The 71,243-nt window shown below is 40.6% G+C and overlaps 3 protein-coding genes across 3 annotated transcripts in view; all 3 read left to right on the top strand.

Annotated features, from left to right (window-relative positions):
* SSX2IP (synovial sarcoma, X breakpoint 2 interacting protein) overlaps positions 1-13,494 on the top strand; it is a 19,100-nt gene extending 5,606 nt beyond the window's left edge. Inside the window, exons 6-14 of the mRNA XM_009706611.1 lie at positions 860-995; positions 2,615-2,690; positions 2,773-2,944; positions 7,105-7,255; positions 8,742-8,878; positions 9,295-9,468; positions 11,133-11,244; positions 12,858-12,978; positions 13,184-13,494. Of these exons, the coding sequence (XP_009704913.1) occupies positions 860-995; positions 2,615-2,690; positions 2,773-2,944; positions 7,105-7,255; positions 8,742-8,878; positions 9,295-9,468; positions 11,133-11,244; positions 12,858-12,978; positions 13,184-13,265 (1,161 nt within the window). The 3' untranslated portion in view covers positions 13,266-13,494. The remainder of the gene's footprint in view (positions 1-859; positions 996-2,614; positions 2,691-2,772; positions 2,945-7,104; positions 7,256-8,741; positions 8,879-9,294; positions 9,469-11,132; positions 11,245-12,857; positions 12,979-13,183) is intronic.
* A 5,033-nt stretch (positions 13,495-18,527) lies between these two features.
* On the top strand, positions 18,528-43,336 carry LOC104154526 (vitellogenin-2-like). Its single transcript, XM_009706610.1, has 35 exons — positions 18,528-18,567; positions 18,681-18,701; positions 18,805-18,956; positions 20,453-20,704; positions 21,263-21,424; positions 21,512-21,660; positions 22,264-22,414; positions 22,536-22,693; positions 22,809-22,974; positions 25,010-25,135; positions 25,481-25,699; positions 26,679-26,896; positions 27,058-27,155; positions 27,450-27,574; positions 27,685-27,786; positions 28,430-28,549; positions 28,636-28,825; positions 30,584-30,677; positions 30,805-30,990; positions 31,529-31,673; positions 31,788-32,010; positions 32,101-32,276; positions 32,653-33,396; positions 33,887-33,937; positions 34,851-34,940; positions 36,000-36,212; positions 36,307-36,449; positions 36,847-36,985; positions 37,515-37,650; positions 38,095-38,281; positions 38,610-38,701; positions 39,799-39,896; positions 40,636-40,795; positions 42,212-42,373; positions 43,218-43,336. Exons 1-35 carry the CDS (start codon positions 18,528-18,530, stop codon positions 43,334-43,336), a joined length of 5,607 nt encoding a protein of 1,868 aa, XP_009704912.1.
* Positions 43,337-47,705: 4,369 nt separating this feature from the next.
* On the top strand, positions 47,706-70,987 carry LOC104157223 (vitellogenin-2-like). The gene is made up of 35 exons (XM_009706612.1): positions 47,706-47,745; positions 48,103-48,123; positions 48,314-48,465; positions 50,275-50,526; positions 50,676-50,837; positions 50,991-51,139; positions 51,572-51,722; positions 51,829-51,986; positions 52,069-52,234; positions 52,733-52,858; positions 53,921-54,139; positions 54,554-54,771; positions 54,891-54,988; positions 55,407-55,531; positions 56,201-56,302; positions 56,907-57,026; positions 57,126-57,315; positions 57,654-57,747; positions 58,512-58,697; positions 58,911-59,055; positions 59,825-60,053; positions 60,142-60,317; positions 60,576-60,923; positions 61,282-61,329; positions 61,491-61,577; positions 63,145-63,354; positions 63,442-63,584; positions 64,914-65,052; positions 65,782-65,917; positions 67,037-67,223; positions 68,539-68,630; positions 69,112-69,209; positions 69,289-69,448; positions 70,560-70,721; positions 70,872-70,987. The coding sequence occupies exons 1-35, from the start codon at positions 47,706-47,708 to the stop codon at positions 70,985-70,987; spliced, it is 5,205 nt and encodes a 1,734-aa protein (XP_009704914.1).
* Positions 70,988-71,243: the final 256 nt, after the last annotated feature.

Genomic DNA, 71,243 nt, shown 5'->3' with positions numbered 1-71,243 from the left:
GAGCAAAAGACTGAAAAGAAGGGAGGTGGGAGGAAAGCCAACCAAAAAGCACAGTCTCGTTAGACTTGGGAGTCCTGGAAGAACCAAGATCAGAAAACACTTTGAAATCCAAAACACTGCTTAGTTTGGGATTTGTTTCCACTGTGCTCTTTTAACCCCCACTGTACTTTACCTGGCTCCTAAGTTTCTGTGAGTGTTCTCTGTGTTCATAAACATTCATACAGTTAGCAATCTCAGTACTATCTGTATATAGTGAACATCCTAAAGTTCCAGCTTAAAATATTGAATGTGCTGTATGTTTGTAAAGCTAAAACCAATGATTCAAAAAAACCACCCCAGGTATTGATAGTACAGGCCAAGAATATGCTTTATGATATGTGTTAATGTTCTTTTAGACCAAATGGAATAGTCTGTCTTCCAGTATCCTGCTGCCCAAAAGAAGAGGAGTTTATTATTTATTTTAGTGTAAACCTATGAGCATACTTAGTGTTAAACTAGATCCTGAACGTTAATTACTGCAACCAAAAATATGTCTTTCTCCACTGTGTTCAATAAAGGTCTTAAAGGTGGTTATGTGAATTGCCATGAGTTCAGCTGTACTTCAGAGGAGCAATAGTATTATAAGGTGTTGCTTACAGTATTGGTTTCTGCAGAAAATAAACTAAATTCCCTGAGAAGTCTGAGGTCAGAATGCATGGATTGGGAGAGTTCTGATTCCTGTTGTCACTTCATTTCACCAGAAATGCAGTTTAATGGAAGCGTCATTTTGTTTCATGTATTTGTTTTGGCTTTCTGAAGAAATTTATGTGTTTATGCTTTATTTTAAGAAAAACAGGTTTTTTTATGGGGTTGCTTTTAGGTACAGAAGTTACAGAACATAATTTCAAGTAGAGCTACACAGTACAATCACGATATGAAGAGGAAAGAGAGAGAATATAACAAATTAAAGGAACGCTTACATCAATTAGTCATGAACAAAAAAGACAAAAAGATAGGTAAGTAGCTCCATGAATTTTACTACGGCAAAATATCATATTCTGTATGTTAAAAATGTTTAAATTTGGTTCTGGGTATATTTAAAATCAATATGGCCATCCTCTTGTAGATTTTTATTTAGATGTTAAAATCTTACATAAAAGATGTAGTATTTCATGTCAGCTGAATGTGTAAGGCTAAAACTTTTATATTGTGTTCCGTAAGATTGTTTATCAAGCACAAACCAAGATGGAGATCTTTACAAAATTATTTGTTTACTAAGGAGAATTACTTGGAATGAATTCCTAATCTAGAGCAGTGTCTCCTCTACTTTCACAAGACTTTAGATAGTGTCATAAACACTGTATTATGCCCACCAGTTACAATCCGGAAGAAACACTGCATGAGCTTTTTTCCCCTTGAGATACTACAGTCTACTTGTGTTAACAATAAGTGATGAGAAATTTTAGAGAGGAAGTAACATAAGATAGTCATAGCATCTAGTGTTACGTGAAATGGGGAGAAAGGAAATTTTTATCATATGAGTACTCATATGCTGTGCTGCCCAAAAATTGTGTTCAAGATATTCATGAGTGCTCTGTAGCATGAGTATAGTTTTTTGTGGTATGTTTCTGAAAATTGGTATCAGTGTTATGTAACTGATAAAAATATCCATACCTTTTGGTTCATATATCTGGCCTTAGAGTATTTATATAATTTTTCTCCAGTGGAAGGGAAGTCCTGCTCTTCCTTTCTTATCCCTTGTGCCACCCCCAAAACACTCAGCTCTTTGCCAACTGTAGTGCATGTTATACTTTAGTAAGCTGGTTTAGTTCACTAAACCAGAAGAAAACTATTCATATTGTTGCCAAGTTGGTTTTCTGCTGGTTTAGTTTTCTGAAAGGGCTTGTTGGTAAGCCAAATCAGGTTAGGACACTGAAGCAGAAACACCTGTTTTGGCTACAGAAAGCCTTTAGGTATCAGCTCAGTAGTCTCTCGAAGCCTCACTCTGAGGTCAGCAAAACTTACTTGTGGCACGTTCCTAACTCCAGTTGGCTAATGCTAGTTCAAATATCAGTGAGGTCAAAATAACAGGGTTCTAAATCTAGTTACTGTATGCGTGATAGCTAACTAGAATTGAACTCAGACCACTAATCTGTAGTGGTGTGTTAGGGGGGTTTTGTTGTGTTGGTTTGGGTTTTTTTTGGTTTTTCTTCAAATGTGGACAGAGAAGTTTTTCATTGTTTTGAGGACACCTTGTGAAACTCCAGGAAGTTGCATACTAGAAACTGGAGATAAAACTGGCATTATTACCAGAAGAGCAGTTAGAGTTGATACACCATTGATATAAACGCTGAAGTAGGGATGAAGGTGCCATTAAGAAATGCATAGCAAAGATAAGACAGGATAAGAACATGTCCCTCTGAGTTTCCAAACACAAAAATTATCTTCTTTCCTTGATTATCTTATTCTTTCTTTTGTTAAGCAGGGCAATGTGGTTTCATATGGGTCTGAAGATTGAGGGGGATATTTGGGTAATGTGGTCTCTTGACAATAATTACATGTAAATGCTATGTCATCTGAATATTTATATATTTGCATGTTGTTTCACACTTTGAAATATCCTTTTCATTTGTAGCTATGGAAGTTCTAAATTATGTTGGTAGAGCTGATGGGAAGAGAGGTGCATGGAGGACTGATAAGACAGAAGCCAGGTAGTTGTCTTAAAACAACATTAATTGAAGTATATATTATGACTGTTATGTTGTTACTGTAAGATTTTTTTTTTTCTTCCAGAAATGAAGAAGAAATGTACAAAGTTCTGTTAACTGATTATGAACAACGCCAAAAACAGCTTTTAGTGGAAAATGCTGAGCTGAAAAAAGTTCTTCAGCAAATGAAGAAAGAGATTATTTCACTTCTCCCACCACAGAAACAGAAACCTAAAGAAAGATCTGAAGATGGGCCAGTAAGTATTCTTCAGTTAAAACTAAATCTGTGTGGTAGTTTGGTATTGTATTGGAGTAATTTGATCATTAAGAAAAAAAAAGGTAAACTTCTTGTGGAACTTGCAGTGGATTGCACATTCTGTGCTGTGCTTGAAATCTATCCATGTTTAAGTGTTCTACTGCCTGTGAACAATAGCCAGTGTATTCTTCTCAGTCAATGGAAAGCTTGGAAGTAATCTCTGAATAAATTTTAAATGCAGTGGGTACCTGAATGTAATTCTATATAATGATGCATTTTGGATTTTGTCTGCTGTCCATACTAAGATGTTGATACTAGCTTTCAAGGTGCTTATACAAAGAAACCAGGCTTCCCATAGAATCCATGGGGGTAGAGGAAATGTAATTAGGGTGTGCTCCTAAGTACAGGGATTAGAGTAGCTGTTAGTGCCTTTTACAGAGCTGCTGGTATGTTCAAGAAAAATGTTTGATTTCCAAGTAGAATGGTTTGTGGGGTTTTTGTTTGTTGTTTCCAGGTTTTAAGTATTTCTTTGTTTACACAGGATACTTTATTTCTGTGGAACAGCACACTGCACATTCATTGTTCATCAGAGAGTTTGTTTATTCCTTTTGCTGATTCCTTGCTAGAACTTGCAGTTCTGTTTTGATTTGAGAGTGAAGTAGGGAATAATCTAGAAGGTTAACTGAACTTTCTCTTAGCAAGAAGAGAAAGACTATCCCTGGGCATAAGAAAGAGTTGAAATACAGAAAGCATGCATAAAGGCTAGATTCTAAAAATCATTCAAGATTCATGGTACACTAGTAATAGCATATTAAAAGAATATGGATACTCTACAATACAAAGTATGAAGTATTTCCTATTACAGTAAATAGTACATATTGGTACATATGAACATGTGTAGATGGAGCCTTCCAGAGTATGCTGTTTCTGTGGAATCTAGTGCTTGCTGTTTTGGAATGCTTGCCCCTGTCTGCCTAAGTTGCTGTAATACTTCCTTTATTTCTGAGCCATCTCAGGTGCATTTGTCCAGCCCCAGAATGCACTGTGTAGAAAAGCTCTAGACCCTCTCTGGCCACTTCTTTGTAAGATGGGAATGAATAAACTCTCTTCAACTTCACCAGATGATTTGCCCCCTATACTACACAGAATGACTCCCACATGTATTTAGTGAAGTGGCTGGTAATGTGCAGTGTGTTAACCTTTACCTTAAAAGTTCATCATGTAGGAAATCAGTATATCTAATCATTACTATAGCTCAGCAACAAGAAGTTGATCTTCAGGAATGGGTGTCACGTATAATTTATAGTATAAAGCGTTATCATGTACCAGTTCTGTAAATGGTCCTTCTGCTTTTAGGGTTCCAGTGAGGCCAGGAGTGTTCAGCACAAACTTGAGTGCATGGGTGAAAATCCAGCTGTGGGAGTGGGCTCTTTATGTACTTTATAGACTACTAAGAAAATATTAAAAACCTGCATTGAAACTTCTGATTAGTTCTCTTGTAATAGTACTAATTAACCAAATTAAGCAGAACTACTACTTACTAGACAATAGTAATTTCTAGTAGTAGAATAATAATAGAAGTACTTACTAGATGCAAATCTCAAGTGGAGTTGTTTCAGCATGATTGTAGAGCAGTGTGGGGGTTTGGTTTGGTTTTCTTGGGGGGGGAGGGTGGTGTTTTGGTTATGTGTTTGGTTTTGGTTTTTTGTTCCATTTAATCTATTTCATGCCACTCTAGAATTTGGGATAGGTTTTTGTCATGATAGGGACACTGATTAGTTTTTTTTGTTTATCAAATTAATATAAATGGAAGAATGTTGTCAAAAATTATGGTTTTGCAGAAATAAATTATGTATTTAGACTTAGTCTATCCTACAATGTGTATTTTACATGGATTAGTTTTTTGTTTAGAAGTACTGGCTTGCTTTGTGAATGTCTGAAAGTAAATATCTATTTAAAACATTGCATCTGATAGCTCATGTTTGTTTGTGGCTCTTTTAACATTTTGGTATGAAATCTGGACTCTAATTGAATCCCTTGCAGAATAAAAAAAAAACCCAAACATTGCATTCCTACTTAAAAATGCTAATTCTTCTTGATTCTTAGAAGCAAACATAACACCTTGGAGTGTGGCAGCTAGTGATATAGTAGCATCGCTTATCATTTTGCTTCCTGTCGCAAAATAACAGCCATGAAACTAGCCAGACTGTCATATTATCACTATCCAGAGACCTACACTAGACTGGGCTTTCATCATGTTAGGATACGTAAATATAAGTAAAGGAATAAGATGTTTCTTTATGAAGTGACATAAAACTCTTAGATCAGCCAAGAAAAAACCCCACCAAACCCCAAACCAAAAATCTGCCTTTTTTTTTTTTTAAAGCTGTTGTTTTGTTTCTTAAGATCTTCTATGATCCAGGTTTGAAAGAAAGTGCTTACTGCATATGTAAATGAATTATTTTGATGCCTTTGAACTTCTCAAAGTTCAAAGACTTGAATGGTCTCAAGTTGTGCCAGGGGAGGTTCAGGCTGGATATTAGGAAGAACTTCTTCACTGTAAGAGTCGTTAGGCATTGGAATGGGCTCCCCAGGGAGGTGGTGGACTCGCCATCCCTGGAGGTGTTCAAAAAATGTTTAGATGTGGCGCTTTGAGACATGGTTTAGTGGATTTAGCAGGCATGGTGGATTGGGTATACAGTTGGACTTGATGATCTTTTGTAGGGATTGATTCACGGACTCTGGCGCGGGTAAAACCAAAGATCTTTATTGTTTACAAGTTTGTGCTTATATAGATTCACTAGCTGTCCACGCGCTCTAGTTTGCTCATGGATTGGTTAACCCCTGCTGTCCACGCACCGTGGCTAAGCTTTTAATTGGTGCTGTTAATCAGGACACGCGTCTTCTAGTTTCAGTCTCACAGCTGTGCTTCGAAACATTTTTATCTTCAGCTCCCTTTCTGCGCTTGCTTCATTACTTGCTTTCTCAGACTATTTCCTTCAAGGCTATGTTGTTCAAGGTTGCTCGCAACACTCCCTGTGAATCCCACAATCTTTAAGGTCTCTTCCAACCATAATGATTCTATGATTCTTGGTTTTGTACTTCCTATCCTGTTTTTCTTATCTACTTGTAGATAAAGAGGATTGTATAGAATGGTTTAGATGCTTGAGAAGAATGGAGTATTCATGCCGAGTATTCAGATGGCTATAGCTTTTCAATTTAAATATACTCAGTTGTTCTGGGCTAGTATTCTCTCAACCATTTAGACTTTTGTGTCTTAGCTCTTTGAGATAGCCTTCAGGTTTGATGTTTGAACAGTAGTGTAAAATCGAAGTGGGAGAGGGAGGTTCTAGTTCCACTCTACCTTCAGTGTGTTGTGGGGTTTTTTTTATCATGGAGAAAAATAAGGCAGGGACAAATTACTTAATTCTCAACTGGAGAAAATCTTTGTCTTTAAATCCTGTTCATGCTGCATAGTGAGTTTATGGGCAGCTACTGCTTAAGTTTGACAGCAGAACTCAGCAGTCTGAACTCATCTAGCTTGAAGATGTGTGAGGGTGAGTCAGTCTTGCTAACTTATACGATCTGTCTGTGGGTGGGGACTGCCAGGCCACTTCTGTCTTTTCAACGTTATGGTGTCAGGGAACTGAACTCCCTGATGGTCAAACTTCCCTGGATGGAAAAATCTTTCCTGTATATAAGGCTTTTCCTTCTATTCATTAAACTGTGTACATATTTAAATCATAGAATCATTTGGGCTGGAAGGGACCTTTAGAGGTCATCTAGTCCAACCCCCCTGCAGTGAGCAGGGACATCTCCAACTAGATAAGGTTGCTCAGAGCCCCATCCAGCCTGACCTTGAATGCCTCCATGGGGCTTCTACCACCTCTCTGGGCAACCTGTTCCAGTGCTTCACCACCCTCATTGTAAAAAAATTTTTTCCTTATGTCAAGTCTAAATCTACCCTCTTTTAGTTTAAAACCATTACCCCTTGTTCTGTCACAGCAGACCCTGCTAAAAAGTCTGTCCCCATCTCTCATATAGGCCCTCTTCAGGAACTGGAAGGCCGCAATGAGGTCACCTCGAAGCCTTCTCTTCTCCAGGCATGTATAAACACATGTATTTGGAGTGGTTTGCAGCTTCTTGTTCCTGCTTCTGCAGGTGCTGTCAGACCTCGAGGAAGATATTGGAGAGTTAAATAAAGAGAATATGTGGGAACTGTCTTGTGAAACTGTGCGAGAGCAGCTTACCAACAGCATTAGAAAACAATGGAGAATGTTGAAAAATCATGTTGAAAAGCTGGATAACCAAGGTGATGTTTAACTGTATTACATGTACATGTAAAATGCTACTGATAATTCCATTTGGTATCATGTTCTTAGGATTTACTTTACTGACTGTCTAAGCTAAAAGGAAGCTAAAATGGAAGGAATTGTGACTTGGTAGACTTTCTGAAAAGGCTTGTGATTGGCATTTTTCTGTGTGACTTTTAATTGTAAGTAGTTAGGGAAGCAACTGCATACCAAGCCTGTTATCATGAGAAAGGACGTGGTTATAGTTTGACACAGTAAACAGCAACTTTCTGAAGAAATAATTATTTTTCTTTTGAAGGTACATGCCCTCTTGTAATGGTTCTTTGCCTTTCCCCACCTTTTTGAGATGTTGAAGTAATTGGATGCAAAATATGTAAATCCTTTTCAAGAGTCTAGGCTTGCCACATCCATACCTCTGAGGCTTCTTGTGTCATTCTAAAGCGAACTGGCTGATGGTATGGTGCTGGACTCGCCTCATTTCCAGCTGTTAAATAGCATTAAAAGATGGCTAAAAATATATAAAATTCTTTCCTAGTATTATTTTCCCATGCAAGCAAATGCTGCTGCTACCACAGGGATGTCTGCAGTCAAGAATAAGACTGAGGTCAAGCATGCAATTGCAAATAAAAGAGCAGATGGTCTGTGAGAATATGTTTATACCATAGAAAGGATTTAAAAACACTTGTTCTGAGTAATACTTGATTTGATGTAACTAACTGAAAAAAATAGTTGTAAGCATCAGGAAAAATGTTTCAAGTATTTGCTGTTGTCTTGGAGTCACCTTTTTGTTTTTTGGATTTATAGACATGACCATAGTCTAGTCCTTTAGGATTCAAATAATGTTCAAACACTAACATCAGGGGACCGAAACTTGGCTCATCACAATCACTGTGATAGCTATGCATGAAATTAAATAAAGCAGTATGTAATTATACAAAATACATTTTATTCCTTTCTGATTCATTTCCTTACTGGGATGAAAATATGCTCACAATGTTTGTTAGCTCTGTTTCTACTTTACAGGACTTGAAAGAAAAGGCTTTCTTTTTATATCTGTGATAAATATAGTTACTGTCACTTTTATGAACACACAAGCCCTTCAAAAATGGGCTCAGAAGAATAGGCTAACAGCATGTCAGTGAAAAGAAGTCTTCAGATGTTTGATTTTTCTTTTAAATAACTGCTGAAACAAGTTGCGTTTTTGCGTGACACTTATTGTAGCGCAGATGCTTGGTTCACTTTGAGGAATGCGAAACGGCTATGTTTTCATTGCTATTTTTTTCTGAACTGGATTTTGTGCATAATTACATGTGTAGCACCAATTTTGAATCTCTTGTCTCTGATAGTAGTGCTTTTGAATATGCTGTGTATCTGTCTTTCAGAATGAAACAAAGACAGTCTAAAACCTTTTGCTATTGCTATGAGTCCCTGATGTGAGGGATTTTTTTGGGTTTTGTTTTCAAGTAGCTTTTTTCCCCCTTTTAGTGTCACGTGTACATTCAAGAGCTTTGAGTGAAAAAGATGTCATTTCAAGAGAAGACCATGAGCTGGAAACTGAAAAGCTAGAGTTGGAGATTCAGCAATGTAAAGAAATGATCAAAACTCAGCAACAGCTCTTACAGGTAGTAAGCTTTAATTTTTTTCTTGGTTTTTCTCAACTGAGTCTAAGCTTTTTTTTTAATGTGCTGCTTTTCTTGCCACTGAACCTTGCTCCATTCTTTGATAATGCTTTTTAAATAACATATCTTAATGGTTGGTCCAAGTATAGTTGTGGTTAGTAATTTAATGAGCTTGTAATCCTGGTAGGAATAATTTTGGGGGATAAAAAAAGGTGAGGAATGCTGATGAGGTCAGCTGCCTGAACAGGGACATTTTACTTGCCATCTGGAACTGCCTCCACCAACTTGATACTTAGTACATTGTTTCCATATTAAAATTCAACCATTTTTCTGATAAAACTGAAGCTGTGGAAATATTGCATCTCTTAACAGTCACTTCCAAATTAACGCTTGTGTCTCTTGTTGCTTTATATCTGCAGCAGCAGCTTATGTCTCCATGTGATGACGACACCACTCTGTTACTACAGGACTGCTATTTGTTGGAAGAAAGGGAGCGTCTTCAGGAAGAATGGAGGCTATTTCGAGAACAAAAAAAGAATTTTGAGAAGGAACGAAGAAGTTTTACAGAAGCTGCTATTAGATTAGGACTTGAGGTATTGGAAAAGTGGAACTCATTGTTAGAGTTGGAATACTAAGCTAGATGGACAACTTGTCTGACTCGAAACAGTTGTGTTTTTTTTATTCTTATGCTGTAAATTTTATTGCAAAGCACATAAAATACTTCAGATTTTACTTCAGATACTTGCAGAACAGTAGTTCACATGGTGACAAATATTGACTCAGACCACTGCATATAGACATGTATTCTTCAACTTTTTAATTTAATTTTATTTGCATTTTAATGAGTTCATTAATTTCATGTTGGACCTTGAATTCAGCTTGTGGTTTAACCCCAGCCAGCAACTGAGTGGGTGGGATGGGGAAGAGAATCAGAAAAAGGTAAAACCTGTGGGTTGAGATATGAACAGTTTAATAATTGAAATAAAATATAATAATAATAATAACGATGATTGTAGTGAAAAGGGAGATAACAAAGAGAGAGAGAGGAATAAAACCCAAGACAGACAAGTGCTACACAATACAATTGCTCACCACCCACTGACCAATGCCCAGCCAGTCCCCAAGCAGCAATCAGCCCCTCCCACTGAACTCTCTCCAGTTTATATACTGGGCCTGACGTCATGTGGTATGGAATATCCCTTTGGGTAGTTTGGGTCAGCTCTCCCAGCTGTGCTCCCTCCCATCTTCTGGTGCACCTCCTCACTGGCAGAGCATGGGAAACTGAAGAGTCCTTGACTTAGGGTAAGCACTACTTAGCAACAACTAAAACATCAGTGTGTTATCAACATTATTCTCATACTAAAGTCAAAACACAGCACTGTACCAGCTATGAGGAAGAAAATTAACTCTATCCCAGAGCACAGCTTTAAAAGCATTGAGTGATAATGAATAATTATTCAGAAATGTTTAGGACTACATTGCAGCATAAGCATAACTACCCATGCTTCTGCTTGTTAGAATGCTGAACTATGAACAGAGAAGCAATGCTGTAAGCTTTGTAGGTGTTTGTGAAAGTTTGCATGGGAGTTCAGCTTGCTCTATTTTCTACTAACATAGAAATAATTTTAGATAATGGGGACAGCCTGTTTCACTGATGGTTTTTGGGGATGAAATAACTTGTTGCTTGATTCCAGACCCATTGGATCTTTTAGAGGTTGTCTTTTAGCCATTAGTTTCCTTTTCTGTGCTCGGAGTGATTGGAAAATGAAACAACCCCTTTCTTTCTGCCCCAGTTTTGAATAGAAGTAATCACTGCTATTTTCAGTGTCATTTTTTATCTATTTAGGAGAAAGCTCAGCATTGAGGTTTAAGCAGTAATCCTTACTGGCAGCTGTCCAGAAATGATGGTTGGCTACCTCCAAGAGGTAGTGCTACACTGAGGGGGAAAGAGAACACAGAAGGCAGTGATAGGAAGGAGATTGTGTCACTAGAGTGGAGAACAGTAAAATGAAAGGATTAGTCAGAACTCTGCAAAACAAACCATGAAGTTTGGCTTGTAAATAGATACCTCCTCAGCTAACCCTTGTTGGACTCAGAAGCTTGCTCCCACGACTATAATTCTGTGTTAAACTGCTGGCTCTCCTTAGTTACATGGACATGTTACAACTTTTGCTTTCTTAGATAGAATAACATCAGTGTAACATGGGCTAAGCTTATTCCCGCCGTCATAAGCGTAAACTGTCATTTCTTTTCCTAGAGAAAGGCATTTGAAGAAGATAGAGGAGCGTGGCTGAAGCAACAGTTCTTAAGTATGTCTACCGATTACAAGCACTCTGAAAATGTTACAACTCCAAGTGCCTTCTTAGGAAGCAAGTATTTGGTTCAAATTATGTTCTTGTAATGTGTTTATTTTTACCCCCTCTAACTAGAAGATGCAAATATGAACAAAACTTCCCAAGACAAATTTTACCATGTATCTGTATGCCTCTACCTGTCAGGGTAACTGGTGGTTTAAAATCTCCTTTTAAAAAGGGAATTGTGATAACTCCCTCCCCGATAATTACTTATGTAATGAATTTATGTTTGTGAAGCAATCTGGTGAATGTCAAGTACCTGTTAGTACAGCTGTTGAGAGTGGGGAGCTTCTGGAACTACTAAATTAAATTAAATGTGAGCATATTAATTGCCAAGGCAGTTGAAGAAATCATGACCTATAGAGATCTGTATAGATTAGAAAGAAGTTTTGGAAACAAGAGCATGATGTGGAGATGGTAGGATTAGTTATTTGAGATGAGGCAATATTAAACATGCGTACTCATGCATATGCAGTAAAAAAAGAATCCTTTGGAAAAAGAAATAGTGAAAAGAACATAATGATAATGAAAATAAATTTGAGCAATAAACAATTGAATGCGAAGATTCAAATCTTCGTAAAGGAATAATTGCTTCAGAAAAGATAATGAAAATATGGCTATATGACATATAGTTTGAAATACTGTTTTTATTGAAAGTATTTTTTACTTCCTTTCTTCTACAATTGTTTTTTTCTTTCAAGTTGGTAAGTTTATTTCCCATCCTCTCATGCTTGAATATGCATGTGCAGTGTTTTAGTCTTCACCACTGAGTCTTCAATACTTTCTAAGGGGTGGCAGGGTGGGGCGAAACAAAAAAAATAGGGATAGAGAGGAAAAAGTAACAACAATCCCTGTTAAATAGATTCTTTTTGTGGCAGCCAACACTTAAAGATAAATGTGTGAAACACCTGGCAAGTAAAGGCATCTTGAATTTGTATTCTTGTTTAAGTAGCCTGCTTCATGTGTTCTGGCTTCTCCTTGTTTCTCTTCTGTGCAATTGCTGTAGCACTTCTGTAAGTGTGAAATGAAATGATCTTCCACAATAGGAAAACTTTTAGCAACAGGATTGAGATTGTTTGGCCATTGCTCATGAAGAATGACTTGATTTAGTGATCTGTGAGCAACTTGAAATCTGTTTAACATTCATTGTACACTAAAGCTTCTCATTTGTATTTGCTTTTTTCCAGATTCTAGTGTTTCTGGATGTATTTAATGCCCTATTTTCTTTTCTAAATGGCATTCTTCAACCTTATATATCCTAATCTTAAGCTACTGGGTAATAGTAGTAAAAACAAATGTCTGCCACACAGAGAATCATAACCTGTGGAGTGATATCCAAATGGAGTATCATTAGAATTGTTTTAATGTTAAATTTTCCTTCAGTGGTTGTGTATGTAAATGCTTCATTTCCAAATTTAGAATCCAATCTTAACATAACTTCATTCAATAGCATTAAGTGTATTTATAAAATTTTATCACAGATCTATAACAGTAAGATTTATTATTATAGACATTCTGTAGGATGTTTGATGTGTTGGGTTTTTTTAATGCAGAAGACATAAAGAAGCAAGTCCTTCAAATGTTTTTCGTTGCATTGTAGTTTAACTGATGATATATATATCTCTTAGGTTCTGACCAAGACAATCGGTTAGTGAAATCTACGTCTCAGCAAAGAAAACCTCACTGTATGTTGAGTGGTCCTGCTTCAGCAGAACCTTGCCACACATCTCTGTATATTACACATAACAGGTATCTGAAATGATGTTATAGATTACTTTTATAGTGCTAAACTCTGCATAGAGATCAGAGACTAAGTTGTGGTAACTTACAGAAAGCCGAATCTAAGGCTTGTGATTGATATATAGCAAAAGATATTAAACATCATATCATAGAAACACAATACTCTTTTTCTGAGGCATAATTTATTTGCATTGTAACATTCTCTTTTTCCCAGTTCCAATGCTGCATCAAAAAAACCTGCTGGAGATAGCAAGCCAAATCAGCGGGTGGAAAGTGACAAAGAAGAAACCGAGTAATGCACAAAGTCATGGGAAGATTCTGGAGTTGGCACTCTGCTATGTAGAAACTTGCACATAGAACAACTGCCTTAGACTTCCTAGGGTTGCCTGCTGGTTTTTTGTTAGAGATTTGTTCGTAAACTTATAATTTTAAAGTAAAACAGAATGCTGTGAGTTTCATCATTCTTCTAGAGGATTATGTGGTGACCTGAATTGTGGCGTGTGTGTATGTGCTTGCACATGGCTTTTATTTTTTAGACCATTTTTTGCCTCTTTTGCAACTCCTGAAAGAAGATAATTTAAAAATATATAAAAGCTTTGATATTTTTCTAGTAACACAAGCTGTGATTTTGTCAATGAAGCAATGGTCTGAAACTTTGACTGTAACAAAATATTGGATCCTAATGTTACCTTTCACCAGAGTTAGAGATAGCACCTTTAGAAATTGTTTAATTATTGGAAACATTCATTTATCTCTCAAGTGTAACTGACATTAAAACTTCTCTTGCCTGAACTTGAATGTACAGTATACTGTAGATTTTTAACAAAGCAGGTTCTATATTTATTAAGTTGTGTGATTTGAAAATACCTCTTTGATATTTCAGATGACTTAAAGTGCAAAATCTTTATATATTTGTAAATAGACAAAGTGATTATGCTGAGAAACCATGAAATGAAACACATGCATACATAATATTATTTTACATGGCATTTTAAATTGTTTTATAGTGATACTCAGTTTACAGGTGCATTAGGGCTTTCAATGGTTCAATCAGGAACCAAATTATTTCAAATGTTAACAATAAATGTGTAACTCTATTCTAAGAAATGCTGGTTTGTGTTTTGTGTGGACTAAACTTTTAAGCTATCATGACTGTAGGGCTGTACACTATGTCAACAAATATGGTGCTGGTTTTGTATTTTGTTAGTTTTTTCCTTTTAATTGACTCCAGAATCTTTTTTTGGTGTAGCCTTTGGGAAATCTGTTTCGTTTATAATGTAATAAAAATAACTAAGCAGAGGTAAGATGTTTCAAAATCTCCTTCACCTGACTTAAAGCATGCACTTTTCCTTTCCTATTACAAATCCATCTCTTCTCTTGTTGGGTTTTCATGCATCTCTGAAAGCATGTGTATAACTGTGACAGTAGCGTAATTGACCTTTTGGAAGATGTCTAAGAAAATTCTGCCTTCCTCAGGGTTGTAGGAAGGAAATTAACTCTGAAGCTTAGAATCCTTCACTGAAAATGCATTGCTGCTCTGCCCGTTGTTGTCAGAATTGGATGTAATGGAGTGATTGGACTACCTGGAAAAGTAGCAATAGAATAACAGAAGAGAGAAGAAACTGGAGTTCTCTGAGAAGCCAAGACAGAAAACTGCAGTTTCTGCTGGTTAGTTCAGTACATCAAGTTACAACTTGCGATGAAGTAGAAGCCAGTGCAAACTGCAGAGAATGCTTGTGGTATGGTTCTTGCATAGCACCCTTAAGGAAGCAGAAGTGTGTATAACCGTATTCATGGTCAGCTTTCTGCTGCATAGGTAGTCAGGTTGGAAAGACAGTACAAATAATACCGTATTTCTTTTTTTATTTATTTTTCCAGGTCCCCCTCAATAAACGAGTGATCATAGTCATGTCACCTGCTGAAAGGGTTTAGCAGTGTGTAGTTACTGTTGGGCTTACACCTTCCCTGCAACGTGTTGGACAGCTCTTGCCTGAATTTTAGTTATAGAAAAATAAATATCCATATTCAAAAAACATATATAAAGATGTAAAGTGAAAATTTTAATATATTGGCAATGAAGTGAGAGAACGATACATGTAGGATTCTTGTTTTCAAGCTAGTAGGTTATTAAGTCCGTAGTTGAGGCACTATCGGTACGCCACTAGGGGCTGCTGCGGTTCTGAAGTCATTAAGGCGTGCCCGCTGGTGCTTCGTGGGGATGCTTAAATGCATTCAGTTTAGTTAGACTTTTTACTAGACAGTTTTTCTTCATGAAGGTAATTTTTAGGATAATAATGCCTTTGAAGATCAAAACAATTTACCTATTTAATCTTTTGTGCCTAATGAATGATTAGCAATTAATAAACATTTTGCACTATTTTGTTTTTTGCTTTGACATTCTGTAGCCTATCTTACAGAAGTGGAAATTAATTTGAATGCCTCCATGGAAGAACCAACTGTGCTAGAAGTGTGTATGCAGTTGAGTCCTGAGCTGACCTCTTAGACCTGATCTAGAAGTCTAGGGTATAGATTCAGTCCTGACCCTGTGAAGAAAGAAAACATGCCTAGAGTTTTTGGATTGCTCTATATACAGTGATCAGGAAGCTTTTAAATCTGAAGCTACTGCTAATAGTGGCATGAATACTGCAAGTGCTCTGGTTGGTAGTATGGTGACATTGTAATATTTTGCCGTTGGAAACAACTTCAGGATGTTTTTTGCACGGAGACTGTTGAAGATCAAAGGGGGAGACTGCTCGCAGGAATGTCATACACACGTGTGTGCAGTGACACACTGTATTTGAGATAACAGAACTAGTGGCCTACTTGAGAAAGGAACAAGAAGTGCTGACTACCAGTGACTGATTAGCATACAGTTATTGTTAGCTACCTATGCATGACACTGTAAAGATGAGTGGTTCTCTTAAGCTACGGTGTTTTATTTCACAAAATCTTTTAATATAATATGCATTGCTGCTTTTTCAGTCTACATGATGAGAGAGTGCTTTTACTATACATATCAGTCTGATCAGGTATGAGAACTTACTTTCCAGGATTAGATTATGGCTGTTAATTTTTTCCCTTTCATTCCCTGAGGTTGAAGATGATACAATATAGCTTTTGCAAAACAGACTGTATAGCAAAAAATTAATAAATGAAAACTTTACTTAAGAAAACTTTCTCCCTACAAAAAAGCCCTCTTCCTGATTTGAAGAGCTGTTTCCACCAGCTTCTGCAGACTTGGTCTATTTCAGTTGCAGCAGGACACAAATATTCCCATGTGTATGAAAAAAAATCAGACCATATCTTAGCTTTTTCTCAGGGGTTATTCTATATACATTTCAACCAGGCCAAGGTAACTAATAAATCCGCAAGATAATGTCAATTTAAACAGGTTATTCTTGAAAGGAAAATAGAAGTATATACAGGGTAATGGCAATGCTGTGTATGTTGAATTAGCTTTGCTACTACTTGTGCTGCTTTTTTCTTTCATTTGCAGTTACCACAAAGCTTTTGTGTGAAGCCATGTAAGACATCTTGCTTTTACTTTCTTCCCTTCCACTCCCCCCATCTGATTTGCAAGGGAAGTAGATGATAAGATATGAAAGGTTGACATAGTTGGATCCAAAACTGATCCCAAAGGAAATGTTCAAATGATGACGATTTATTTATTGCTTCCAGACAATACATCTGACCTCTAATCTTCACTATGCTCAGCAAAGCTGCACTGTAATTAAAAAAAAAAAAAAATCCCTTGGTATACACTGTGTTAGTAGCTTTCACAGTATTTGTGTTCCTTTATTCAACTTCTGAGTTGTACAAAATGTACAACTAACTGGAATGCATAACAGGTAAGTTTGTTTTAAAGAAATGTTCAACAATAAAAAATTAATTACAATTGTATGTAAAAGGTTGCCAACATCGTAATGACAAGTTTGTCACCTGAGGCACAAAACATGCTTGTTCCCCTGAACATGATAATAGATTGATAAATCATGAAAAAGGAGACACTTCTTGCTAATGTCCCCTGCCTAAAATGTAGTCTTCTGCAGTAAGCTAGGTGGCAGTTTCCAAAATAGAGGCTGCACAACCTCAGGTGGATTTACAGCCCAGATGAAAACTTTGGGCAAGTTAAGACTTGTTGGATTGACAACCCAGGAAGAGCAGTTGCTCGTTGGAGACTGTAGAAACTGCTGGAATAGAAAATAAATGTTCATTTGTCGTTGTTGAAATGGTGTTTGCACAAATTGTGCTTCTGTGGTTAATCTTATAACCCATAGGTATTGTGGGAATAGATGTAAAAGTGACTGAATAACCAGTATGTCATAGATGTTGAATTAGGATCAGATTCACATTTTTTGTGTGACTTAAAACCCATGGTTTGTTGCATTGCCTGAAGTTACCCCTCCAGAAATACCCTCTGCTAGGAAGCCCCTGTGCACTTTTGTTGCCTTTTTCGGTTGATCCAGTTGCGACTCAGCTCACTTTGGAAGGCGGTGTAACTTTTTGAGGGGGTTGACCAGAACTCATTCCTCCCTTCTTGTCATTATCAATCTATTACCACGCTCAAAAAGGGCAAGTGTGTTTTGTGCATCTCCACTTCCCTCCATACCACTGACATTTCTGGAACAGAACGCTTGTATGAATGTGTTCCTGGGCTGTCAATGTAAATCAGCGATGAAGCTGGCTGCAAGACTACATCAGTTCAGGTACTTGGCTGCATTTTGTATTTGTCTCCTTACGAAATGCAAAAGTTCTAGCTGACCTGCACTCCATTCCCCCTGCTTCACCGCAAAGAGTCTCTGCGGCTTTTAATTGTTCACATTTAGCTGTCATTTACCTTGGAAGATAAAATATTTACAGATTGCTTATGAAATCTTTGTTAATTTAAAAAATATTCCTGGTCAGTGTGACCAGAGCTGAAAGGACACACTGATCCTCTTATATATTTAAATAAATATATATATGCCATATATACAGGTTTTCAGTAGGATGTTAAATGTGGTTTGGCGCACATATGAATATAAGAATAGCAAGGGTTTAACTGTCCTTGTCTCCTGTCTACAGGGGTGGCTGTAAATCAATGCTGAGGGAAGAGAGAGAATACCATTGACATGTGTGACACTGACTCTACTTTGTTAATTGGGCTACTGTCAATTAGATAACAGTTTAGGTCAGATACCAGGTCAGCATAACCTGGGCAAAATCAACCTAATCTGTGGCAGGGCCAAATACCAGCAGCCATCTGTGACACAATCTACAAAATTAAGTAATGCATTTGATGTAAATTTATTGTAAACGACCTAGTAAAATTGTTTTACTAGGCTAAGTAGAAACTTTTAAACAATCCAGCATAGGGCTTATATGAGAAAATCAGTGAGATGCCAAGGTATGACTTGATTTTTGTTATTCCATCTGAAGAGAAAGTATGATTGCAAAAAGGGAAGTGTTTACATAAACTGATAAAAAACTTGAGAATTCAGCAGAACACAGCCACGTGTTCCTGAGCTTTGTTCCATAAAAGTCTCACCATGTCTGGCAGAGCCCCATTCACCTTCACTATGAGGGGAATCATACTTGCACTAGCGCTCAGCCTTGTAGGTAAGCCTACATATCCTTCTTCATTTCTCCTTCCCAAAATTTCCTTAAGTTCAGTGGCAACAATTGAATCTAGACTAAATGTTACTCATCTGGTTTTCCATCTCTTTTTGCAGGTAGCCAGAAGTTTGACATTGGTAAGTAAATTTTCTTCTATAACCTTTTGGTGACTTTGTTGTGATTTCTGTTCATTAGAGCGTGCTTGCAAGTATTGTGAAAATGGCTGTTTATTCCCCACAGACCCTGGATTTGGTAGCAGAAAGAGCCACTTATACAGCTACGAAGGCTGGGTGTTGAATGGGCTTCAAGAAAAAAGTTTAGCCAAAGTTGGTGTGCGCTTCAGCAGCAAACTAGAGATCAGCGGGCTGTCGGAGAACACTTACGTCCTCAAGGTACCGTGTCTTCTTCCAAATGTACCATGCAACAGTGAGCTATAAATCACAGTCGTAATTGCATCTGGCTAATCTGTGGTTTAGGAAAGCTGTAGGAAACACAACTGGAGACTTAATGCTGTAGATGTCAGAGAATGATCTGCAAGCTAAAGTTTCAGAAGTGATGAGTGATTTAGCATCCAGTTGCTTACCAGTGTTTGTTGTGGAAATTGTTCATAGCAGGTGTTCCTCAAGACTTTGTGTTGGAAACAGAAGTGCAGAAATCAGGGATTCTGTTAGAAAATGGTTATTTCTAACTCAAGGCACTCAAATGTGCTCCGAGTTTAAGATTTGATTCTAGTCTCAACATACATTTCCAGCTTTCGTGGGAAGCCAGGACTTGAGTACTTAAAATCATTGTCATGCTGGCAATCAATAAACATAGGCTTAAAAAGTGATGAAAGCTAAAGATAAAAAGTGATAAGGGATAAAAGAAAATTAAAAACATGAAAGGCATGAAAAAGGAACATGTGATAATACTTAGCACTTGGATAATGCAGTAAAGATCTGTATGTGTGAAATCATGCCTCTGCTGGTATCAGTAGAGATAGGACCTGACCCATCCAAAATAAATATGTTTCAGAAAAACATTTTTATTTGTCTGTTTAATTTAGTTACAAATCAGACATGCTTTTTTGGGCACTGAGTTCAGTGACAGAGCTCTCACTGGTTGTAGCTGAGCTGTAGATCTTCTTTCATTGATGAGGGCAAGATGTCAAAATTTGGGCTAGAGATTGCATTTCACACTATAGTCTTCATTCTGAAGTTCTTAAATCATGTGCACCAGGCTGTGTTCTGAGACACCTGAACTGGAAGTAACTTTGCCAAAGTTACTGAAATTGCTTCTGATTTACATTTTGTCTTAGTATGGGGAAAAAAACCACAGGTTTATAAATACAATGTTCATTATAAAAAAAAAAATACTGGGTTGATTTAAGAAATTCACAAACATGAATCAAATATAGCAACTAGTTTAGTTAAAAAAAAATTGAAGGGGATGAGTTAAAATGAATCATTCCAAAACTATATATTTTTTTTACATTTGTAATGATATAAACTTTTAAAATGCTAAATTTCACCTAAAGCAGAATATGTATTTTAAGGCTGAACAAAAAGGGAGAATTTTATTTGAATTTTTTAAATTACTTTTTGAATCAGCCTTTCTTCCTACAGACTTAATGCAAATAAAATGTTTTAAATGTCCCTGGGAGATAGCAGCAATATGTTAACTGCTTCTGTAAGATAAAATAACACTGCGGAGCGCACAGCATTTGTACTGGTTTTACAATAGCGTAAGCAAGAGACAAAAGAATAAACTACTGCATAGATTTCTAAGCCCACATTTGGAAGGAAAGAGTATATAAGTAGTGATTACATTAATTTCTTCCAATCTGTTTGCATGTTTAGTACCAAAGTAATTTTATTCACATAGGTATCTTTTCTTAATTTCCTCCCAGATCCGCTCTCCACAATTTGAGGAATACAATGGCATCTGGCCCAGGGACCCATTTACTCGATCTTTCAAAATCACCCAGGTGTTTTCTTCATGTTTTACCCGGCCCTTCAAGTTTGAATACAATAGCGGACGGATTGGAAACATTTACGGCCCAGAAGACTGCCTCGATATATGTATTAACACAGTGAGAGGAATACTGAACCTCATACAGATAACCATTAAAAAGTCACAGAATGCATATGAATTGCAGGAGGTTTGTTTTTTTCCATTCTAAAATGACTTTACTGAAAGGATGTGTTCTCTTTAGGTGCTCTTCCTTCAAGTTTCTGTTTATTTGCATCTGTTTTCAAATGTTCATCATCAAAAAAGGAAAATTTTCATTCACATAGAAGAAAATGTGTGCATATGCATTGAATGAATTATCTGAGCTGGATTCTTTTAAAGACATCTGTCTTTAAGACTTAACATGCAGTTCTTTGAAGAAAAAAGAATTATTAGCTATGAATGAACTTGTTATGTGGCTTCCCTGATATAGCTACTTGATCCATTCTATTTGTTCATTGCTGATATTAACGAATTGATTACTTTTTAATTTTGAACTCCATCCCCTGACTGAGTACTGTTCACAATATTTTTTTGTTCAATAGGATTAATTATTGTGTAATGGCAACAGGTTTCAAAACATAATTAAGACTGTTCAGTAGGTTCTTACCCTCATACTGCTCCTTCACAATCTTCATTCAGTAAAAATTCTCATGCAGTGAAATCCTGATATAACTGGGAAGTCTTATTACCTGTGTTGATCTGCCAGGCTGGAATTGGAGGTGTTTGCCATACAAGGTACATCATCCAGGAAGACAGGAAGAATGGCCGAGTCTCTATTACCAAAACCGTAGACCAAAATAATTGCCAGGAAAAAGTGAAGAAGAGTGTTGGAATGGCTTACATTTATCCTTGTCCTGTTGACATGATGGTATGTGACATGTGGAAAGATCTTTCTTATTAAAAGCATGGCCATTCTGTTCCCATTCACTTGTTGGGTCTCTCTGTCCTCCTCCAGAAAGAAAGGCTCATAAAAGGGACCGCGGCTTTCTCCTACAAACTGAAGCAGTCAGACGGTGGTACTCTCATCACAGAAGTGGTGTCGCAGCAGGTGTATCAGATCTCACCACTCAGTGAACCTACTGGTGTTGCTCTTACGGAAGCAAGGTAGGTGGGACATGGGCTTGCTTCACAAAGTGAGAATAATGATAGATTCTGACAGTCCCTTTCACCCCCAATTGAAGTGAAATGAGAATTGAGCTCCACAGCAGTTGGGTAAAGCTGCAAGTACTCATACTTGGGGTTTCCACACTTCTAAAAATTCAGTGAGCCATTTTTTATTTGTACCCTGGTGAACTTGGCACTACAATTACATGGAAGAAAAGGAGAAAAGCTCTTTTGCTTACTTATACCATAAGAATGCAACTTTCCTACTCTGTTTGTCCTGAAAAAGGGCTAATTTGTTAGTGTCAGGAGGAAGATTGTGCACATAGAAATAAGATCATTGATTACATTGAATTTGTAGCTCTCCTTCAGAAGACAGTGGTTTAGCCCCTCCTCAGAAACGATTTCATTGTAGATAACTCTAACACTATTTTGTTCCAGTTAGAAGGCTTTATCCATTAGCAAATGGTAAGATTTTACTATAATAAGAAAAATTATTAAAGACTAAAACCGATACCATCACAGTATCACTGAACCAACAAACAGCCAAGGCAGATGGAGGAAGAGAGCTAATTCATTCCTCCCATGACACTTGTCTTTTGACAGGCAACAGCTCACCTTGCTTGAAGTGAGAAGCGACCGGGGGAGTGCCCCGGACATTTCCATGCAGAACTATGGAGGCCTTCGTTACCACTTCCCATCAGCATTGCCACAGATGCCACTGCAGCTAATCAAGACGAAAAATCCCGAACAACGGGTATAGTATTTTTAGGTCTTCAAATTACTTTCCTAATAAAAAAATAACAAAAGAATAATGATCATAAATTCTAAAGTATTTAATTATGTATGCCCTCTCTCTGTCTCATGTTTTGTAACAGATAGTAGAAACACTGCAACACATAGTCCTGAATAACCAACAAGATTTCCATGATGATGTTCCATACAGATTCCTAGAGCTCGTCCAGCTCTGCCGGATAGCCAGCGCTGATACTCTTGAGTCCACCTGGAGACAATTTTCAGATAAACCCCGCTGCAGGTATTTCACTGTATCAACTTATAAGAAATTATTCCATTTTTGGAGAATTGAGAACTAAAATTAAGGAGATTTTTTTTTTTTTTTTTTTTTTTTTTTTTTCTTTTCCTGCTTGCAGGCGATGGCTGCTGAGTGCAGTTTCGGTGGCAGGCACCACAGAAGCACTCAAATTCATTAAGAGCAGAATTCGCAATGATGAACTTAACTACCTTCAGACTCTTCTAAGTGTTACTTTTGCTCTCCATTTAATGAAAGCTGATGAACACAGTGTTCCAATAGCAGCAGTGAGTAAATCCATGTGAACCTTTCCTATCTGATAACAAAAGGAATGATAATTGATGACAACCTTTGATTAAGTACTAAATTAGAGACTGGATTCTCCTCTCATGTACACCGATTTCATGCAAATGTTGAACCATGAATTTCTTTTGGCATTGTATATATGAGAGAAGAGTTCAGTTCTGTGTCTTTATTTTGCTACATGGATATAAAAGCCCTTCCTCCACAGCAGCTTCTGAGAATAATTCCTGTTTTAGTTTCCTGGGATCACACATCATGCCTTCTACAGACAAAACTTAGTCCACTTCAATCTCCTACTTTTGAAACAAATAGTGATTTCTGTGTTATGTCATTTCAATAGTTCTCTGAATTGCAAACTAATCCTGTGAACTAGAAAGTGCTGGAAGTGAAAGTATTAGTGCAAACATCAAATATTTTGACACTATAATGAATCATTCTATGACGAGGTTACAGCGTTGGTGGATAAGGGAAGAGCAATTGACATCATCTACCTGGACTTGTGCAAGGCATTTGACACTGTCTTGCATGACATCCTTGTCTTTAAATTGGAGAGACATGGATTTGATGGACGGACCACTTGGTGGGTAAGGAATCGGCTGGATGGTCACACTAAAAGAATTGTGGTCAATGGCTCGATGTCCAAGTGGAGACCAGTGATGAGTGGCCTTCCTCAGGGGTCGATATTGGGACCGGTGCTGTTTAACATCTTTGTCAGTGACATGGACAGTGGGATCGAGTGCACCCTCAGCAGGTTTGCTGACGACACCAAGCTGTGTGGTGTGGTCGACACGCTGGAAGGAAGGGATGCCATCCAGAGGGACCTTGACAGGCTTGAGAGGCCCGTGCAAGCCTCATGAAGTTCAACAAGGCCAAGTGCAAGGTCCTGCACATGGGTCGGGGAAATCCCAAGCACAAATACAGGCTGAGCAGAGGATGGACCGAGAGCAGCCCTGAGGAGAAGGACTTGGGGGTGCTGGTTGACAAGAAGCTCAACATGACCTGGCAATGTGCGCTTGCAGCCCAGAAAGCCAACCCTATCCTGGGCTGCATCAAAAGAAACGTGACCAGCAGGTGGAGGGAGGGGATTCCCCCCTCTTCTCCGCTCTGGTGAGACCCCCCCCTGCAGTACTGCCTTCAGCTCTGGCGACCCCAACACAGGAGGGACAGGGCCATGAAGATGATCAGAGGGCTGGAGCACCTCTCCTGTGAAGACAGGCTGAGAGAGTTGGGGTTGTTCAGCCTGGAGAAGAGAAGGCGCCAGCGAGACCCGATAGCAGCCTTCTGAAGCCTAAAAGGGGCCTACAAGAAAGCTGGGGAGGGACTTTTTACAAGGGCATGTAGCGACAGGACAAGAGACAATGGCTCTAAACTGGAAGAGGGAAGATTTGGATTAGATATAAGGAAGAAATTCTTCACAGCGAGGGTGGTGAGGCACTGGAACAGGTTGCAGAGAGAAGCTGTGGATGCCCCATCCCTGGAAGTGTTCAAGGCCAGGTTGGATGGGGCTTTGAGCAACCTGGTCTAGTGGAAGATGTCCCTGCCCATGGCAGGGGGCTTGGAACTAAATGATCTTTAAGGTCCCTTCCAACAAAAACATTCTATGATTTATTCTGAACAGGATTTTTGCCATCTCTAGTCAGTATTCTTCTTCTTAAATAGGAAAAAAGGATATGATGTGAGAATGCATCATTAATATAATTGAGTTGCACATTGTTCTAAGGATATTCCTTTTACAGATTGATGTTTACAAATAATCTGTATTTTCAGTGTTATGCTCAGTTGAGGAAAATCAAAATGGTGCTATGTAAATTTATATACATTGAAAACAGTGGGGATTTAAGCTCCTAAGTGAAGCTTGCAAATAAAATGTCTACAATTTAATTTGTTTGGATGTGAAAAATAATAATTTTGAAATTGCTGCCCTCAGATAAGCTCTGATGATTTTCCTGCTCTGAAAGCAATGTGAAGCATTGTATTAAATACCAAATTAAATTTTTTTTCCCTTTTTTTTCCCCACAGGATTTAATGACCAGTTCTCGAATCCAGAAAAGTCCCATGCTTCAGCAAGTTGCCTGCTTGGGATACAGTTCTGTGGTCAGTAGATACTGTTCTCAGACCCCAGCTTGTCCTAAAGAAGCTCTTCAGGTGAGTGGCTTTTTGTTAGGTTGTTCTTAATAGCCTAGTAATATTCATTACATTAGCTTACTTCTTTTAAGATATAGTATAAAAATGGCAATTGGGCTTACAAATACACATTTCATAGGTCTCCTTCAGAACAAAGGCAATGAATCATTTTATTAATGTAGATATTTGCTTCATCATTGAAAACACAGTTTTCACATCATAAGGTAAAATCCAGAGAGAAGCCATCACTGAGTGTTTTCATTAAAACCAGTTGCTTTATCGTGATAGGCTTTTCAGCGGGTAAGGGGAACACTGTGGACAATCTATACATTAGGAAGGGAAGACTAAACTGTGCTTTGTCTATAGCCCATCCATGACCTGGCAGATGAAGCGATCAGCAGGGCCCGCGAAGACAAAATGAAATTAGCTCTGAAGTGCATTGGCAACATGGGAGAACCAGCCAGCATCAAGCGCATCCTGAAGTTCCTTCCCATATCTTCATCCAGTGCTTCCAATATCCCCATCCACATTCAGATTGATGCCATAATGGCCTTGAGAAAAATAGCTTGGAAGGACCCCAAAACAGTGAGTAGGATCTGTCAGGGATTTCTTTACTTAGTGAATTAGAGAATATATACTGTAAGGGTAATGAATTTAACGGTATCATGTGTGTGGATTCAGCATGTTTTTTTTAAAAAAAGATTATTTTTAAGAAAAACACAACACAGTTTATATTTCAGTTGATGTTTTCTGCTAAGCTGTAATAATTATTAGTCAGTAGGAAACTTCCAGAAAGATATCAGCAGTGTTTCTTTAGTCATCTGTCATAACCAATCAAGTCCCATGCTAGTTATATATGGTGGAAATTTAGCAACCTAAAAGTCAGACATACAATTTAAACTGCCTTGATAGTCAAGGAGAGAGAGAGACACACTTTCTGTTGAGCTCCTAGGCAAAATGTTGACCTTGCTCTGCCTCTTTTAGACCCTTCCCTTAAGGTTGGATGAGTCACCACTGACCTCCGACTGAGGTTGCTGACATGGTGAGCATAGGCAAGACTCTTCCCTTTGAGGTGGTTAAGATCTAGGAGCTTTACCAGGCAGCATCCATTAAGACTGTCTTTGGTGAGCCGCTGAAGCTCCCCATTTAGAAATAGTCTAAAATAGTGAAGTATGCCCACTGAGTTAGCGGAGTTACTCCAAAAAATGAATCTGTCTTATTATCTATGGTTGTTTCTTCCAAAGTTATTCACTGATCTTTGCATGTCAGTAATGCAAAAAGCTATGCTGATGTCTTTTTGATTGCGGTAGGTTGACTCAATACATTGATACACGGACATGTATTTCAGATTCAGTGCCAGCCCTTCTCCATAGGGCTGTTCCACCATGGCCCCTCAGTTGTCTTAATAAAATGATGTGGAATAGTGCAGTAAAAAAGACCAGGAAACCTTTCTGCAGGCATAATGACCCCCTCTCCCATATTTCTTGTGGGTTACGTGTGGATCCTGTCTGCAAAAAAAAAATCTCAATTATTGGTAATTCCAGACACTCTTTTCTCTCTGCAGGTGCAGGGATACCTCATCCAGATCCTTGCAGACCAGTCACTTCCCCCTGAAGTGCGAATGATGGCTTGTGCTGTTATCTTTGAGACAAGGCCTGCCCTTCCTTTAATAACAACGATAGCTAATGTGGCAATGAAGGAGAGCAATTTGCAAGTGGCCAGTTTCGTGTATTCTCACATGAAGGCTTTGTCGAAAAGCGGATTGCCGTACATATACAACATGTAAGTAGAGACAAGAATGAAGTGGGCAATCTTCTGCAAATAGTAAGTCCTATTGCATTCTTGTAGTGAGCACTGCCATGTGCTGACAAACTGAATTCAGTTTATATTCTGATGGGGTGTGGCTTGTTTCTGGATATTACTACCTTTCTCATTTTGTTTAGATCTTCAGCTTGCAATATCGCCCTTAAGCTGCTGGCCCCCAAATTGGACAGGCTGAGCTATCGGTATAGCAAGGTCATGCATTTTGGTGCTTACTTTGGTGAGTAAGTGTTTCAGTGACCAGGAAACTCACTTCAGAAATCCATTCTTAAGAGACAGTAAGTCCTTTGGAGAAATACGGCATTCTGAGTTTCAATAAGAAGTTGAACTAAATGTGACAGTTGCATATATAAAAGTACATGAGTAGCCATTTATTAATTTAGGCCTAAAGAGTTAAAATTTACGTAGTGGTATCTCTTAGAGTTTGCAATGGAAATAACTGCAGAAATATGATCTTGAATGATAAGCGGAATGGTTAGAAAAAAAATATGTCTTTTGTTTACTTCTGCCATAGATAACTATAAAGTTGGTGCTGCTGGAGATGTCTTTGTTATGAACAGCCCAGGAACGATGTTCCCATCAGCAATAATTTCCAAGCTGATGGCATACTCTGCAGGGTCAGTGGCTGATTTGGTGGAGGTAAATGTTTACTTAAAACAATAATAAAGCAAATTAAAATTAAAAATGACCACAAAGTTTAATCTCTGTAAGTATGTTTCAGACTGTTCCTTCTCATGCTCTTTTGGTAGGTTGGTGTCCGCGTGGAAGGCCTCACAGATGTCATCATGAAACAAAATATCCCATTTGCTGAATATCCCACATACAAAAAGATAAAGGAGATTGGAAAAGCTGTAGGTATTTTCAGTGATGCAATGTGTGGGTTATATGAAGGGGTATTTAGTGAGGTTTCTCGTACTAATTAAGCCCTGTCTCAGAAGGTAAGCTATCTGCCTAGCAGTCCGCTCAAGTGTTTCTGTGAAAGGGAGATCTGCAGTGGGACTGCGGGGGACATCACTCCTGCAATGGTTGCGATAGCTTCTGCAAACTCTCGCTCTGGCCCTGCTTCCTCCCCACCTCATGTATGGCTGCAGAAGGAGCATGAGAGAACAGAGGGGAGGAGGGCATTATGGTGTGGTGTGTCTCTCATGACTGGCAGGCTTCCTCTTCCCTCCCTTTATCTACCTCACTTAGTTTACAAGAATGTACCTTTGTCTTCAAGACAAAACTGTGCTTGTTCAGTGGTACTAATGGCCCAGACCCTCTGTGTAAATGGTATTGCATTGGAACACAAAACACTGGACAGGAGGCTGTTCATGGGCATCTCCGTGACAGGGAGTAAGTCTGAATTAGTGACACTGTGCTATTTACAAAGCAGCAAAGAAAGGCAATGGAAAATTGCAGCTTGGTCAGTGATGGGTTTGATCACCTTGCTGAATTACCATTTGTAAAGTGTCACATTAAGGAATGTTGCTTGTTTCTTTATCTGTTCCTTAGCTGCTGGGATGGAAGGAGCTGCCAACAGAAACCCCCTTGATATCAGCCCACTTGAAACTATTTGGCCAAGAGCTGGCCTATGTCAACATCAATAAGGAAGTCCTGCAACAGGCTATGAAGGTACCAGGGACTCCTAATTTTTTTGCCAAGATTTGACACCACTGTGCTTTTGTATCCCAACCTCTTGGATCTCTGTTTTACTGCAGACTGTGTTAGAACCTGCTGACAGGAACACAGTGATCAAGAGAATCGCCAGCCAAATCCGCAATGGCATTGCAGGACAATGGACACAGCCGGTGTGGCTGGGAGAGCTGCGATACATCGTTCCTACCTGCACTGGTCTGCCGTTGGAGTACGGGTTATACACGACTGCTCTGGCACGTGCGGCAGTCAACGGTGAGTTGGGAAGTACGAGATCAGCTGTGCGAGCTCAGAGCAGGGGATGAGAGGGACAGGCTAAGAGGGGTTGGAGAAAGATGCAGAAAAACAGAAAGTTAGAAAAAGAACTAATTTTTGTAGTGGAGGGCAGGTAGTGAAGATGTTTGAAGAGAAGCTGGACACAGCTGATTTCTGCTTCATCCTTGAATGGATCGAAGACAGAGAAGATAAGGTGAGAATCTGGGAATACAGAGAGAGGAAGGTCACAGCATTCAAGGCCAGAAAAAACAAGAGCTGCTTGGGGGGGCTGATGCAGACATGGACAGAAGGAGGTGGCTCCTGAGAGATGCACATACAAGCTAAACAGGATTCAATGGAGATTTAGACAGAGAAGAAAATAGAAGACAATCCAAAGAGGACTACCAGTGATGTTAGAGAAGGCAGGAAGAGAGCTTGTGAAAAGAGACAAAGAGCTCTGTTTTACAAGAATAAATATGCAAGTACAAATACTTAGCAAGAAGTTAATTCAGGGATCATACTGTTTGTTGTGCAGCAGACTTAATTTAGGCAAAATTGACCCTTCCTTCTGCTGACACAACATAAGGAACGAAGGGTAAAGTACAGGTACTTGCGCTCTTTACAGAAGTCTCATGTGTGCCCACTCTTCGCTGCTCTTGGGTTCTGGTTTGTTAGTTTCATTTAATAACATCTTTGAACGCCTGCCTCTTGTTTTGTGGGTGTTTTTAATTTTTTTTTTTTTTTTTAAATAACAACCTTGTAGCCAAGTTGGAGAGGTATAGATTGGGTGGACGGACTACAAAGTGAGTGAAGGCTGTCTGGACTACTGATCTCCAAGAGTCGTCAACAGATGAAAGTCTAATTGGTGGCTTGTTATGAGCAATGTTCCTCCATTGTTAGCACTTGTTCATTGTCTCTTTTAACCATCTGAACTTTGGAAAAGAAGGCACGTCAGCAAATCTGTGTCAATGATGACACTGAATTGGTGGGAGCAGTCACTGCACTGGGGCATCAGGCTGCCACTGCAGGGAACCCTGACAGGCTGGCCTGACAGAAGTGTGATGAAATTTGACAAAGGCAATGCAAAGTTCTTCACCTGGGTTGGAGTAACCCATGCAAGTGTATAGGCTGGGCATCACCCAGAAAGCAGCTTTGCAGAAAAGGGCCAGGAAGGCCTGGAGCATGGGCTGGCATAGTGAATCTGCAGTGTGCTCTTGTGGTGATGAAGGCCAACTGCATCATTGGCTGCAACAGCAAGAGCAGAGCTAGCACGGAAATTATTTTCCCTCTCTATTTAGCACATCTGAAGCTGCATATGGAGTACAATGTTCAGTTTCAGGTCTGCAGTACAAGAAAGACGTTCACACTTGATGTGAGGAAAGATTGGAGAGCAGCATTTGTTTAGCCTGGTTGCCCACTATTCACTCTGTCTTCTGGCTCCTTGCGTTTCTGAAATGTTAATGTTATACTAATTAACAAACTTCCTATTTGGATCACCTCTTTGTTTTCTTACTATATTTTTATTTCCATTTTCAATATGTTGCATCAGGACCTTTGCCTACAGAACAAGCTTTCTGTACATTTTCAGTATTTCTCAGTCTTACAGAAGACCTCATGTATCCCCAAATCTGTCTTGTTTTCCAGCCATATTTATTGTATTAACAAAAATATTACCTCTTCCCCAAAACTATGTCTTGCTTAAATTCAAATTCTTTCTCTCACTTTTACCATGTTTAAATGTTGTTGTGTCATTTGCAGTTGATGGAAAGATGACCCCCCCTTTAACTGGAGATTTTAGACCTTCCCAGTTGCTTGAATCCACCGTGCAGATTCGGTCTGACATAAACCCAAGGTATGGCACGTTTCTAAGGCTTTACTTTGCTAAGGCTTTTTCTAAGAATGGAGGGGTTTTATGAAAAGGCAGAACCACATGTTAAGAAAGAGCACCTTTCTTACATCTGACCGCTTCACTCTTTCAGCTTATACGTACATACCGTTGCAACAATGGGTGTCAACACAGACTACTTTCAACACGCTGTTGAGATTCAAGGCAAGGTCCTGAAAAGGGTGCCAATGAAGTTTGATGCCAAGATAGACACAAAACTGAAAAATATTAAGATTGAAACAAATCCATGCCATGAGGAAACCGAGATAGTGGTTGGAAGGTACAGTAGCATTACTTCCGAATACTTCCTGTTGCTGAAACCTTACGAAGTCCACTGTTCACCGACCTCCTACAAAGGCTTCTAGATAGACAGAGGGACTTTTCAGTGTGTAGCAGATGCTTTGGGATAAAGAGCAAGGAAAATATATAGGGGAGTTAAAAGTGAAAAGATACCTAAATTATTTAGGAGATTAATTTTTATTTTAATTTGTTTATTATTTTGTGGGTTTAATTTTTATTTGTTTAACATTTTATTGTCTTTTGGGGGTTTTAATTTTTATTTTTAAATGAATGCCTTTCATGTTTTGGAAATTTGTTTAAATTTATCCAGATTTTGAAAACTTCCTGTGATATCAGGGATGTTTGTCATGAACTCTTATTTGTCTTTAATAATATTTATACTTACAGTTGCATATACAATCCCTATATTCAAACAACATATCTCTGTGCTGTCACATGATACTGACAGGGATGTATTTCATTTAATCCAATGACAAGAGGTCAGAATAATTCACCATTTTTTGCACATACCTCAACAGACATAAAGCTTTTGCTGTATCAAGAAACATAGGCGAACTAGGTGCTGAAAAGAGGACCTCAATTCTCCCAGGAGATACTTCATCAGATATTGTGGAAGAACCTTTCAAACCATCAGAGAGAGCTTCCAGTGAAGGTTTCACAACGGTAACCTATTCCTTTCCAAGTAATATTTACCCTCCCCATGATGCACATGTCTGCAGTTTTACTCTTGCCTATGATGTGCTCCCAGTAGTACTCACATACTCTTCTTCGATGCAGCAAGGAGCTGACAGCAGGCCAAGGAAATATGGTTATAGCTCTCAAGAGGATCTTCACCATGACACAGGAAGAAAAACTCATAAACGAGACATTTGCATCAAACTGTATCATCTTGGTTGTCAGCTCTGCTTTTCCAGAAGGTCACAAGATGCCAGTTTTCTTAAGAATACATATTTGCACAGATTAATCGGAGAACACGAAGCTAAAATACTTTTGATGCCAGGTACAATATTGAACACAAGCCTTGTCATCTTAGGTTTGCTGGTGCTATTTGAAGCAGTATAACCTTCTAATATGTGCAATTGGTGTGCAGTTCAAACAGATGCTGATATTGACAAAATACAGCTGGAGATTCAGGCAGGATCCAAAGCAGCTTCCAAAATAATTAATGTAGCAAGCTCAGGGTCTAAGGAAGAGGATGAGACATCTCTGTACAAGGACATTCAAGCTAAACTGAAGAAGATTCTAGGCATTGAAAACGTGTTCAAGGTAAGAGACTTTGAACATTGGAGGGGAGACTATTTTCCCGTAAATGAAGCCAGGAATTTGAAGTTCAGTGTGGAAAGCAAGAATGGGGATGGTCTGAAAGATGCCAGTGCTAGGCCTGTCAGCCAGTGCCACATCTGGAGGGACTGATCCTGTGGAGTGCATCCAGCTGGGGCTGGTCCTCCATGCTGGGCGAGATTTCAGCTTGGTGGAGTTGATCTAAGGGAGTTCTGCGGCTTCTGCAGAGAGTGAAGCAGGGAAGTTGTTCCTTGAAAGGCTGATGTGAGCAGCTTGTCCAACAGCCAGAGAGGTTTTACTTTGTAAATAGAGAACCAGATGTATCCCGTTTATTGCGCTTCTCTTTGAACTGTTTTTGCAGGTTGCAAACAAAACACGCCGCCATAAGAAGCAGCCTTCTAAGAAAGGAAACACTATGCTAACAGAGCTTGGGACAGACCCCAATGCAAAAAATTCCTCCAGCTCATCTTCTGCCTCCTCAACTGTTTCTTCTTCCTCATCATCTGCTGCTTCTCCTGACCATAAGGGAGCTGTGGATGAAGATGCTAATGATCAAGTAAAGCAAGTCAGAAACAAAGATGCGAGCAGCAGCAGTAGCAGTAGTGGCAGAAGTAGCAAAAGCAGCAGCAGGAGCAGGAGGGGGAGGAGTAGCAAAAGCAGCAGCAGTAGCAGTAGTGGCAGAAGTAGCAAAAGCAGCAGCAGTAGCAGTAGTGGCAGAAGTAGCAAAAGCAGCAGCAGTAGCAGTAGTGGCAGAAGTAGCAAAAGCAGCAGCAAGAGTAGTAGCAGTAGTGGCAGAAGTAGCAAAAGCAGCAGTAAGAGCAGTAGCAGTAGTGGCAGAAGTAGCAAAAGCAGCAGCAGTAGCAGTAGTGGCAGAAGTAGCAAAAGCAGCAGCAGCAGCAGCAGTAGTAGCAAAGGTAGCCACAGTAGTAGTAGCAGGAGCAGCAGTAGCAGCAGCAGGAAGTCATGGAGTCACCATAGCCATGGGCATCACTCAAGGTATTTGAATGGCAGCAGCAGCAGCAAGTCATCGAGTCACCACAGCCATGGGCATCATTCAGGACATCTGGAAGGTCGCAGCAGCAGCAGCACATATTCCAAAATATGGGTAACTTTGTCAGTAAATTGACTGATGCTGCTAATGTTCATGAATCACATTCCTGATGGCAGCTGGCTTTGCATCATAAATCAGGAAATTATGACTTGACACAGTAAATTTTACCAACATAAAATTGCAAAATTCATTCTGCAAGCACACTTGCAATCATTGGCTCAGATGTCTACTTCAAAGCATCTCAAAAGTTCCCACAAGTTTGTTGAAACTTTTGTTAGAGGCAGGGAACCATTTTTTGCCAATGTACTACTTTCTGTCAATATATATTGCATGTATCTGTCTTGATTTTGCGGTAGGAACATTAATGCTTCATATAAACTACTTCAGGTCTTGCATTATGTGCTTGTGACTAGGCATACAGAACTATGTATGAATGATAATTAGCAAAATCCTTACTTAATTCCCAGTGCTCAGATTTCAATGTAATTGCAGCATTTATTTTCTTCTGAGACTTTTCTTCATCTTGTTTTTATCATTTTCAAAGGAAGATCACGAGATTTATAAGTATCGCTTTAGATCAGCGCATAGACAAGAGGTGAGTTTTTCTTTCCTCAGTGAATTAAATATGGAATCTGTCACGAGTCAAATGGAAACCCTAAAGGCAACTTGTTGTCTTTGTTGAGGAAAATTACAATACTAGTAACTTTTAGAACACCAAATCAACTGTGGTGGTTCTGCTGAGATGCGTAAAGACAGAGAGCTATGTTCTCCTTTGTGTTGTGCATGTGATGCCATTTGTGGCTCTGCAAAGTAGATGCAAAGCTCTACCAAAGCAGTACAAGGGACTGGGGATGCACACTTTGGAGGAACAAAGATCCCACCATCAAGAGCTTGGGTCATTTGGCTGGTTTTGGTCACTTGGTTTCTTGAGTTGGAATCACTGTTGATATGCACCGGGATAGTGACACTGACAAACTGATGCAAGTACCTTATTTTATGGCACTTTAGTTCAGCAGAAGATTCTTACTAGGGCGTGAGCCATCCAGGAGCAGTGTACTGATATTAGTGTTCTCAAAAAGTGAAAATTTCAGCTGTGTGTGTCCATTCAGTTGATCCTTTCCATTCAGCGTGTCCTCCAGTTGATCAGGCCCTTCCAGAAGTAAAATGAATCAGTTCTTGCCTTTCAGATTGAATCGAGAGGTTGGTTCAATTTGACTTGTTCTGGTCCATTGTTTTTTCACATAGGGAATTCTCATCTAGACATGTTCCTTATTTGTGCCTTCTGAGGGGTCAGATATATTTTGATAAACAAGGTTTTTCAGAGCTAGATCGTATGTACTAAGCAGGACAAAGCATATTGCAAGTCGTTGAGCTGCTCAGGGTTGGAACGCAAGTTTACCAGCACCAAGTGCCATGACAGAGAGTATTTTGCAGCACTGCCTACTGCAATTTCTTCAAGCATGCTTTTAAGTTACCCTCTTGAGCATGATGTGTTTTCTTCTTTGCAGTTCCCAAAAAGCAAACTCCCAGCTGACCAGCTTAGCAGCACGTACTCCTCTAGCAGATCCAGTCGCGCCTCGTCTCAAGCTGCTTCCCGGGTTAGTTGCATCATTTTCAGGGGTTTTTGACAGCTTGGAAGACTGGCAGAGTGGCCATGCACTTGCAGTAATTGTACAGCTAGGATAATGGGAAGAGAGAAATACCAGCTTCTCAAATCTCAGGTATCATTCAAGCATGAGACATGCACCATAGTTCCCACACACACTTTCCTCTGCAGTGAGGTGAGGATCCTTCTTATGTGCACCACGACCCTTCCTTCGTGGGAATCCCACCCAACAGATGCCTCGAGACTGATCTTGTGACCTCTGCAACCAGGGGGAAGCTGAGGTGCTGCAGTGTCAGTGCAAGGACGTTGGTCGGGGAGGCCAAGGCTAAGAGGAGCCTCAGCAGAAGGCATGCTCCAGAGGTGACATGTAGCACCTTGGCTCCTCACCACCACTCAGTCCGATACATGCAGGCTTGCTCCCTGGGGCAAGTGACGAAGTGAAGTCTAACGATGGAGTGAAGGAATTGCAGGTCATAGTGTGCTTAAGACCCTGCTGTCAAGTCGGGAGATTCTTGATGTTGAAGACAATGTCCTGGATTATAATTTGTGCTAGGGTGCTGTGCAAACACAAAACCTGCCTGCCCCACAGAACTCGGAGCTGACCAGACAGATAAACAGGAGGACGCTATCTGGGGGATGTTTTTGTTGTAAGAATGAGTGATGAGCACAACTGACAGCTGATGTTAGCCAAATTGAACCACTTTCATTCACAGGCAAATATATGGGTATTAACAATGAAGCCCAAATCATATAGTATCCTAATGACATGAATATTTCCATAGTATCAGCTGTAGCTCAGGAAATGGCGCAAATTTTGGCCCATATAAAATACAGTGATAAAATCCATCTGTGCATGCAGAGGCACATGCGCATTAAAGACATGTGCATGAAAGTTTATAGGCGTGTATATATGTGTGATATATATGCTGGTATATATTTGCAGTTCAGTTGCTTATTTTTCATTTATCCATCTAGATCTTGCATCTAAAATGTTCCATGGTGACTCTTTTATAATTATATTATTTTCATATTTTCTCCCCCTTCTTCTTAGCCTAAGTTTTTGGGAGATGTTAAAACACCAGTATTAGCTGTTTTTCTTCATGGTATTCGTAATGATAAGAAGATAGGAGGCCTCCAGCTCGTGGTATATGCTGATATTGACTCCATCAGGCCTCGGATACAGATATTTGTGTCGAACCTCACAGATTCAAGCAAGTGGAAGCTCTGTGCTGATGCTTCAGTCCTCAATGCTCACAAGGCAGCGGTAAGGCTCAAAAATAGTTATATACAGCTGTATGCATCATAGGAAAATCATGTTCCATGCATTTAAAAATGGACCATTTCTCTCTCTGTGATAGGCTTACCTGAAATGGGGCCAGAATTGCCAGGACTACCAGATTTCAACTGAGCTGGTAACTGGGCGGTTTGCTGCCCACCCTGCTGCACAAGTGAAACTGGAGTGGCCTAAAGTTCCTTCAAGTGTCAGATCCATAGCAGAATGGTGAGGTTTTAGTCTTTAGTGACACTCGTTCATGATATTGGTCAACTGGGAAAAATCAGCATCCACTCACGAGGTTCTAGTGGTTAAAGTACAAGGTATAATTTTAATCTCTGATCTGTCCAAGTACTGCCTTCAGATACAAAAGCTGAGTGGGATATCATAGCCATCCTATTGAAATGTACAGTAATTCTTTATACTGGGCATAATTACAGAAAACTGAGGAACAGATCCTTCCTTTCACTGAACACTTGATCAGTAAAGCAGAGAGTGGTCGTGGGGCCCAACCAGTGATCTGGAAGGCTCTGTATGCTACCTACACACAGATGTGAGACAACCTGGTTGGGATGTGTGCTACTTTTTGCTTCTCTATTTCATCAGATCTTTCTGATTTTTGAAGGTTTTACAAGTTTGTCCCTGGGGCTGCGTTTATGCTGGGGTTCTCTGAACAAACAGAGAAGAATCCTTCCAAACAAGCCAGGGTGATCGTGGCTCTAACTTCTCCAAGGACATGTGATGTTGTTATCAAGCTTCCTGATGTAATTATGAAATATTATTATCACTCTCCAATTTTTTCCTAGTGGAAAAGTGAGACTGTTGCATTTTAATTAGTGGGTCATTTGCGAGAAAGAAAGATTAAGCATCAGTTTGGGTGCAAATGATGAAAACAACTTTTGTTTATTTTCAACCTTTTTATATTACATCCAAGAATATTCATAGGGTGATTTTGTTCATGGAAAAAGTGTGTTCCATGGGTACTCATAATGACATGCGTTTCTATCTGTAGTAGCTCCATCATTTTTCACCTAACCGCTTTTGAAGGGGAGTAATTCATTCTCTCCCAAATAATATTTGAATGATGACCCACACCATGACAGAAAACTGTAAGCAGAAGCAAAAAGCTCATGGACAGTGAGTCAGATGATTTGTGTTCACATAAAGTCTTTGTCAACCAAAGTAGAAGAAATTGAAATCAAATTCCAAATAGGAGAAAAAGCTGATCTCAGCTGTTTGCTGTGAATACCTGGCACAAGGTTATTTAGATTCTGCTTTTGAATTCCTTTTCAGACAATCCTCTATGAAAAAGCCATGAGGCTTCCCCTGTCACTCCCTGTAGGTCCGAGGATACCAGCTTCAGAACTGCAGCCTCCCATCTGGAATGTCTTTGCTGAAGCCCCCTCTGCAGTCCTCGAGAATTTGAAAGGTCAGGGTCTAATCGGGTTCAGAAGCATGACATCCTCAGTCTCCCAAACTACTTGAGCACCTTCTGAATTCTTCTGGGATAATTTGTCTTTGGTTAATTAGGAAAGATACTGTAATAATGTGAGGATGATTCAACTGGGAGACAATATTGTACATATAGTACAGAAATCATCCTCATTTCAGGGATCAAGATACCAATTATATGAATTAATAACATTTAAACTTTCTGGCAATTATTTTTTGTTAGCTAGAGGAATATATTTTCCATGCCTTTTTCAGAATTTATGGGTGCTTAGTAGTCACAAGCCCCCATAACCCATAGAAAAATATCACATAGAGGAAAAAATTATAAAGCTAAAATAATGTAGCACTAAAAATAAAATATGCTATTTAATGACTTTCTTTTATGGAAAAGCAAATACTGATTGGCATTTTATTTAACCAGCTTGCTGCTCAGTTTCCCACAACAAGATCACAACCTTTAACGAAGTTCAGTTTAACTACACAATGCCAGCAAACTGCTACCACATCTTGGCTCAGGATTGCAGCTCTGACCTTAAGTTCCTCGTGATGATGAGGAATGCTGAAGAAGCTGTGAACCTGAAAGCAATCAACATCAAGCTTGGCAGTCAGTAAGTAACTCTTGCCAGATGCTGGGAGCATGAGGGACTACATTGTGCACTTTTACATGAGAGGATCTTAGATCTGAGCTTCACCGCAATGGTTAGCAGCTCGTGGGATATCAGCACTTCCCTTATTTACTGTCCATGCATATTGAATGTGATGCTGATGATGTTATCCTGCATCTTAGGTGACAAGAATACCCCTGATGTAATTTAAGTAGTTGAAATGAGCTTATGCTGTAACCACTGATATTTACTGAGCAGGAAAATGCCTTTGTCACTGTATGCATGTGAATGTGATATACAAATGGGGTATGAATGTTCTTCTACTTAACAGCGAAATTGATATGCATCCTGCAAATGGACAGGTGAAACTGCTGGTAAATGGGGTTGAAAGCCCCACGACGAATGTTTCATACTCATCTGCTGGTAAGTGATGCAGCAGCTCTTGTTTCGTTTTCACACATGTCTTAGGAGAAAGGGAAAAAAAGAAAAGAATGAAGAAAGAACCGATCAAAAAGATTCCATCAGTTTGTATTCAATAAGTATTTCTACCTTCGGTTGTAAGGCTAATATTTAAGAACATGTATTTTACTCACTTGCATAGGAACATTTAGGAAGACTGATTAGAGTGTGAAGCTCTTGAAGTGACCAAACTAAGTAAGATAGAACTAACATGAAGATCCCTCCTTTTCATATATTTCTGCAGCTCCTGCTGGAGTTCCAAATTTGAGGAGTATTTCTGTTATACTATAAAATCTTGCTTAATTAAAATTTTTTGAAGTCGAGCTTTTAAAAAATTGTGTATTCATGTATATACACTTGTATAGCAATGTTTTTCCTAATTTGATTTGTAGGTATAAATTTGGCTAGCATTCTGAAATCTGCTAGGAATAAATATGGAGAACTGGTAAAATAGCCTGCTTGCTTCTCTCAAAGCAGAAATAGTTTTTTTCTGTGAAAGATACAGGAGGACCTTGTTTCATTCTGTGCTATGCAGTCCGGGGCTATATACAATGCAGAGGTTTCTTGGCGTAGAGCTGTAGTATACAAATCAGGCTAAGTCTTGCTGAAATTGGGTTAGCACCTGCCCGTGCTGAGCTCTGTCCTACTTGTTATGTGCTTGGGAAGTGATAATTGTGCTAGAAATTACTTCAGTGACAGTCACGGTGTTCTTTGTATTTTCTTACTCCAATATAGTGTAGTCGGGGCCTTGTATATCTGCACAACTATACAGATATTATAGACAGCTCTGTGATCACTTCTAGAAAAAAATATGAATATGTAAATAACCCAAAGAAAAATTAATAAATCTGTGATCATTAAAATTGTTTTACAACTTTTTACAAACACCTTTTTTCTATATATACACATTTCTACATTGTTTTGCTATATGTTTTTTCTTGAATAGAGCAATTTCAAGAAAAAGAACATTTTTGAAACATGACAGTTGCTTTTTTTCTTTCTTAAAGAAGCTGTATTGGGTGTGTTTTGGTTTTGCTTTGTTTTACTTTGTTTTCTTCTAGGTGCTTCTCTGTGGATCTACAGTGAAAAGCAAGGGCTTGTACTTCTTGCCCCAGCCTATGGCATTGATAGACTGTACTTTGATGGATACACATTCAGGGTATCGTCCTTCCTCTTCATCAGCTTGACTGTTGAGATATTTCCATAGCATTCCCTTAAATCTGTATGTATGAGTGCAAGAGCATACAGTGGCAAAGCCAAATGTGTGCAGGGCCCAAAAAACCCAAAAGGGAAGATGACACTACAGGATTGCACAGTCCTGCTCTTTATTTCTGAGAGGGAGAAGTGAGAACCTTTCTTTGACAAAAATACCTTATTCTTGCATCACAGGTGTGCATTGGGAAATGGTCCTGTGAGTGTACACACACCGAGACAGCAATGCATTTGCAAGAAAAATGAGTTATCAGCTCCTGACCACTGTTCTTACAGCTGTAGAATTCTTCAAAACAGCAAAAAATGCAGCCATTCTTTTAAGATGAATGAATGTTTTAAAGGCTGCACTAAAAATCAGGTGAAATGGGAATGTAAGAAATCAGTAAACCATCTATCACCTATACTATGAAAACATCCATCAGACAAAAGCTCCAGCATATTAGTCTAGACTATTAATAACTTAACATACTAGACTGGCACAATAGGTTTTAAAGGCTGTAACAGTTAAAGATGCTCCAGTGCCATGGGAGTTTGGCATTTGACTGTCTGACCCTTTTTAATCCTTATCAAAGAGATTTTAAATATTTGTGCATTAACTTATACTGGAAGAGACCTGCATAGCAAAAATCTGCTCCATAGGTATTACTTTCTTTAACTTGAAATGGTTTTGACTTTTTTTCTCAAAGATTCAAGTTGCTTTATGGATGGCAGGGAAAATGTGTGGAATATGTGGAAAATATGATGCAGAATGTGAACAGGAATATCGGATGCCCAACGGATATCTAGCTAAAGATGCAGTGAGCTTTGGGCATTCTTGGATTTTGGAAGAAAGGCCTTGTACAGGAGGTATGCAAGCTCTAATAAATTTAATACAATATCACTACAGTTGTTTAGAAAATGTAGAATCTGTTTGGAAAATTTAAAATCCATAAACATTTTGGAAATAAGAATAATTTTAAAAGGATTCATTATAAGTTACATATTAAGTATTAAAATCAATTGACAGTTTAGAAAGAAATAAGAAATTACAAGTTAAACAAACAAGCCAAAATACACAAGTTAGTTGAAATTAAATAACCAAGCTGAAACAAAGTCTTTGTTTTAGTTTTGAAGTGTTTTAGAAGAAGATCAGAAAAAATTGTAAGAGGATAAATTCACATGGAATGCTTTGACTTAAGCACAACAGCATTTTTCAGACATCAATTTCCAGCATTTGACCTATCAAAAAATCAGATGGGGGCTAGTAATTATTACTGGCTGACCACCTGATTTTTGAACCAGTGCAACCTGTCAAGCAAAGCATTGAAGTGCATAAGCAGTTCCAGGGACTTAATTACATGATTGAAATAAACAAAGCTGTATTTTAAGTGTTTCAGTAGATTAGGATCTTATGGTATGCTGATGTTTTCAGCTGGGGTTATGATGTAACAGCATGCCATGCCATAGTGCTGCGAGGAGAGCAGGCACGTTGCCTTTGTAAAAACTTGTCCTGGTGGGAAGGACTTCCTCAGTCCCTGGAGATGGCTTCTGCGTGTTTAGCTGTCCCTTAGCTGTTATTCTTCTATGTCGTTGTCAAGAATACTGGGCATCAAACTTGCTTTAGATGGATATGGAATCCACATGCATGTACACAACAATATTCCCATGGTTGGTAGTGACCACATATTGTGTCTCCATTTAACATATGGTGGAAATGGCTGGAATTTTAGAGAATAAAGCTCATAGTCGGGAATAAATTGTGGTCCATTTAGCTCGTCACATACTTGCAACTGCTTGTCCTGGGAATCCAAAATGAGACCAATATTACTGGCTGGCAGCAATGACTTTTGCTCTCTCTGCAGCAATTCTGTGTCCGAATGACAGTGGCAGTAGTGTAATTCTTTGGTGATTATTTTTATTTGGTCAGGAATCCCCTCTTTATTTCCACTGCTGAGTATTCGACAATTTTGAATGTGGTTTTGCAGCTATTCAGTAAGCCAGTTTACTTTGAAAAATGTTTATTAAAAAGTAGATCAGACTATGTTTCTACATGCTAATCTAGAAATAAACCAGTTGCATTTGAAACTAAGCTTCCGTAGTTCCATATCTAATTAGCTGATTTGAAAAGATTCTCAGTCAGTGATGCTGCTTCACTTATCAAAATATAGTTTTCACAGAGGAAAGTTGTTTGCAAATTGGCAATGTTGGCAGATGGGTCCTTCTGAGGAGATCTGAAGATTTTGAACTTAAGCACGTAAACTATCGGCAATGATTGTGTTACAGCCTGCAAACTGCGACGCTCATTTGTGAAGCTTGAGAAGACAGTTCAGCTTGTGGGTGTAGAATCAAAGTGCTATTCTATAGAGCCCGTGCTGCGCTGTATTAAAGGATGCTCCGCCACCAAGACTACTCCAGTCACTGTTGGTTTCCACTGTCTCCCATCTGGTAAGTTAACAGAAATCCTACTGAATAGGAGCTGCACAAAAGTCTAAACAGATTGTGCCTTGACTCAGTTATTCCACTTGAAACATGTGAATAATGTAAGATATCCACAGGTAGGGATGGACTTACCGCGGTATTGACTGAAGACATTTCTCTGTTTTCATGAATATTTTTCTGTTGTAATTTTACTATGTTTTTCATTATACCGGAATTTAAAATCTAAACTAAACTCTCCTTCATGCTGCTTTGAGCTAACAAGGTAAGGGCAGAGTAACAGCACAGTCAACATTGTGATTCAGCTGAAAAACTGTGTATGGCAGCCTGTGAGGATTCAGCCACATCTGATCATGTGCAGCACCCTGAAACAGGGATCCTTGCCTAGTGCATTTTTATAAATAGCTGCCTTTGGGCATGATCCTATTTACAGAGCTGTTTTAGGCAATAGAAGGGCACGTGTAGACAGGATTCCGGCACACAGGTGCAGTGATATAGGAGGATGTCTTTTTTTATAGGTATATTGTAGATTATAAGAAGTTAGATAAGGTAACTATAGATTATATCATGTCTGGTTTCCAAGTTTGTTTTTCCTTTAAGACTATAATATCCTTTCCTAAATGTATTATTAATAAAATTTCTATGTGGAAGTAGTAGTTTTCAAGGTAGAACTGGCTTACTAATTAAGTGGGTTTCCTGGAGCATCTCTGCTTGACTTAGACAAATATAACTATGTAAGCCAGTGAGGAGAAGCCAAGCTTGCTGTAATTAATGACTAGTGCATGGTAAATGCTGTACCTGGCAAAACACTTCTGAAGTACCTGTTTACTTTTCATTTCTTGTTCCCCATCAGATTCGGCTACCAGCCTGACAGACAAACAAACGAAGTTCGACCAGAAGTCAGAGGATATGGAGGACACTGTTGATGCACACGTAGCATGTTCTTGTGAGAACGAAGACTGCAGTGCATGAAGCTGTACATTGCAGCACAGGAAAAAACAGAAACACTTTAATGTTTTTATTGTGTGGTTCAAGAAAACTCATCTTAAGGAATAATAGAGATACTAAATTAAGTTTTTAAGGACATGTGGAATCTTCCCAAGTAATTTAAAGTATTAAACTTTATTATTGTAGAAACTGTTATGATTGGCCATAAATATCTAATTTCATAATAAATCCACGCATGGAAAAAATAATGAAGGCTTCCTTATTTCACCAGTTATGGAAAAAGGAGATCTGTGTTGCTTCTTCTCACCCTTTCTTTCATAGACTTCTTGAGTCTGTGACCATCTTCTGTGCACCAGGCACGTGTCCATGTCAGGTCCCATCAGGGATATGGGTTGGGGAGATGTGGTGCCAGGCTCCTGCTCATTTCCCCCAGTGCTTTCTTCCCTGGTGCTGGGATCCTGTGCAGCTGGAGCAGGAACTGGTCACCTCTGTGCAGTGCAACACCTTCTGCAGCAGCAACACAGCTGTGATGCACTGCAATAACTACGTGATGTGCCAGTGCTGCTGTAGGGAACAGCAAGATCAGGGAATAAGCCTGAATCTCACGCCACTGGAGAAGGCTGCTTTGAGGGAGTCAAGAACACATTATGTTCCTGATGCACCACACGCAGAGGCTAGTGTGAATCCGGGGTCTTTGAACAGGACACAGTGGAGTTACCCAAGTATACCACCTGCCAAAGGGTCTGAAGCAGAGGCAGACCTCTGCACTTCGGGGGTGATGCCGCAGCCTCCTTGCCCAGCCTGAGCCCTCGGTGCAGCCACCATCAGCAGGTGGGCTCTGTCCCCTGCCCACCCACTGCTGTGAGCGCTGGAGCCCAAAGGATTCCAGCGGATCTGGAAGATGTGTTCGGCTTGCCCCTAAGGCTGTGCTTGCACACTGGGTGAATTTGTTTTTCAGAGAATTGCCTTAGGAGATGGTGTAGACATAACCATCGATGTCAGTAAGACTGTTGGCAGCTTAAGTCATCAGGAGTTTTGCACAAATTTCAGTAGAAATGGTATTGTACTTTCTTATCTACCTTAATTCATCAGCGTTCTCCCAATTAATACACACACATCCAGCCATTTTTATTACTGACTGAACACACATTCATTTTTTATATTGAAGCTTGTTAATGCAAAGCAGAATGTGATCCTACTGAATTGTTAAAAATTTAGATCTTCAATAAATTAATTAAAAGAGAAGCAAGTTATTTGGTTGTTAAAATCAGTAGAAACCAATGAAGAAAAACGGCACTTACCTATGACCATGTGGGGTGGAGAGGTAATCACTGGCTAGTTGTTGAGAACATTCTGTAAAAATTGTGTTGTTTTTCTTTCCCCAGCAGCTTTGGTACCTTCAGTGGATGCACATATGTGAGTTTTATTGTTTGGATGTGTGTTTAATAGTTTGGAAAGGTAATGTCCTTAGTACCAAAAAGGAGTATGTTTGTTTGAAAGACAGGCATAAATATACAGTTATATACAATTTAAATGCTGTCATGGTACCTTGTGCTGTGAAGTAATGGGTTGCTGAGAGCGGGCAGTGTTTGGACACTACCTGGCAGCAGCAGTAAAGCCGTGAGCTGGTGGGTTTGCTGCTTGCCTGGAAGTCACACGGAGCAGTGCTGGGAAGCACAGGCTTCTCAGGTAACCCCTGAGGCCAAATCCAGCAGAAGCTGGGGCTTTGCATGACCCCTGGAGCTGGCCTCCATGGGGGGCTCTGGCATGAGCTCCCAGCTCCACTGGGGCCAGACCAGAGGGCTCCTCTCTTCCCAGCCTGCCGAGACTGGAGCACCATTTTGGGGGGGATTTTCATCTTCCAGCCCCCGTGCTCAGGTGCAAGGGGTGCGATGAGCTCAGCAGTAACGCCCTGGCAGGAGACCGTGGGTGAGCATCCCCCAACCACCAGGGCAGCCGGAGCACCCTGTGAGGGGATGCGGGCAGTGGGTGTCCACCTCGCGAAGGGCTGTGGGGAGGCCTCAGCCAGCCTCTGCCCCTCTCTCCCACTGCCATTGCAGAGGGAGCCGAGCATAGATTGAAGAAATGCTATCCAGGGCAGGTCCTGGGCACAACAAAGTTGTTTATCACCCTCACAATTTTCCTAGGAATTTTTTTCCTTTCTCTTTTTAATTCAGGTTATATCCTTTGGAGAAATATGAAGCGTGAAAGAGCTGTGAGTGTATGGGGGGGCAGGCTGTGAGTTGAAATTGTTCTTGACGTACTGGAGAAATGACCTAGAAAATAAGGGGGTTCCATTCTACAAAGAAAGCCCCAAAGGCAAAGCCCTCACCAAACAACGGGTTTTGCCTACACCTGGACAGAAGCACAGACGATCCCACCCTGTGGCAGCGGCATGGCTGGGGTGGCTCGGGGAGTTGCAGCGTTTGCTGGGGTGGGATGGGGGGTGAGACTCTGCAAGCCCCGGGCTGGAGGTTCTGGGGAGACCCTGCCCTTGCAGCCAGGCACAGCCCGTATAGCCCCCAGGGAGGACCCTTATTTTGAGGAGTGTTAGGGTTCATGGTGTCACTGTTACAGTGTGGTGTTTTAGTGATATAGTGTTATAATTTTTGAGACACTGAATACAAGCATTGTTGTATTTAAGCTGTCATCATGGCAGCATTCTTCTGCCTGCACTGCCATTGACCTCAAGTCCTTGCTGCCCACAAAGCCCGTATAGCCCCCAGGGAGGACCCTTATTTTGAGGAGTGTTAGGGTTCATGGTGTCACTGTTACAGTGTGGTGTTTTAGTGATATAGTGTTATAATTTTTGAGACACTGAATACAAGCATTGTTGTATTTAAGCTGTCATCATGGCAGCATTCTTCTGCCTGCACTGCCATTGACCTCAAGTCCTTGCTGCCCACAATGTGATTTTTTTTTAAAAAAAAAAAAACTTGTGCAGCTGCATATAGTTATGCCATAATATATTAGCTTTTGAGCTTCAATTACCAGTCACCTGTAGCTGTACACTCAAATCCTTTAGCTACATTTACCATTTATCAAATCTCCAAAGATAAAAACATGGTGAAGTATTTGCCATGCTTCAAAAAAAATATTTTTTTTTACCCTACAGATGCAATCTTTGATCTAGGAACAAACTCCACAGTTTGCCAGACAGTATAAATTATATTGCAACTGCCAATTATAAAAATCCATCAGCTAAAGAGCATTATGAAAACTAAGCTGTCTTGGATAGGAGCCACTGGTCTGTGGACGAGAGACTGGATCCAGCCCCTTCCCACAGCGAGCTGGGCAGCAGCTTTGGTTCCCCGCCTGCGGAGGAGAAGGTTGGTGGGCAAACAGCGGCTGCACGGGGCCAACATCAACGCCTCAGTCCCGGGGCTGCCGTAACCCTCCTCGTCTAGGCTCCTGACTGGAGCGGTGTGGCTGGCTCCGTCTGCTCCGGCTGAGCCCAGCTCCGCACCCTGGCTGCGGGGGACCCAGGGACCAGGCCAAATCCCGGAGCCAAGAGCAGCCCGAGGGACCTGTGGGGCTGCCTCCAAAGGGAGAGGGAAAACACCCATCTGTGGGAGAAGGGACTTCCACCGTGGGGTGGAGATGCCGGCTCTTGTCACATGATGTGAAATGAGTCTGAGTGAACCCCACTTTGTACACCTTTGTAAACCAAGAGGTTTATGTCTGTAACGCCCGTCAGCCTCACCCGTTCCACCTCGCGTGGGCAACCCTCACCAACAGCCCTCTACGGCTAATCGCACTGGTGAAAGGGGCTGACGCGTTAGCCCTGGAAGAGAAGGCAGGTGAGGGAAGCACGAACGTCAGCAGGGTTTAGCCATGGCCTTTGTGACAATGAGGAGAGGTTTGTGTTACTGGGTGAAGTCCCTGTCCCCAGAGAGCAGCACGGGGGGTGACAGCCTGCCCTGCTCGCAGCAGGCCGGGTACCAGCACCGTGTCACAGGAGGGCTGCTGGGGATTTTGCACAACCCTGCTGGGGCACTATCACTTAGATAAGCTCTGTGCCTTATGGTCAGGTCAGGATAACCTGGGCAAAGTCAGCATAGACTGCAATAGCACCAGGTGCTTCCAGTCAATAAGGATAATTAGTAGCTTTTCTTACACAATAAGTATTTTGGCTTTAACTATATTTTAATATTTTTAAGCACTCGTTTCAAAAGGTATTTTCAGTGCATTCAGTTGGTGAAGTGAGAACGAAAGTGCTTGTGATGGTTTTGGCTTAGCAATAACAGCTGGCACCCTGTCCCCGACCCCTTCTCCCTCAAAGGGTTTGAGTGGTTGATAAAAAGTTGATAACTCAACAAAATTCACTGTGCCTGTTAATAATTCTTCTATAAAAGCCGCACATTTTCCCCTGCAGTCTTCAGTCGCTTTTAGCATGAAGGGACTCATCCTGGCCCTGGTGCTCACCCTCGTGGGTAAGTTGAAGCTTTACCAGCACTGCTGAGCCATGATGGCCACTGCAGTCCTGAGCAAACTGCATGTCCTTGGGGCCTCTCAGGGACATTTATAGCTTAATTTGCTGAAGCCCTTTTATGACTGGCTGTAAACTACTAGATTTCTGTGCCTAAGCTTAGTAGCAGGGGAAAAGCCGAGCAAGCAGCAGCCAGTGAGCGGGGCTGGTAAGGGCTTGTGTCCCGGGGGTCTGGGGTGCACCCTGGGAACCCACTACTGGTTGTTGGCCAACCATTAGCACACTAAGTAAATGAATAATAAATGAAGGATTCACAGAGATGAGGGGTTTCTCATGCTTCCTTCTCTTTCCTCCCACACAGGGGGCCAGAAGCAGGACCTCGGTAAGTGTGCTCCCACCAGCAGCGAGTGGCTCCCACGCTGTCCTCCCCTATGGCCGTGCCTTGCCCACTGCTTGCACCTATTTTTCAGCAGTAGCAGCCTCATGCTTCTTTGCTGGGATGGTTCTTGTGAGTAACATCACAACAGTCGTGAAGGAGGTGTCTCTGTTATATCTTTTTTTTTTTTCAATAGAGCCCATTTTTCATAGTGGCAAGACCTACCTGTATGGCTACGAGAGCTTCATCCTGCACAGGCTGCCTGGCAGAGGCCTGGCGATGGCGGGGGTGAGGCTGACCTGTAAGCTGGAGATCAGCCATGTGTCTCGCGGCAACCACCTTCTCCAGGTAAATCACCATGGGCATGGGAACCCACCCATCCACATCACACATCACACATCCACATCACACAACTAGAGAAGTTCAGTTCATATCTCCAGGCTGGTAAATTAAATGACAAAAAAGATGCAGAGCTCACATGAAAGCTTAGGACCCTTCCCGGTGCTGAGATCACCCTGTAAGCCCAATGTCAGACCAAGCAGCTTCACTCAGGCAGTGATGATTTCCCCAGAGATTTGCAGCCCATACCCCCAAGCCATGCTGGGCGAGAGCCAAGGGCACCACTGGAGTGTCTGCGGCTGTAGCCAAACTGCTTTGGGTTACTGGTAGTGACCTACGGACAGTGCCTCAGGCTTCCTTGCATCCCGCAGCTCTGTGAGAGGGAGCCAGAGCTGCTGCACCTCTGCTGTCATCAGTACCTGAGCCCCCTTGACTAAAGCTGCCTTAGGTTCACATCCATGTGGAAATATGGCAAGCTGCCACTTTCAAGAAATGTCCTTAAGATAATTTTACTATGGCAACACTAAGCTTGAGCATGAAAATGAGAATTCAAGCATGAAATATCCATCTTTTTCAACCTGGTCCATAGCCTGAGAAAAGCTTGGCGTTGGCATTCAGATACCAAGTGAGAAAGTCCCATCTGTCTCCATTAGCTTCCTTTTGATATTCTTCACATAGGCATTAATTCAAATGTGAAGAATTCTAATGTAATGCTTGTGCTTGATGTAATGATGTCAGACCTGGAAGTGTTGCTACTCATCAAAAAGATTAAACCAATTAGCTTAAAATACTGGCATGGAACAAAAGACCACAGAAAAGAGATCTAGAAGACACCACATGGGGAGAAAGTTGTAAGAGGGCACTTAGCATTTGTCCTAGGGGTTTACTATATCTGTAATCCTGTGCATATATGACTGAAACAGCATGAAGGAATACCTATTATTAAACTTTGCACACCGCTGCAATTGCAGGCTCTGTGTAACCTCGCTAGATTTGCAATAACTTTAGCAATTGCAGACAACATTCTTGAGTAGGATTTAATTTGAGAAAATGTGACAAGAGGCAAGCCACCCCTGCAGCATTGATTATAAATGCCTAAAATAAAACAGAGCACTAAAACCACACCATTTCCCTCTACACAGGAACACATACTTTTATGTACGAGGGTGGGAGGTGTGTATGTGACTAGATATGTATGTGCATGCAGGCATGCACTTCCCACTAGGTAGCAGTCAAAGACTTGTGTGCAAGCTTTACAGCTTGTTAAGCTCAAAATGATGACAGCTGCTTCCAAAGAAAGAGATGCCAGCTCCCGCTGGGCCATCTCCCATGCAAGGTCCTGTGGTCATCTCTGCTTCCCCATCAACTGTGCTGCGGCTTTGGTGCTCTGGAATGTGCTGGACCTGGAGCAGCTGCCAAAATAGTCCCCGTGTGTTTAGGCAGGCAGCTTGAGCAGTGGCTTGGCTGCCTTGCAAAATGTTGGGAGATCTCACTGAACATCCAGGGAAAATAGGGGAGTATTCTTTCTGTACAGATTGCTGGCAGCCGCTGTTTCACTCACCCAGCAAGCTTCACCAGACTTGCTGAAGCTTTGAATACTGCTTGCACAATCGTATTTTTCTGGCAGAAATCCTTCACAGAAATTGCGTTTTCAAGGATGCTTCCTAGGCCCAGCACAGGACTCTGAGGAGGAAAATATACAGCGTAGGACAAGTGGCTTGTGTCTGGCCATGGACTGGAAGTGCCCAGTTTCCCTGTTATTGCACTGTTTCAAACTGATGGTGAACAGGATAAATGTTTTCCTAATTTTGTTCACAGATTCGATCACCAAAGCTGGAGGAATACAACGGCTTCTGGCCCACAGATCCCTTCACTCTGTCTTCGAAGCTCACGGAGACCATTGCTGCATGCTTCAGCCAAGCCTTTACATTTGAATACACTGCAGGAAGGGTTGGAAGTATTTTCACCCCCGAGGACTGTCCCATCCTGTGCACTAACCTAGTGAGAGGGATTCTGAACGTGTTGCAGATAACCATCAAAAAGTCACAAAATGTGTATGAACTACAGGAGGTTTGTTTTTTCCATTCTGATTTTACTTTTATTCTGATTTGACTGTTATATAGTAGCTTGCCTGTACATACATGTCCCAGGCAATTTTCTTTGACCTATTTATTGCTGTTTCAAGTGGGAAGTTCATTGTGTTTAATCAATACTCACAGGACGGGATTGAAGGCATCTGCCAAACCAGATACGTTATCCAGGACGACAGCAAGAATAACCGTGCCACCATTTCCAAAAGCAAGGACCTGACGGACTGCCAGGAGAAAGCGGTGAAGAACGTGGGAATGGCGTACCTCCGCCCCTGCCCCACCTGCCCCCTGGTAGGAGCACCACAGAGCCCTGCTGCCATGCTCAGGCATAAATCACTGCTAAACGCTCATGCATCGCACTGACCCTAGTAGGGAGTTTGGCTCGTCTGTGCTAATTAACGACCACCTGTTCGTACTTCTGAGTGGGTCTCTTTGTACTTCTAGAAAATCAGAAACATTAAGGGCACGGTGATGTTCACTTACAAGATGAAGTATGATCACAGCGGGGCCTTGATTACATCTGCTACATCCGAGCAGGTGTACCAGATCTCTCCCTTCAATGAACCCAATGGGGCAGCAGTCATGGAGGCAAGGTAGGTACTGCAGGTGTCCTCAGCATAGCTGTGATTATCAGAGCCAGGAGGAGGTGCCTAAAAAGTATGTACTGTTGATCTATGATTTAACAAGAAGCATCTGGCCTGTGGGCTGAAAATTGCAAAGGCACTATACATCCCTCAGGATGCCCAGCCAGGTCCTGCGCCCTGCCATTTGGGGGGTTTGCTGGGCCACCTGAAACATTTGTCCAACCGCTCAGAGACTTTGGCAAACTCTAATGAAAGCTCTCGCAGTCCTATGACATTTCCAGATAATCCTGAGCAATGCATAAATGGAGAAGTGCACGATGTGTTTGTGGTCAATGCAATGGTCCTGCTGGGCACCCTCAGTCTGCTCCAACCGCTGTATGTGTCCTCCACGCACACGATGCGGTTAAAGACTACTGATGCATCTCCTTCTTTCCCTTGAAGACAAGAACTGTCTTTGGTCGACATTAAAAGGACTCCCATCAATGCACCAAAGACTCAGCTGCAAAACCAAGGGAGTCTTCGTTATCATTTCTCAGAAGAGCTACTCCAGATGCCGATTCCTCTAATACAGATTAAAAATCCAGATTTACAGGTATTAGAGGCTTACTTTTCATACTCTTTTGTTATTTGTAAGATTAACAGGTCATCACATAATTGTTTTAGACATGGACCTTCCAACTGTCTGTTTTTTCCCATAGTTAACAGAAACACTGTGGCAATTAGTTCAGAATAATGAGGAAGGAGCCACTAAAGAAGCTTCAGCCAAGTTCTTACAAATGGTCCAGCTTTTCCGTATAGTGACCCTTGATCAAATTGAGTCTTTGTGGGTGCAGTTTGGCAATGACCTTCCCTACAGGTAACTGTATTGCCTTCAGCCAGGATTTCCGATCAGAGGCATACTGGGCAATGGGGATAATGAATCTTCCTCTCCCTGGCAGGCGCTGGTTCCTGAGTGCCATCTGTGCTGCTGGAGCTACTGACACGTTCAGATTCCTGAAGCAAAAAATTCATGATGAGAAGCTCAACATCTGGGAAGCAGCTGTGACTCTCCCTCTCGCCTTTCATTTCGTTACACCCAACAAGCAAACCCTAGAGGTTGCCTCAGTGAGTACAGATCATTCTTCCTTCTATTTCCCTCTCACTCCTTTTTAAAGATGAATTCACAGGATTGTAAGTGAAAGATGTAACATATTTCCTTCTAAATTTGTAAAATGCAAAGTATTAACAAAAATGGGGAATGCTTTAGAAAATGTTTCCAAACAATCGTTGCCAAAATTTTTTAATGGCTTTGATATTTGATGTTAAAACCCACAAATCCTAAGAAAATTGCTATTGACTTCTTTTTGCCAAAATAATTTTTTTTAAAACTAGACACTCCAGAAACTGATATCATGTAACCAAAATCTAAACTACATATGGTATAACAGGAGCGAATCTATTTACTTCTATTGTAGCTGAATGACTAGCATTTGATTTAACTTCTGAAAATATTTAGGAAAAATCCAAAGCAATTTTATCTATTTATTTCTCAAATGTAATTTTCACTAAATACCCGCTCTAATTACTAGAAACATTAAAGACTGCTACTTCTTTCTTCTGCAGACTTTTCTGACCTGTCCCCAAATCCAGAAAGCACCGATACATCGAACAATTGTTTACCTGGGATATGGTAGCATGGTAAATAAATACTGTGCACAGACTTCAATTTGTCCAAATGAACTTCTTCAGGTAGGTGACTCTCATTTCTTATTCATAAAGGGTGAAGAAATGTTTTAAACACCTCTAATTTAGCTCTCACAATGCTCACAATTAGGTAAATCGCCGTTCACGTGCCTCACTCTTAGCTGTGATTGCCTGCAAAATTGCAAAGACAGAATGAAACACTGAGCTGATGCCTTTGAAAAATCTGGTCTTAACAGTTCAGAATTTGAAATGTAAGTTGTAGAAGACTGGGGGGATAATGGATCCTGAAAACAACGTGAAACTGAGTTTAGGTATGACAAATTTAGGATTAAAGCAAAATAATGATAATTATTCTCTCTACTTTTACGTTAGGTAGAGTGTACTTCAAAAATCTATTAAAAAGGCACTAAAGTGTGAATATAAGCAAAGCTCTAGATATATCATAGATTAGGGCTTCCAAAGGGGCCCTGCTACATAACTGCATATCACTGTCAGAAATATTCAGGACATTGTCCTTGGACTACACAGCTCTGACTCCTTACTCAGAAGGACCACAGCACTGAGATGGCCTGCAGGTGTTTGACATGTGTTTGAATCTTCCAAGAAAGAGCGAAACAAAGCCAAGCCACCAGAAGGGTAATTTGTCTTCTCAGAACAGCAAAACTAAATAAACTTGCTATTGCATATTTTTCACTTCCTATAGCAAGTGTAATCCTGCAACTGCGCAGACCTGGGGGCTGCAGGCTGGCAGGGCTGGTGGAGGTGTCCCAGGGAATGACAGAACCTGGCGTCAGCTCAGGGCTGCTCTTGAACTTGCAAAAGACTCTCTGGTGCAGGCATCCACCTAGGATTATCTCCTACACTCAGGCTCAGGCACAGTTGCAAATCAATTACAACACTCTGTAAGGAGAGAACCAAGTTTGCTTGTATGTTCCACGTTTGGCATCCTGTTAATGATGGTGAGATTTTTCCTGGGAGAAAAATCCAAACAGCTTTATTCTGGGCTTTGCACCAGTAGTTGTTTTGCTTGCTAGGGCAATGCATATCTTTATGCATTATTATGAAATCATTACCTGGTAAGATTAACACAGTCTGCTCTGTTTTTAGCCACTCCATGACCTTGCTACTGAAGCCACCAGCAAAGGTGATACTAAAGACATGGCCTTGGCCCTGAAAGCCATCGGTAATGCAGGAGAGCCAGCCAGTATCAAACGCATCCTGAAGTTTTTGCCAACATTTTCCCCAGCTGCAGCTTCATTACCAAACAGAATTCATGCTGATGCTGTGTTGGCCTTGAGGAAAATTGCCAGAAAACTCCCTGCAAAAGTAACTGAAATTATTATTTAAACAAATGTCTTAAAGGGTATGATTTGGGTTGACTTAGTGATTCAGGAACAATAAAGCCATCAGGTAATGTTAGCAACTCTGGGCAGATTTTTCAGTTGCTGATCTTCCTCTTGCCCACACTGCAAATTCCTGACATCACCCCATCCTTGCTGATATCCTGGGAAAGAGGTTCCTTTAGTCACGGTAACACTGGGCCCATTGCTAATGGCTGTTTCTTCCAGCCCTGTTCACTGTGCACCCAGCACTATCTTTGTCTTCAGTGACTGGTCCCATGCTCAAGTCTCTGTTTAGGGTTTTGTTCTCCATTCACTGCAGATCACACATGTATGGTTTAGGAACCACTTCTCACTGAGAAGTTATGAGGTACTCACAGGTTGTATCTTCCTCCTCTAGGTAAGGGAGATCTCCCTCCAGGTCTTCATGGACAACACACTCGCTCCTAATGTCCGAATGGTGGCTTGTGTCGTCCTCTTCGAAACCAAGCCTGCTCTTCCAACTGTGACAGCTATGGCCAGCTTACTGCTGACGGAGCCCAGCTTACAAGTAGCCAGTTTCACATATTCACACATGAAGGCTTTGGCAGCAGGCAGGATCCCACAGCTCTATAACGTGTAAGTAGAGGAAGAAGTACATTTTTTTAGTAGCAAATGGTGATTTTTTTTCTTGCAGTTTTCTAAGAATTTGATCACAGTTGACTATCTTCATATGATTTTAACTCTTTATTACTCAGATCTGCTGCGTGCAACATTGCCATTAAACTACTGAGCCCCAGACTTGACAGGCTGAGCTATCGTTACAGCAAGGTCATTCACGTCGGCGATTATTCCTGTGAGTACCAGGTGCCCTGTTAACCGCTTCAGCTTATGCAGCCAAATGCCTCTACTGTGTTCCGTGATTTTCCCCCAAAATCCAATCACGGGCTGCGAGTTTAGTGTGCTCTTGAAATAGAAAAATCACAAGAGTCTCCTAACATGCAAAATCCCCTGAAGGTGTTCTGCTACTCTCTGGGTATCTGCTGGGGAAAGCGGTGCCTGCGCGTGGATTTAGGCCTCCTTCTTCAGTCACCGTGGTTGTATTGCCGCTGCCCTAGTTCTCCTCTTGAGGCTGCAAATCTGAGGACCTGTGGGACTGAATCCCAGCAGAACCCCTTGTGATCCACTACCGCATGCACCTGAGGTGGCCTACATGCACCAGTCACCTCAGAGACCCTAACCAAAATCTCTGCTGCTTTCTATTCCTGTGACAGCTGAATATCAGGCTGGTGCCATTTGGAGGGTCTATCTAATGAACAGTCCCAGCACCGTGTTTCCATCTGATATAATCACAAAAGTAAGAGGATATTATGCAAATACTGCAATGGATATTATCGAGGTAAGAATTCCATTAAAACAGCCAGCTAGATGCAAGTCAGCTACAGATAGTATTACTTGTTAAGCCACTTGGACTGTGATGTTTTGTTTAACTCCATCTCTGGCTGTCAAGGCGGATAAGGCAGAGAAAATTTAGATTATGGTTATGGTTTTACTTAGGCTTCTTCTTTTGTTTGGGCTTCTTGACACATACACTCGTCAATGAACACATTCAGTATAGGCATGAAAACCTAGGAGAGCAGAGGAAAGCTCACGCAGCAGAACATTCATCTGCCTACCTGAAGTCACATGGCATCTAGGGTATTTTGCGTAAGTACAGGGAAATAGCATCTGAAATTAAATTTCAGCAAGCAGTGCAGCCAGGGCAGCATGAAGCTCCATGTAACAGCATGCAGGCATTTACCTCAGCTTCTTGGGCAAGCTTTGCAGCCTGGGCTGAGCTCTGCGCTGCCCTAAAATTATCCCTGCTGACTAAGTCAAAGCTGGCTCAGCACGTCCTCAGCATCTGCAGCCATAGCCTGCAGTCATCTGCCAGATAGACACAGCCTTCTAAGTGCAATGGCTTAATGAAGTATGTATTTAGAGTGGCCTTGGTGAGTGTAATAGTAGCTACAAGGGTTTTTCTGGGCTCTTGTACTTGGGCTGTGACGCCTGACTCTCTTTCCTACAGGTGGCTCTGCGATCACAAAGCCTAACCAAGCTGATCAGGAAGCAGAATATTCCCTTTGCTGAGTATGATACATACAAGACACTGAAGGAACTCGGTAAAACAGTATGTCTCTATGCAACTTCCTGATCTTTTTGCAATACACAGTTCCCGCCAGCGCTGGGGTTGCATCACCCACCGACCCACCCCCTCACCGAGCCGTCCCTTTGATGTTTCACTGAGAAAGGAGTCAGTCATCCTGTTTGGTCACGGAAAGATGTACTTACATTGTATTTATGATATCAACAAATGTCACCTTTTCACTCAACATGTGTCAGCCCTTAATGTACAGTACAAAAGATGATGACAATGCTGGTAGCCAAAATTCATGTGTTTTAAAGTGTATGTTAAAACACAGTAAGTGCTTGCTTTTCTCTTTTAGAATGATTATTTTGTTCATGAGTCCTTCCGTGTCACCCACTACTTATAGCAGCAGAAATTACCAAGTCCTTACCTCCTCCTTACATGGGGTAACTCCCACTGAAGTCAGTTATGCAACATAAGAAAGGCCACATTGGTTCAGACCCGTAAGATGTTTATTAGTTTCTGTGGCTAAAGGACCATGGTTAGCATCCTTCAGATGAGATCGACTCTTTGCTAATACATTACCGTATTTTAAGTGGCATTATCTGCTTCTTCCCTTTCTCCCCATCTCTCCTTAACACCACAGCTTCTGGGATGGAAAGAACTGCCTCCCGAAGACCCTCTAGTGTCCACTTACATCAAAGTATGGGGCCAAGAGATCGCCTTTGTCGACATTGATAAAGATGCCATTCAGCAGACCATCATGGTACTGACAAAGCTGTTGTCTTTTTTGTCTGCAATGCTGAATAATTTCCCTTCCATGTCTCTTCTTACCTACTTACCTAACCTATTTCTCTGTTTTCAGAATCTAACTGGCTCATCAAACTGGCAGGCAGTGGTGAAAAAAGTGGTGGCAGAGGTCCAGCGAGGCATTTCAGGACAATGGACCCTGCCAGCGATGGTGGGCGAGCTGCGGCACATTGTCCCCACGGTGGTCGGTGTGCCGCTGGAACTCAGTCTGTGCGGCACCGCGCTGGCCCAGGCTGCAGCCGACGGTGAGCTTGGGATGCCAAACAGAGCAGTCTCCCCACAATAACTGTGCATCCATCCCTCTGCTGAAATTAAATCCCTCTATGATCTTGAAAAATACTCTTGTAATGTGGAAACACTAGTGTTCAGCTGCCTCCAAAGGGTTTGAGGAGTAATTAGCATGTTTCACCTGGGACATATTTGTGTAACTCTGGTTTGGAGTAGCAATCTTTAAATAATCACGTAAAGTATTTCAAAATGCAAAAGCACTGCCCATGTGTTAACTATTATGCTTATTGAAAACATTACATGTCCAGCATTTATTTTTTTCTCTGTTTGTACAATTCCTATCTGTCTTTTGCAGTGGATATACAGATATCACCACCATTACCTGACAATTTTAGACCTTCGCAGTTGTTGGAAACCAACATGGATATTCATGCTGACATCAAGCCAAAGTAAAAATTACATATATTTTCACATACACACACAAACATTTATGTTTATATTTGAAATAGACATGTGATCGCATGTTGTCATATAGGTGATCCTACTTGTCGCAGATTTGGGACAGCTCTGCTAGTCCAGTGCAGTGAGGTTGTGAGAAAGCAACACGATCACCTGATGCTTTACAACCCTGCAAACGTAGCAATGTGCGCTGTATCCCACAGCATCCCGTGCTGTTCTGCCATTGCTAAAAATGCCCACATTTGTACCTGTTCAGTGACTAAAGATACTAAGCTGTGAAGACATATTTGCTTATGTATGAACAGGTTTTACAAGTTCAACATAGAATTGCATCACCGCCTGCCACAAGCTGGGGGGATTTCAGAGGGAAAAGGGAAATGCTTCTGGATCCACAAAAGCAAAAGCAACAGTACAAATAACAATAATAGTAGTAATGATAATAATAATAGTGGTAATAATAATAAACTAGGCAAAATCTGAAGCTAGAAGATTCCGGTGTTAGCTTGTTCTCAGGCAATGTATCAGTGACAAAGCAGTGAGAGGGTCCGTGTCAGCTTTGTTCATCAGATAAATCCCTTCAGCTTTTCCAGTGGCACTTCAGCTTTTTTTTTATCCTGTTACAATACATCTCTTCATCCATCAGTAGTGGCTCTTACAATAAACAGAACAGCGTGAAAATGCATTTTTGCATTTCAAAGTTAAATATGTGCATATTAATCTGTAATTATGCATGTTTTTATTTCCACTCTTTCAGGGCATATTTTCATATAATTGCAATGATGGGGATTAATACACAATACTTTCAGAGTGGTCTTGAATTTCATGCAGAGTTCAGTGCCAACACTACAATGAAATTTGATGCTAGGATAAATATGAAAGAGAAAAATTTGAAGATTGAAACCCCTCCCTGCCGTCAGGAGGTTGAGCTCGCAGCTGTGAGGTACAGAAGAGCTTGTTGCGTTTTGCTTGCTGCTTGTTACATGTTACTGATTGTGAGCTCCCTGTTGTAAAATCATCAACATACAACTCCTTGTTAGGGTCTGCTGTACCCTTGGCAGTCACATAAAGTTTAGTATTGTCTTTTTTGCACAAGCAAAGACAGGTAAGCAAAATCAGAAGATGTTACTTGTTGTGCCATTTACCACCTCCACAGGAGTGAAGTTTGCGCTATTTCAAGGAACATGGAAGAAGTAGATTCAGAAAAGAAATCCCAGCTTCTCCCCAAAGGAGAAGTACCAAGTATCTCTGACCAGCCATTTCAGCCATCAGAAAGATCTTCAATACCTGGCAGCTGGAAGGTAAGGAGGCCTCTCACCATCTGCATCGCAGACAGGTAGAGAACAGACAGATCCTCAGAGGGGCTGAGCACCCCAACACAGTAGCTGGCAAACACAGAAACCTTGAGATTAAACAGGTGTCTCACATATTCCAAACCAAGCCTAACATAAGTCCCAATGGGTTCAAGACATGATCATTCACAGTCTGCTCACTCGTATCATCTCATGCAGGTAGGGTTACTTTAACAGCACGTCTTCCTATTTCTTTAGAGTCATGCGGAGGGTGTGTGAAATTCATATCGTTTGTACAATATCATCTTTTTTCTGAGCCACAGCAATGTGGAAAAGATGGCTCTTGGGCATTACATCCATTTTTCTTCCCAAATCCTGAGGTAATCCCTGCAGTGGATTGCAGAAATTCATTCTCTTATGTGTTCTTCAGCTTCTGAGGCTGGCATGGGAAGGCTAGTTTGACTTGCCACAGCAGAGCTAGTAGCCCAAAACCGATGCAGAGCGATAGCACCTCCAAAGAGCCCTGCAGGTTCTCACTGGGAAGTGTGTTTGTGAAACGCTGCCTGGGAAACGCTGGGCAGGATTGCTGTCCTCTTCCACAGAGCACTTGGGAGGAAACCCCATTGCTTCCAGTGCTTGGATCTCTAATTTTAAGCAGTGCTTCCTTACTTAGGCAGGACTGTCATCATTCTCTTCATTAACAGAGGAAAGATTTTAGGAGCTGTGACAATATTTTTGTGGAAATTATCTTTATTTGCCTTATTTTTGTTTAATGCAGCAAAGCAATATTCCTAGTGTGATATCCAAAGGATACCAGCAAGGTTCAGAAGAGGCACATCACCACAGTGTAGGAGGAAGATTTTATGCACACATCTTCTGTAGAAAATTTGAGAGTTTGGGATGTTCTGCTTGCTTCAGCCTAAAGTCACGAAATTCTGCTTTCTTAAGAAATACCTATCTGCACAAATTAGTTGGAGAACTTGAAGCCAAAATAGTTTTGAAGCCAGGTACAGTCATGACAACAAACTTTTCTGTCAATCGCTGTGAATGCTGCTCAAGCAGCACAACTCTGGAATGTAAATATCTTGACTTTAGTTCATACAGATGCTGATATTGACAAAATACAGCTGGAGATTCAGGCAGGATCCAAAGCAGCTTCCAAAATAATTAATGTAGCAAGCTCAGGGTCTAAGGAAGAGGATGAGACATCTCTGTACAAGGACATTCAAGCTAAACTGAAGAAGATTCTAGACATTGAAAATGTGTTCATGGTAAGAGATTTTGAACATGGGAGGGGCTTCACTTTCCTATAAGTGAAGCCAAAGGTTTCCAGTGTGGAAAACTGGCATGGGAAAGCAAGGATTTGGGCTGGGAGGAATGGGTCTAGGTGAGTTCTGGTGCAGCTTCTGCAGTGTGCAGGACCAGGAAGCTGTATTTCCTTGAAAGCCTGTGGTGAGCAGCTTGTCTGACACCCAGAGAAATGTTGCAGAACAAGCTAGAAATTCATAACGCTTGAACTGTTTTTGGAGGTTGCAAATAGAACACGGCACCGTAGGAGACGGGTTCACAGAACAGACAACACCGCAGCTACAGACCCCTGGGCAGAGCTCAGTGCAGCACTCCTCTCCAGCGCATCCTCTTCTTCCACTGCTTCCTCTGCTGGTGGTAAAGAGCCTAGAAATGAATACAAGAAAGATGAAATAAGGCAATCTAGGAAGAAGCGTGGTGGCAGCAGCAAGAGCAGCAGCAGGATCAGCAGTGGCAGAAGCAGCAGTAGCAGTGTCAGCTCTGCTACCAGCAAAATCTGCAGTAGCAGTGGAGAAGACCGCTCTGGAGACAGGCACTGCAATGGGGACAGCGAATATTCCAATCAACAGGTAATTCACCCAGGCTGGACCTTTTTATATTTCTTGTAGTGAATGTTTTTGTACATCAGGAAACTGTGCCCATAGAGCACAGACCAAAGAAAAAGAGACTGTTGAGGGTGGCTGTTTGCTGCAGGATGGACAAGGTCACCACCTAGCAGTACTTTTTCCCCTTTTTAACCTCTCTGGTTCTCTGAAGCATTTCAGTTCAGAAGTTTTACGTTTCAGAAGATTTCAGTTTAAAATGTTTAAAAAATTTAATTTTGTTTTGTCTTTTTTCCATAGTCAATACTGAACTTTTTACTGCATTTGTCGAAAGTTAGTTCTTTGTCTTCTCTTAGATTTTCTTATGTACTATCTACTTTCACAGGCAAATCTACCTGTTTACAAGTTTTGGTTCAAGCCAGCAGATGAACAGGTACATTTACTGCTTATACTGTGAGCAGGGCCTACGCCTGCTCTTACTGGCTTTGCTGCAATCAGAGCTTAGATCTCTGAGAATAAAAATATGAGAAATTAATTCCGCAACACTTTTCAATGGTAAACAACTTGCTTCAAGGTGATTATCCATTTTTGCAGGGCCCAGGAAGGCAAGTCCTGAACAGCAGCATCAGCGCGTCCTCTTCTTCTGCTAATGAGGAGGGCATCTCTAGAGCCATGTCTCAGGTGAGTGTCTTAATCTACAAAAAATAAAAACATTTGCTTTGGATTTCCAGTTACTGTATGTTTATAACAGAATAGGAAGAACATGGTGATTTAGCGTACTAGATAATATATAGAAAGAAAATTAATTGTTTCCTGTTTTATAAAGGTGAGCACATTGGATAGCCATTGAATGTTTTTTAATATTCACTCAATACAAGCTACATTTTTAATGAAACTGGAATGTATTGCTGTATATGTTGAAATTTATGTTACTTGGTAAATAATTCACTATAAAAATGAGAACACTTTAGAAGTGCTGACCTGCTTGATCAGGAAATGGTTTCGGGTATATTTTTTATTGCATAGCTCTTTGTAAAAGGTCAGGACTTGACTCTGCCACGCTTCTGTTCATTGGGTCTCCATTGCCAAGTACTTCTGTTCATGTTAGCAGCACCATACAAGTCTTTTGAAAAGACCTTGATTGTGCAGTAAGGCTCCAACTTTGAGAGCAATCCAGGCGTTTATTCAGGAATGACTACATGGTACATAGTTAATGGTATCTGGTCCTTCCGTAAGAACTATTGTAAGAAATGATGGAATCTGGAGCAGATTTGCATCAAAGGAAAACTTTACACATTTCTGACAATGACCTACATGACTACAAAATAGTAAACCTTACTTTGCTGAGACACCCCCTCTGCACTGGCAGCTCCCAGTTGTTAGGCGCAAGTAGCTTGCAGAAAAAAGGCAACCAGATCTACCTTCTCCCCTACTCATTTCCGTGTAACTTGAATTCACCTCTCTTGTCCATCTTTTCACCACATTACTACTTCCCTGAAGTCTTCCCAGTCTTTTCCAATGCTCTCATCACATACACCTTCTTCCTCAGCCCCAGCCTTGCTCTTTCCCCATTTCCCCCTAAGCCCTCACCAGCTCTGCCTCCCCTAACCCTTCTGTGGGTCTCTGTCACTTGGACCTGGCAGCAGAGGGAGGACCCGCTGCCCCACAGCTCATCCCACCTGCAGCTCTCCCCTGGCCAGCCGGGCACTCCCACCCCACCGCTCAGGTAGGGCAGTCGCAGCCGGAGCGGACGCTGCTGCTGGGCACGGGGCCACGTGCCGCTCCTTGTGCAAGTACCGCACTTTGGACGGCACTGAACAGATCCCTCTGTCGACACAAATTATCACAGTTTTAAACAGGTGGTTTAATGAATTTTATCAAAAAGACTATTAACTAAACTACACGTTGTAAGAGGGCAGCGCTGAGCTGGATGACACTGGTTCTTTATACAGTAGGGTCCTACTCCATACTTCCTTTTGTTACACTGAAATTACTTTACAAAAAGATTCCCAGCACCACAGTTTTACTTACATAGGTCACGACAGCTCTCTCTTGAAAGACTGTAGCAAAATTACATATGAACTGAATAGATCGAGCGATGATCTATGATGCTGTCCCATACTGCACATAAAATGACTTTTTGAATTAAACTTTTCCTTTACAAACACTTTCTATCTGTGGTTTTAGTATAGTAATGTTCATGCTTTGTTTATGCCTTTGGTCTCTATTTCCTCTCTTCTGGCTTAAGCCTAAATTCTTGGGAGACAGCAAGCCACCAATACTGGCTGCAGTCCTTCGTGCCTTTTTAAGGGCCCCGCCGATGGGATTACAGCTTGTGCTGTACACTGATACACAACCCATGAGATCAAGGATACAGATGTTTGTTTCAAGCATCACAGGATCAAGTAGATGGAAACTCTGTGCTGATGCTTCAGTAATAAATTCCCATAAAGTACTGGTAAGTTTAAAATAATATAGTAATAATATAATAATATAATGATCTTACTGCTTTATACAAGAATATGTATCTATTCCCCTCTACTAGGGTTCTCTTAAATGGGGTGAAGATTGCCAGGACTACCAGATTGCTACCCAGGTTACAACAGGGCAATTTGCTGCTTATCCAGCTATGCAGGTGAAGCTGGAGTGGCCAAAAGTACCTTCAACAGTCCGAACAACTGCAAGATGGTGAGTTACTTTAGCATTACTCTGTCAATGCTCCAGACAATTACAGATTCTGTTCTGCAATTTCTGAGCTGGAAAATTCCCCTTAATCAGTATGATATTATAAAACCAGATTACATGTGTCTGGTTTTATTGCATGTTCATCCCCTCAAAGCATAGTGCATTTCAGTTTGCAAGAAAACCACTTGAAATAAAGCGGATGATGGGATTCACCTCATCTATTGTAGACTTTTAATTTGAAGTGCCTGAATTAGGAAATTGGTCTCCTGATGCCTCCTCATTGATGGAGGCTCAGGGCAGAAGCCTTGGTTCTCTGAAGGGGTCTGTCTCTTACTGACTGTACAGGGAGAGTAATTTCCTAACTTAGGCACCTTACCTCTGACTTCTGAAGAAGGTGATACAAATACTTCCCACAAGGCTTACTGCACACTAAAGAGCAAATGTTGTGTGATGCTTAGTGTAGGAAAACTGTAACTGCTGGATTCAGTGCACATATGTGTCTACCCATATACATATTGTACCTATTGTATTAATTCATTCATTATATTCATACTTGCATTTGCCCACAATAACATATAGATCCATAATAAAGCCTCATCTTTTTTCATAGTGCTACCAAAATACAGACATAAACAACAACTTAGTTAACTAAATATGCATGCAACACAAGCTCTCACACTGAAGGCATACAGGTGATTTGGTTAAGAAATGTCTACTGAACAGGATAATTTTTATATCAGATTGAATTACCTGAAGTGCTGTTATCTGCCCTTATTAGAGGGGATGAAACCATCCAATTGACTATCCTAGAGCAAAGCCATTGAACTCAGCTTTTTTTCTGCTTTAAAACTATGCCTCTTTTTAAAGGAGTATTTTCTGTACTTTTCTATTTCAGTCCCAAGCCTGTAAGAGAACCCAATCATAGAGATTCCTCTGTCAACTCATTGACACTTTTAGTGGGCAAAAGATCCTCGCTAAAAGTTACCACTGCAGGACTGACACATTAATACGAGGTCATCTATTTTTTAGCATGTTAGTATTTTAGTTTTTAGGTAATTGGTGCCTATTTTTAAATCTGAATGTATTTAAAACAAGTTGGCTATACTTTTCCTCTCATATCACTCTGCCATCCAGTCTCTTGAAGACTGTTTCACCCATTAACAGTTAAAAATTGCCTGCCCCTCCACCCACACACACCACCATGTATTACCCAACCCTGATACAAAACATGTCTAACACAGAATGCATATTGCTTTATGTGGGGATTGTAGTCTGAACAAATAACCATTTTTGTCAAGACAGATCATTTTAGTCACTTAATTCCTTTTCCAGGTTCTACTCATTTCTTCCAGGAGCTGCATATGTGCTTGGGTATTCCCAAAGGCAACAGCGTGGTCCCTCTCGCCAGGCAACCTTGGTTATGGCTCTGACATCTCCAAGAACCTGCGATATAGTCCTCAAGATACCTGAGGTAACTATTTACACTATCTTTTATCCTGAGGCATTCAGTACTTCTGAAATTGAAGGTTAATAGCTTTTTTAACCCACTGATTTTTTTTTTTCATTTATTAAATTATAAAGAAGTTCCCATCACAAGGACATTATATTCACACAGTTGGTCCCATTCTGAAAGTATCTTACACCGCATTTCTTTTTCTCATGTAGCATGCAAACACATGAAATAAGAAACAGGTTACAAAACAACCATCATGATTGCCAGCATATTAACAATAACTTATTAAAAAGACCACTCCTCCCCAAATCTTCAGAAAGATTATAGGTTTTCCTGTGACCTGGAAAAGATAATAAAACCAGGCTGTAGGCTGTAGAGAAATGGCCAACATGGTGGCCAAATAGCTGCCTTCAATGTACAGGCAAGGAGAGGGTGTGCATCTCAGGTAAGCAAACTATTTGGACTGTGAGCAAATGTGATGTACAACTCCCCAAAAAGCTGCAAACTGGTGAATATCAAAATTCATTTATAGCACTGCTATTCTATAGGTGGCAAATGTATCAAACTGTAGAGCTACTTCATGCTGTAGACAGAAGACTTAATTTCTTTTTCGCTCTGACCTAAATCTATATTCTAATTTAGATTTCAGTCAGTATAGTCCTCTTCGAACATTACAGGAAAATGCTATCTCATCTCTACACTGTATTTTGCATTTACATTCATGTTTGTGTTCTGACTGATTTTCAGCTGACAATTTACAACAGAGCCATCAGGCTTCCCCTGCCATTCCCTTCAAGTCCAGGTACACTGATCTCAACAGTACCATCCTCTGACCAGAATGTCTTTTCCCAAGCAACACTTTCAATCACCAAAAACCTTAAAGGTCAGCAATTAACTATCTGCACAAGAATTTACTGACTTTGCCGGTTGACATAACTTGAAATTATTTTACATTCACTTAAAAAATCAGTTGGACTTCAGATAGAAATAAATCCACCTTTATGAAAATCTGTGATGCTGCAAAGATGTAGAGAAAAGGAAACTTATATTAGTAAGATTAAATATTTCGTTCCATGCCAAACAGTGATTCCAAATGCATCTATTCCCAAAAGCATCCATTTCAGCTTCACTGCAGGGATTGCTCGTGAAGAAAAAAACATTACAAAGTTTATGAGAGGGACATCTAAGTGACCTCAGATTTGGGGTGCCCTGCTTGATTAGTGCTGTTATGTAGAAGCTAAAACAGCTTCAAAAGTATACCCATTCATTTCACCTCCTGCACTTAATTTTGAAGGGATTATTGTTTCATTAATGCTGTATTAAAAGTTAATTACATTATACTTACTTAGGGTAGATTTTAAATGAAAAAGTTTTACGTAATTGTGGGATAAGGAGTCACATTCTGCTTGAAATCAGGGCTAATATCATACCTATGCATATTTCTTTGGTAAACACCAAAACTAGCCTGTATTAATTAAAATGGCTGTAAAAGAATTTCTAATCAGCTGGTAGGATTTCCAATAAAATATAATCAGAGTGAAAATCAGAGTGAAAAAGGGAGAAGTTTACTCTACTGTGGCTTTTTTTTTTCCCTCCCCATCTTCTATTTCTAATCCTGGTTATGATTCAATAAAGGTAGCACTATTTAGTGAATTTCCTCTAGTGTTAATGATATCTGAATTGTTAACAACATTTGAGAAATTCTTTTGGCTATCACAAAGTTACAAAAGCCAAAAGGCCACAAACAGAGAGTTGCACCAGGTGTGAGCAGGATTTATCTCACACAACAATTGAATTAGGAGTGGGTTGCACTGCTGTCTGGAGACTGCCAAAGTTTTGCTTTTGCATTAGTACAAATCCAATATTTCATCCGAATGAATGATTTTGCTTTTACATGGGAATAGGTAAAACCAGTAAAAGGTCTTTTTTTTTTTTTAAATTACAAATCTAAAATAGAATAACTGTCTTATATACAGTATAAGAGGCTTGCTTTTTTTTACAGCTCATTGTTTGGTTTTCCAAAATACGATCACAACCTTCAATGGCATTGAATTTAACTATTCAATGCCTGCAAATTGCAGCCATGTCTTGGTACAGGACTGTAGTCCAGAACTGAAATTCCTGGTGATGATGAAAAGACTTGAAGAGTCTGCTGACCTTACAGCAATAAATGTCAGACTCGCCAGCCAGTAAGTAATTGCAAACTTAATGACAAATAGATGTCAAACTGAATATGCTATAAATGTGAAGACCAGATTGTTAGGGCAGATTGGTGCTAGTACAAGACTCCTGAAAAAATAAGTGATGTCAATGGAAAAAGTTATAGGAGTGTCACTGGGATTTGGGACCTTGTCTTTCAAAAGTGCTTCTGAAATATATCTGAGGTTCACAGTGACCTAAAGTCTTTACTGCCATAAATTCTTCATTAATTTGTTAACATTTAACCGTCTCATTTCAGTTCTTAGTAATTAGACAGACACACAAACTATAAATCCAAAAAGGACTATTGTAATTATTTAGTCTGGCCTCCTACACTAGGCTACTAATTAGAACTAATTAGTACCCACAATCATCTCAGCATAGATGTTGAGAAGTGGACATAGCTAAAAAGGGAATTACTTATCCCAGATTAGAGGCACTCTCTTAGGTAATCCCTTAGTTGGTGCATAATGTTCTAATCTATTTGAAATTAATTTGGGGCACACTTTGTTTCATCTTGGAGCAATCACCTCTGCCATCATAGGTTCTTCTTTAAAAGTATAGTCTGATACTCTAAATTGTATGGGATTATGCATACCAAAATCATTGCAAGGAGTATTCTTCAAAGCGCATAAATAGACTTTGGTCTGTAAGGTTTCATTACAAGTCATTATTTATTTCTGAAAATTGTGTGCCTAACTGTGCCACGTCAGAGAAAGAGAGAGAGACTAGGATTCCCTGAACCTGTTTTGTGGAAGAACAGAAGGATGCTTGTTTCATAGACTGTATCTTTTGTGATAAAGACATTCCTCATCATTGTATCATTCTTGATTGTTTCACACAACTGTATGGATATGCTTTTTATGTGCTTGAGCTTCATATTTCTTCATTAGAGCAAACACTGCTCTGAAGAAAATACTACAATACATAGACTATTCAGGCTGTAAGAGAACCGCCGTAGGGAATCCAATCCTCCTTTGAAAAATAAAGCACCTTCAATTTTTATGAACATAATAGCAATTACATTGTTCCACAGCAAGGGTCCCTGTAGCCTGGTGTCTTCCTGCCTGAACCATGGCCACAAGCAGACACTCAGAGATGATTAAAGCCAGGGAAAGGTGTACTGCGAGCACTCCTCCGGCACGCATTCCTGGGCTTTCTCAGTCTTCCTCCCAAAGGGTAGCAGGTGATTCGTCCCAGAACGACATGAGCATCCTGCAGTGTTGGTTCTACCAGGACTAGAGATTGTGAGCTGAGTGGGGCAAAGGAAAAGTGTTTGTTTATACTCATTTCCTTTACTTAAAGTGAGGTTGACATGTATGTTTCCAATGGACTCACCCAGTTGAAGATTAATGGTGTTCAAGCCCCAACAGATGTTCCATACACATCTAATTCTGGTAAGAGACTCATCTTTATATTTCTTTTAATCTTTTCCGATCTTTTGAAGAAGGAGAGGACGTGATCCTGCAAACGCCTCTGAACATAAAGATCACCCTAGTTTGAGAAACAATTAGGTGATTTTTAACATACCTTCATGCTAGCGTTCATGGGGGTGGCAAGAAAGATGAGCAGCGAAAGAGATGCTGATCCCATGTATCTTTGCACAAACCAAATAATGCAGGGCTGTAGTACCACGTGCTGATCACAGAGACCCACACAACAAGCATCTAGATGTCCCCTGGCCACGGCCACCCTTGTCACAGGGCTTTGGCTCGTTCCAGGGCAGGGAGCAGTACGGTCTTTCTCATTTCCCCCATCTTTTTCGAGATACATTAGAGCCCACATTAAGTCCCCAGGAATTTAACAAGTGGTTCAGGTTGGGCCCTAAAACAGTAACTTCCTTTTAAAAGAAAACCCTTTTTGCTTTTTTTGTTGCAGATGCAAGTATGCTGATCAGCAGCGAAAAGGAAGGACTGTCACTAAAAGCCCCCGATTATGGCATAGATAAACTATATTATGATGGGCATAGACTTGAGGTATTTTTAAAAATATTTTCAGCAGTTTTATTTTTAGAAGAAAAACATTTAAGTGCATCTTTCCTTTATTTCCACAAAGATTCAGGTTGCTTTCTGGATGGCTGGAAAAACTTGTGGTATTTGTGGAAAATATGATGCTGAGAAGGAAAGGGAATATCAAATGCCCAGCGGATATTTAGCTAAAGATGCAGTGAGTTTTGGTCAGTCCTGGATCATCTCAGAAGACTCCTGTGCTGGAGGTACTAAGATTCTAACACATACTAATGTCATTGCCTTTGAGCAACTAATTAGTCATATGAATAGATTATTTATATTAATTGTAGCACAATCACCTTATTTTTCACTATTTTTGTGATTAGTGGCCATTGACTAAAAAAAAATAAATCTGTTTTTCCTGAGTTTGGTAGTTGACTGCAAGTTCTGGTTTTGTTGCATTTTTATATTAACTTCTTATACACTATGTAGTTACCCAAAATTTGTGTGTTCTAGATAAAATTATAAACTTGAAACTCCCTAAAAGATGATATGTTAGTATGAAAAGTAGGTAGTTTGTTGACAAAAGACATTTTATGTCATCCTTAATAGTTTCATTCTTTATTTCCATTCTGTAATTTCCAGGCTTTTAGTTTGTCAGGAAAAAAAAAATTAAAATCTAGCCCTGGCTATCAAACTAGAGGGCATTTGAGGTGGGAAATACCTGTTTAAATTCCTCAGGGTGAAGATAAACTTAATTTGAAACAGTCCGGGAACAATTGTTCTTACCATCCATGTCCTATATAAAAACAACAACATGAACGCATCGGTAACATTAGGGTGCACTGCATTTTGTGTGGAGCCCAACCCTCTGGGCACGTGGTGGCATTTTTGGAACGTATTCTTAGTCAAGTTCCACTGCGAGGACTGGTCCAGGAAAGCCTGGATCAGAGGGGCTTAAGGACTAAGTTACTCAGCCATGGCAAGGCAGGTGTGATGCTAGGCACAGTGCAAAAGTGGATATATGGATGTCTAGGAGCCACTACTGCCCCAAAATGAAGTGCTGTCATAGTTTGGGTAAAGTTCAGTGTCGGTTCACCAAGGTTTTCACATATATCTTTCTGGATTTGGACACCTGTGTCCTACCTAGATTCTATTTGGCAAGCCTCTGTCCTTGGGACTGTGCCCCACATGCCCGATTTTCTCACAGCCTAAGCTATTGACAGAAAATGAGCTCGCTTCAATCAGATTAGTTTCACATAGCTTGCATCCCTCGGTTCATCCCTTGATCTTAGTTGTTGCTAATTCCACAAATTAAGTCCAAAAGGTTATTTATGTAAAATCTGTAGATGCTTTAAGAGAATTCATGTTTTATAGTTTGTAAGCTGCAGCGCAAATTTGTCAAAATTGAGAAACCAGTTGCATTTGAGAAGGCGGCAGCAAAATGCTTCTCCATGGAGCCAGTTCTCCGCTGTGTAGAAGGCTGTTCGGCAACCAGGACCGTTCCCATCTCCATGGGCTTCCACTGCGTACCAGTTGGTGAGTCTGCGGAACAGGTCCTTGTGGACAACACAACCAGTATGTCCGACTGACCCTGTGAAAAACCATGAGGTTGACCGTACTAACACATGAGTACCTTGATGTAAAAAAACCCTCTCATACCTCTTTTTCCTGTTCTCTCATTTACAGACTCCCCACTCAAGCTGGAAGGACAGATTAGGCTAGACCAGAAATCCGAGGACGTTGTGAGCACAGTTTCTGCTCATACGGCATGTTCCTGTCAACAACAGTCGTGCCGGGGATGACACCCGCTTCACAAAATCCACTTGTTTCTGGTGTGTCAGCGTCAGCCCAGAGAGCCTGTGACCCTGTGGACACAGCTGGTTTGGACAGTGAGGATAAGGCCCTGTCCCCTTCAGGAGATCCCTTTTCTCTAGTTATTTTGCAGTCTAGAAAATAATTCTGGACACCCTTCGCCGGGTTTGATCTTTTAATAAACCGTTCCTCTGTAAAAGCGGCCAGTCAAGATCATTTCTCTCTGCACAAGTGGTTCCCTGAAGG

The sequence above is a fragment of the Cariama cristata genome, unplaced genomic scaffold (assembly GCF_000690535.1).
Source record: "Cariama cristata isolate BGI_N322 unplaced genomic scaffold, ASM69053v1 scaffold15538, whole genome shotgun sequence".
Taxonomy (NCBI): domain Eukaryota; kingdom Metazoa; phylum Chordata; class Aves; order Cariamiformes; family Cariamidae; genus Cariama; species Cariama cristata.
This window is presented reverse-complemented; position numbering and strand designations above follow the sequence as displayed.

Bases quoted from the DNA above. Each gene is read 5' to 3' on its own strand.
- LOC104154526 (XM_009706610.1), top strand. From the start codon at position 18,528: ATGAGGGGAATCATACTTGCACTAGCGCTCAGCCTTGTAG. The intron at 18,568-18,680 runs GTAAGCCTACAT...CTCTTTTTGCAG, and splicing joins ACTAGCGCTCAGCCTTGTAG to GTAGCCAGAAGTTTGACATT. The intron at 36,213-36,306 runs GTAAGGCTCAAA...TCTCTGTGATAG, and splicing joins TCAATGCTCACAAGGCAGCG to GCTTACCTGAAATGGGGCCA.
- LOC104157223 (XM_009706612.1), top strand. From the start codon at position 47,706: ATGAAGGGACTCATCCTGGCCCTGGTGCTCACCCTCGTGG. The intron at 51,140-51,571 runs GTAGGTACTGCA...TTTCCCTTGAAG, and splicing joins GCAGCAGTCATGGAGGCAAG to ACAAGAACTGTCTTTGGTCG. The intron at 51,987-52,068 runs GTAACTGTATTG...TCTCCCTGGCAG, and splicing joins GGCAATGACCTTCCCTACAG to GCGCTGGTTCCTGAGTGCCA.